Here is a 60948-nt window from a genome sequence, read left to right as displayed (position 1 = left end):
CTTGTACGAACCAATGTTTAAGTGAACCATTCCCCAGTTTCAAAGTTATCTGTAATAATTCTGGTAGCAGGAGGACACCATATTGTCCAATTCACTAGAAATGTCTAATGCTGGAAAACAAATTTCAGATTTACACCAGCTGTAGAAGACTTTTTTTAGATACTACAGTAGCCTTACACAGCATGTAATCTTGCATTTTCATCTTCCCCCTGAAATTTGCTCACGTGAATATATACAGACTTTTTGTTGTTGTTAAGGTGGTGTATTGTAGCTTCTACCCGCTAAAAATCACTTCTGACATTACTGTATTATTAAGCAAAGTAAATGTGACTTCTGTTCCTAGTCACTACTTGCACTTCTTGGAGAGTTCTGATACTAAAGTAAGAACTATGAATTGCCAAAAGCTTGCTTGCTGATATGGAGTGGACTCACAAGAGTGATGTAAACATGCATACAGATGTTTTAGAACTGAGATCAGTACCCTGAAAAAAAAAGAAGAGCTGTGACAAATACCTTTAGGATTAATTTACAATTTTTAATGAAAAGTTATCTGAAGGTACTCTCAATATATGTTCTAAAAGCAAGAGTACAGAACACGCAGTGAGAGCGATCTTCTGCTGCTGGGAAGACACTGCAGTCTTCCCCCATCGTAACTTCCTGATATTACACCCATGTTTTTCCTGGTCTGCAATAGTTCTGGGCTAAGGCTGGGCACTTACTGCAAGGTCATAGTGATGAGCTGAGTTAGAAGCACTGTTTATTCTGTTTGGAGAGTACGCTGACAATCCTGGTCATGTTTCTGGGTTTCCTTGTTATTGCCTGCAGAACCCTGAGTAGCCTTTGGCTTCAGCTGCCTAGCACAAATGTGGACAGATGAGACTGTGCTCAACGTTATTTCCCACGGAATTCTCAGCAGTAACAGTCCAACGCTGAGGTTGAAAAACCTCATTCACAGATCTCTGAAATTCTCTAGGAAAGGTAACTAATAAAAAAACCATACACTTGGGGAACATATAAGCTGAGGGCCGCTCGCTGCCATGGCCTACGTGCTGCTGTGTCATGCTTCAGATTTGAGGCAGCTAAGGCCACACTGGTGTCATGCATCCTCACGGGAGCCCCTCAAGAGATCTGTGACAGACGTAGGCCCTGCCAGTCATCATCCCCACACTATCGTGTACGCATACAGTGCTTCACACACATTTCCTGTCCAGAGTTTAGTTCCCTACTTTTCCTCGTGTTGCAAAAAGCGAGGGACAGAGCAGCCGACTGCTGACGAGGGGCATCTTTCAACGTCCCTTAACTGCGACTGCAAGAAACCAGTGTGCACCAACAACTGCCGGGCCTCTTTTCCGAGGGCCGGGCGTTACGCTCCCGCCATCGGGACGCGGCCGAGCCCTCAAGTCTCTGGATGACCCTGCCTGCCGCGGGTACGGCTCAGCCAGCCGCCAGGTGCGAGCCGCCGCCGCCAGCTCCCCAGGCAACGCCTGCTCTCCGCCGCGGCGCGCCCACCCCCGAGCGGGACCCGCCAGGGCGGCTCGGCTCCCCGGGGACGGCTCCGCCGCCGGCACCCCGCCGGGGAGGCTTCCAACGAGCCCCGAGCAGGCCCGCCGCCCTCGGGCACAGCGGGAGGACGACGGCTCCGAACGACCCCCTCTCGCCCGTTCCCGTCCCCGCCGTGCGGTGCCCCGGAGGCGCGGGGCGCGCCAGGCCGCGGCCGCCGCTCATTGTTCCTCGCACCAGCCCCGGCAAACAGGAAGCCGCCTCGGCGCGAGGCGCCCCCCCCGCCCCCGGCGAGTGACTGGCAAGCCGGACGGCCAGTGAGAGCAGCGCTGGCGCCGACACGCAGCCAATCAGCGCGCGCGCGCGGGCGTAGGCGGGAGTTCCGGGCTGGCAGGCGGGCGGGCGGGCGGCGGTGTCGGCCGGGCCCCCTCTCCCGCTGCAAGCCCCACCTTTCGGCTTTCCCGCACCGTCAATCAAAATAGGAAAAAAAAACCCGGAGTAGGCTCGGGCCGCCGCCGCCGCTTCAGCCCGTGAGCACAATAAGCATGTCCCCGGCGGCGGCCGCCTAGCCCGGCCCGCAGGGCCTGCGCGCCAGCCAGCCGGCCCGCCCGCCATCCGCCCCGCCAGCCGTCCGCTCGCACCCGCACCATGACCGGTACGTACGCACCGACCGAGCCGCCCCGCGGGGCTCCCCGCTCCTGCTCCGGCCCTGCGCGTCCCCCGCTCCGGCCCCTGAGCGTCCGCGCGGCAGCGAGGCGAGAGCGGCACTGAGAGCGGCAGCAGGAGGAGCAGGGGGAGGAGGGAGAAGAGGGGCAGGGGCAGCAGCACGGGGAGGAGGAGGAGGAGGAGGAGGAGGGCTCCGTGCGGGAGGGCGGGGGGAGCGCCGGGGTTAGGGGGGGGGGGGAGGAGGAGGAGGAGGGAGGAGGGGAGGAGGGGAGGAGGGGGTGATCGCTCCCGTCAGTGACGCTCCCCTCCCCCTCCCCGCCGTGCCCGCAGCTCCCGAGCAGCCCGTGAAACAAGAGGAAATGGCTGCCTTGGACGTGGACAGCAGCGGCCACGGCGAGTACCTGCAGCACGGCAACGGCAACGCCTCGGCCTCCGCCGCGGCGGCCGCCCCCCAGGTAAGCGCGGGCCCGGCCGGGCCGGTCCCCCCCCCTCCCCCGGGTGACACGTTGCGAGCGGGCGCGGGCTCCGGTGCCGCCGCCGCCGCTTCCTGTGCGCGCGTCTACGAGGAGCCCGGCCGCCGTCCCGCGCTAACCGCCACCCACTTTCTCTCCCTGAACCCGCCCACTGTGGGTAGGACGCGCAGCCGTCACCGCTCGCTCTGCTGGCGGCCACCTGCAGCAAGATCGGCCCGCCGTCGCCGGAGGAGGATGAGGCCGCCGCCGCTGCCTCTCACTCTGCCGGATCGGTGAGTGCCCGCCCCGCCGCTCTCGCACGGCCTGCCGGGGGGAGAGACGGCACAGCCAGCCCGCCCGGGGGGAGGGACGGGACGCGCGGCACTGCCCGCCCGGGGGGAGGGACGATCGCAGGGCCGACCTGCCAGGAGAGGGGTCCCCGGGCTCCCCTGCCTCTCCAGGAGGAGCCGGGCTCCCGGGAGGAGGCGGGCGGCTGGCTCCCCCCACCCCCGCCGCCATTGACTTTCGAACCAGGGGGCAGGCGGGAAAGCTGCCGGACCCGGCGGTGCCCGGAGCTCGGGGTCGCCCCACCTCCACCTGGGCGCAGCCCGCGGCCGGGAGCCGGAGCCGGAGCCGGAGCCGCGCCGGGCGGAGGCACAAAATGAAGGCGGCTGGCGGGAAGGATGTCGTTAGCAGTAAAATGGCTGTTAGGAACTAGCGCGGCGGCGGAGAGCTGCTTCCTGTGTCGACGCTGTGTTTTCGAGATGCGGTTACCATGCGGTCCCTCCTATCGCGAACCGAATTTCCGTCCTTATCTTTCTGTGCCGTCTGCTCTGAAGGAGCCGCGATGACCTTGGGACCGTGCGCGATGAGATGGAGCTCGCAGCTAGGGATGTGTCCGCATGTGGGCTAGCTTAGCGTCTCGGTAACAAAAGCCTGATGGAAGCTCGCTCCTTCCCCAGTCGGTCGACCTATTCTCTCTTTTTGGCTTAGGCTCCTAACGTTAGTAGAGGTGGGGCGTCTCAAAATAAACAGTATCTAAAGGTGTATGTAGAAGGGAGCATGCGAAATGTCTGTAGAAAGGTTGTGATAAAGCTTGGGAGATATGGGAGATGGCCTGTAATACCTCTGCAGGGCCTTTTCTCGTTTGTTTGCTTACAAGGAAAACCAGCAAAAATGCTCTTTTTTTTCCCCTTTATTTTCTTCCCTTAAAGCGAATTTCCAGGGTTTTTTTGTTTTGTTTTTTGTTTTGGTTTGGTTTTCTTTAAACTTGCTGTACAATAGTCTTTCAGGGGTTTGTGGTCTCAGTTTTCAGGGTTGTGCAAATTGGAGCTAAAAACCTGCAAAGCAGTCTAGTGGTGGACCACGTGGCTTTGGCAGCCATTTATTTATTTATTTTAAGCATTGAAACATTAATGACAGAGCTAAGCTTGCTAAACGGTGGAGTGCTAACCTTTCTGTTTTCATCTCTGTGTTCCAGCTTATTGTATGTGAGGGGAAACTGAAGCACAGTAGCTGTTTAAGGGAACGAAGCACATTGTAGCCTAATAGTGGAATGTGAAGATATATTGAAGTTCTTTCTTCCTTTCAGCCCTACTTTCTCCTGTGCTTGTTTATGTGCTTAAGCAGCGGCCTTTTACTGTTTCTGAAATTTGTTTCATAATAGCAGATGTGTGAGACTAGGTGTTGGCTCTGTCTCTTGCATAAACATACACATTAGAAAATGAATGATGCTGAAGTGGTAGCTTACTTTCCTGTGCCTATCTTGAGGATGTTCTCTTTTTGAAGCTGGAATTGTGCATCCTGGGGATGGGTTTATTGTTTGGCGTGGTACAATGGTTTGAAGGCACTAGAACAGGATATGACAAATAGTTCCTGATAGTTTGGAATGGGTGATGAGATTTTGAAGTAGCACTTCTGCATTCCTGTTGTTATACTTATGTATAAGGTACTTTTCAAGGCCATGGAGGAGCAATTTATAAGAGGTCAAAATCTTAGTTAAAATCAGTACTAATACAGACTTACTGCTCTCCATACATGCAGATAGGCCTCTCCAGCAAACCTGCTTTGAGTTAGGGTGAACCATTCTGTTGCTCCTGCAACATTTTTCACGAATGATTAAAAGTATTTTAATAAACTCTAAATATAAATTGAAGGAGGTGCCAACAGTTGCTGAACTGGACACTGGAGTGAATGAAGATGAGTTTAATTAAGGGAGGGGAGTGAGTTGAGTGGATCCCTGAAACATGTTCCTTGTGAAAAACAGAATGACAAAAGGGATTTAGTGGCATACAGGTATTTCTCATCTCCAGAATGTGACTTGCTAGGGGGTGGGACATCGAGGGAGGAGGTAAAAAAGTTTAAATTGTTGGTAACCTCATAATTTGTAGGGAAAATGAGATCTGTACGCCTGGGCATGGACATGTCTCCATGGGGTTTGTGGTGGTCTTCCCTTCCTCAGCATTGTAGGTCAGTTTGATATGTGTGATGCTGCCAAAGTTGGCATCTGGGTGGTAGTCCTTTCCCTGAATCTTAAGACCTGGGTTGTCCCAACTGCTAAATGTCTGGTAGAATTCTCAATCCAAGAACTGGGTAGTAGAAGATTAATGAGTAGTCTTTGCTTCTAGAAGCAGTTGAAAAGTTTTTATGTATAAGGATAGCAGTGCTGTGTTGTAGTTATTTTGTTAATGCTTTACTGACATTCACTTGTTAGGAAACAGTGCGGCTGGAGCCAGTATGCTGAACTAGCCAGTTACTGCACGCTGCCTTCCTGGCTCCAGTGGTGTGCTGCAGCTGTACCCCAGGAGGCTGAGAGAATGATTTAAAATCAAGAACAAAAATCCCATAGGAATGCAGGGAATATCGTGTGTCTGGGATTTTGGAAAGGGCTGGAGCAAATGTGGCCGTGTTTGCTGTGAGTTCGTTGGCCCTGCTTTGGGCCTGGGGGCTGGACCACGTGACCTTCAGAGGTCCCTTCCAAATGAAATTTTTCTGTGCTTCTGTTTCCCAGTACCTGAGCCCAGGCCTGCTGGTCACCGCCGTTATGGGCTAGTCAAGGATTAGAGTGGAAGTAAAAAGGCTAATGAAAGTGGCAACTGCTTGGTACAGAAAGCAAGTGAAGATAGTTGAGAGAATTAAACTCCTTGACGGAACTGGAGAGGGCATCTCTAGCTCACAAGGCTGTCAGCTTTGCCCAGGGTTCTGGTTAGAGCTGTGCTTACTTTTGGATAACAAAAAAAATTAGCAGGCGTTACTGCTGGTTTTGTCTTTGTTGATGGAGACTGTGGTCTTTCACCTTTGTCTTTGCAAGTATGATTTGCCCTGTCTGTGGTCATCTGTCGCCAGTGTTTTGTGTTCTGCTTGCTTAGTTCTGGTTTTAATGTGGATGGCCTTTAGCTTGTGGCCTGTGGTGACCTGGGAATCTTTTCCTCCGTTGCTGTACTGCTGTATCTAGGGTTTGTTCAAATGCTTGCTGTGGAAACTTCCTCTCAAATACTGCTGCCTGCTGGTGTGTGGAAAAGTCTTGCTGAGATGGGGTGCCCTGCTGGCTAACCTAGAAATGACAGCTCATCTATTTTGACCTCTGTGAATGTCTTTCTCTCCCTTGGGACTTTGAAGCCTGAGAAGCTTTGCTCTTGTAAAGGGTCTTGTTTTTTTCACTGTTCATCGTTGGCTAATAACTCTTAATTATTCTTGTTATTCTTAAATATTCATGTCTGGGTTTCTTTTTCATTTAGTAATAAATATTCTAGTTTTGTTCCAGTTTAAACATTTACAGAGATTTTTTCATTAAGTGAAAAGATGAGGCAATGTGGGAAATGATGCAGCCATGTGGAGAGGAGAAAACAAAAGAGAAAGCATTCTAAAATTTCAGTCTAACAAAGCCTAGATGATCACTTGAATGATTTTGAGGTGATCGGATGGTTGTTTTAGAAGCTGCAAAGCTTGGATGGTAACCGACTGTGTTGTGCTCTTCTGTTGCAATGCAGAACAAAAGAGGTGCTCTTGAACTCCCAGGGGTCATTCTTATGGCTGTGCTGGGCATGACTGGGATAGGTGAGGACAGAGTGCAAGACTGATGGGAGTGTAGGTTGGGAGGGCTGGAAGTGGCAGGCTGGCAGAGAAAGCTGTTGGATCTGACAGCTGCCAAAGAATGGGAGCTGTCAGAGTTGACTGCCCCAATTGTGGTAGGTGGTTGCTGACAGTGCACTGCAGGCTTCACTGAGTTGGTAGACTTTTCTTTTTATTTTTTATTTTTGAAAAAAAGAGGGAATGATTCGTATGTACTGTCACTTACCAACAAGATGTAGAAACCAATTGGAGAGGTTAATAATTAGCAATATGGGGAAGTATCATTTCTGTGCCTTAGACAATTCATTTCTTTGTATCCTTTGCAAATAAAGGAGTGTTGTGAGGCTGCTTTGGTATATCTTCAGCTTTAGAATTATTAGCATTTCACAGAAATTAATGGAAATCTAGGATTCCAGTGTATTTTTGCCTTAGAACACAATTTGAGGAGCAACTCTCATTCTAGATGGAGCTAGTGATAGTGCTGATACGTTAAAGAAATGTGAGGGTCTTTGCAGTAGGCAAAAAATGTGGATCAGTGTTGACATTAGTTATCCATACTTCTCAACTCTCTGGCCTCTATCATATTTCATATTTTGAGGAAGCTCCTATTTCCTTTTTTTTTTTTTTTTGTATTCATTTTCTCGTAGGGATGATAATAGAGCTTCCTGATGGTAGGTTTCTGTAGGTGAACAGATGCACTAGAATGTGTTTATCCACTATGGAAAAGCCTTCCTGGGATTGTCTTGCTTCTTTCTGTTCTACACTTCTGCAAAACAGGGGTTTCAGGTAGAAAGTGCTCCTAACTCTTTTTGTTTCCTTTGCTGCTGTCTAGAAACTCACCTTTTAAAATGTTCTTTGATCTGTCTTTTCCAATTATGTCTTTGAAATGTTAGGTCAGAACCAAGTATAGAAGTTCTTCTGCCAGAGATTTTAATTATGTTCTTAAAAATTGGAAATTGGTTTTAGTCTTCTTTGTGCTCTTGGAGGAAGTATATAAGTATGTTTTACAACATTTTCATATTTTAAAACTGCATAAAACAAAAAGATCTCACTGGTTCTTAAGCTCACATGGGAAGAGATTTCACAGAAGCATTTCAAAGAACAGTTGAGGTTGGGAGGGGCCTCTGAAAGTTGTCTGGTCCAACATCCTTGCTCAAAGCAGTGTCATTGGCAGCAGATTGTTCAGGACTGTGTCTACTGGCTTTTGAATATCTCTGAGGATGGAGACTCCGCAACTTCTCAGGACAACTTTTGGCAGCATTTGGTCATCGTTACAGTGGAAAAACCAAATAAATAAACAAACAATTCTTCAAACAGATTCCCTTATATTTTAATTTCTACCTTTTGTCTCTTGTCCTTGGCAGAGCTTGAAACCGTGAGGAAAATTTCATGCAAGCTTCTACTCAGAATTCTATTTGGCATGCATATACATAAGTGTTAATACATATCTAGATATTAATGATGGAATTTACATGCAGTCTGCTCAGAACTGGTGCCTTGTTGCTGTGTCTCATTCCTTTATACTGCAGCACTCTAGTTTCTGCTATGTCACGGTCAGTGTATTGTCTTATTTTAAGCAGGTTCTGGACTTCTGGTGATAAAAAGAAAACTGCTACAAGTTTTGAGCCCAGTTGTCCATCTTAAGCAAAACAACATGAACCTTCCTTACATGAGACACAATTGTAAATGTGCTTCACCTGATAGGGATTGGTTTGGTTTTTTTTTTCTAAATAACATTTTAAACAGCCCCTGGCAACATTTTCTTTCCCTGAAACACTCTTTGATTCTTCATGAAGTTTTGATTTGGAAAAATGTATTTCTCTGAATTGAGTGCTTCTGAAACATAAAAAAGAATTTATTTGCTTTAACTAGCAGCTTTGTGTCATTTGAACCACAGTAACTGATGTTGTGCGTGTTTTTAACCTAAGGCAAGTACAAAACAGAATGTGTTAGCTCATAGCTTAATGACAGAGTTGAATCAAGTGCATTTTGTCTTGTATTTGTAATAACCCAAGAATGCACAGATAGTTTACTGTAGCTTGGTAAACACATGGTATTAAACTCATGCATTAGAGCCCTTACTCTTTCACAAAACTATAATTTGGATGAGGCACTGGCCAATCTTGTTCATTACGCACGTGGTTTTTACATGTTCAGGAGCTCCTCCTGACTCATCTGTCTTCCTCTGCTTCCTACTTTTGCCCTTATTCGTTTTCCAGGCCTGAATAGGGCTACCGTGACTTTCTGAAAACTGTAGCAAAGGGCAGTTCACCACAGACTGGTACAGATAAACTCTGGGAGTTCTTTAGCTGCAGGATGCTGCTGGTTAGTTATGTATGTCTGGTTGGCCACATTTGGGATGTTGAAATGCAGGTGTCTATAACATATCCCTGTGAATACCGGTGTGACTTTACTTTGGTGAGGGATGTTCTATATTTTTATAGTTTTTACAGGTTTATATTTTTACCTCAAGTTCCATCAACGTGCTTTAGGGTACTTTTTAAGGGTATTCTATCTTCTGTATTTGTTTTTCTTATCTCTGTGAACATTTGACTTAATCCTGCTTTAATTTTCTCTTAAAAAATAATATTTTAAAAAAAAAGGAATGTGACTGTTCTGGCTCAGAGAGATCTCTTTGTTCCACTGCCTGGAAATTAAACGAGGCTTGTTAAACAACCAAAGACAGGCTGAATAGCAGTTGTGCTTTCTGTTCTTTGGTGGTACTTGACCTTTCTTCAGGTGGAACCATCACTTGATTTTAATTTTTCCTGTGCCTTGCCCCAACTTCTCTTTTTGCTCTGTTGCTGTTTCTTTTTTCCTGATGCTGCTTCCAATGAACTCCCAGTTGCTCCCAGTTCTTGTTGGCTTGTCTGAGCAGTGCTGCTACTGAGCTTTACTTGAGTCCCTGTCCCTGCCTCTTGGCACACAGGCTGTGGATTGCCACTGCTCAGCTTTCTCTTAAAGGAACAGCTGCAGTAACTGCTGCTTGGATATCAGTTGATAAGGAAAAGAGTTGCTGCTTTATCTATAGTCTTGAGGGATTTTTACAGGTGGCTGAGAGACAGCAAGGAAACAAGTTTTTTTTTTAGGAGTGCTGTAAAGATGAGTGAGTGGGCTGCAAATGTTACTGCTTACACTAAATGGTAGAACTTTGAGTTACTGCAGTAATTCTTAAATTGCTTGAGGGTGCAATGAAAGATGACTACCCCTTTAGTAAGAAAAGGAGCCCAAGAAGTGTCCTACTAGCTCAGGAAGCTTTGAGAAAACTAACAATCCTACTTGTTGCTACAGGATGATGGCCAGTTGAGGTTAGAGATCATCCTCAAATACTCTTTTCTATCATACAGCTGTAATACTAGTAATTTTGACAGCTGGCAGATCGTTTCTTCAAAACCTCACCCTCTTTTTTGCCCCTCTCTCGTGGTTCTTCTGGTAGGCTCAGATGCAGGCAGCTCTAAGGGCAACGTGTGAGTAACTGTATTATGCTACATGTAATGCATGAAATGCCAGTAGCTTCTTAACCGGATGTATGGCCATTCTTAACTTCTCCATTTGGGGGAAGATTTCACAGCATCTCAAGGTGTGAAATGGGCAGAGACCATTGAATGGGGATATGTAAATTAGCACGTGTTTGGGGGGGGGAGAGGAAGAATGAAGTAGGTAATTTCTGTACTGTGAAGGATACAGGTTCCCTCTGAGTACATACGAACATGATGTTTCTTATTAAGTCAGTCCACCTAAACATTCAACATCTGATTGTACCTAATCTTAAATCAGCAAGGAGTTAAATAAGTCACTCTGAAAGTAATGCCTCCTGTTTATTTCCATGGAAAATACAACGCTTACAAAGAGCACAATTACACTGTTGATAGAACATATTCACAGCTATATTTTTAAGTATAGTCACCTTCATCAGCTGTGCATTTTCACCAGCTGGGAATAAGAGCCTGCATGTTATGCTTATCAAAATCTATACCATTGGAGTGAACCCACTGTCTCTATTGCTGAACTGCACCATCCACCACCTTGCTGTGCTTACATCCACTGTTTGGTCTGCATAAACACTGACAAATGTCAGTGGGTGCAGTTTTTTCCTCACAGGGGAATTTGATGACACACGTTTGCTTCATATGAACTTCCATGTCAGGGGCCATTTTGTCTGAATGCCCCTTTGCTGCCATCTGTCACACAGTTACAACATGTAATGAGATGCTTGTGGGAAGGTTCAGCCTCTGTTGCCACACCACCCACATCCAGTTCTGATGTCATGGACTAACATAATAAAATAGGAGGCAGTATTTTCGGAGCAACCCTTGTACATCATTGTGTGTTTGCATTTCTATGTATTGCTCACTTATTCTGACAGTTAATATCAGCACACTACGTTCCACGTTTCTAATAACACACATCAAACCTAGAATCATATTTTTGCTTTCCATATTTTCTGAATGCTGTTTACCTACGACTTCTATGGGCCTTTTATAAAAATCTTTACCATAAATGCTGATAAATATATGTGTACTAGCAGATTGACTAGTTGCAAACTTCCTTAGCAGTATTTCAGCAACCAGTACCTATGTGGAAGTAATATTAAACACAAGATAATAAAGCTAATGGAGTAGTAGAAGAAAATGTTGGTGGTTTTTTTTGCATTTATCTAGATGGGATGGTGTGGTATGGAATATTACAGAACTGTTTTTGTAATCTTTTAGATCATGAGATTAAAATGCTGAAGGACATAGAAAATGTGGTCTTCAAAGGAAAGGCTGATGAGTGTAAAAGATTAAGAAAACAGTAAAATGAGATGACCAAGGCCCCTTTTTTCATTTATTTATTTATTTATTTATTTAATTTCCTTTCTGCTTCTTGAGGTATTAAGACTATAAAATTAGTTTTGTTTTGGTGATGTTCTCTATTTACTAATAAACTACATGAAAGACTACATATATCTTTCAGGGCAAATTGAAGGCTTGTGTTCTTTATTGAATATTGTTATTTGTATAGCTCTTGAGGAATTTATAACCAAGATGGTGGATTGTATTACTGGAAAAGAAGTTTGCCAAGCACAGTCAAACTATTTTTTAATAAATACTTTAGTCTAAAAAGTATTGTTTGTCTATGTAAACATTTTGGCATGCAGCTCTAAACAGGATAAGAAAGTGAAAGTGATGAAGTCCCTGTGTGCATTGTGGAGTAAATTCTATCTGATGCATGCCACGGGATTTATTCTGGCTGGCTAAATTAAATCTCAGTGCCATATTTGAGAAGGATAAGCAGTACACTAAATTTTTCCACACCCTGGTTTTACTCTAAAGGAAGTTGGCATGCAGGTTTAGAGGGAAGCTGCAATATGCTCTGGTACAGTGTGACAGCAGTGACCATGGGATCAGTGCAGGAGGGGCAAGATAGATCTTTTCTTTCTATGTGCTGTGGGCTCTGCCAAGGAGACAAAACTTGTTTTGCAGTTAAAGAGTAATGAGTTTTAAGACAGGTTACTTTTTGCTAAATGTTAAATTATTCCATTGGTTTACTGTGGTGCAGTAGTACTGGTGAGAAGGAACTTAAATACATCTTTGTTAAATTTATGGTTGTTTACAATACAGAATTGATTGACTCCACAAATCTGTGCTAAACACTGCAGGAAGTTCAGTCTAAATACTTTATTCTGAAAAAGATTGCTTTGGTAAGTTGGGAATTTTTCTTTATTCTTCTGAATAAGAAGCAAAAACATATTACATCAATCTGTACGTTGTTCATTCTTTAGTCATCTGAGGATCTGTTCTGAAACACTGACCTTTTCTCTAGTTCCAACTTAACAAAGATTTTTTTTTTTCAAACAGATATATATGTCTAATCCAACTGTGATTTTGGTATAAAAATCCTTAATATTAGAGGCCTTTTTGCATAGTGAAACAGTAGTTCACATATGTTTATAAATGCTAAGACTTTGTGTTATGCATAACAAGCTTTCCAACCATATAACTGAAGTTTCTTCCTGACACTGTGTTGCTGAGAGTCGCAGTGTGCACAAATGCACCATATGTAACTCAGAGTCAAAAGGCAATGGAGCTCTAAGCAATAGAGGCAATGCTAGCTTTGCAAAAATTCCTCTTCTGCTGTGCAATGGGTGTCAGGCTAGGTAAGAAGAGTAGCTGAGTCCCAGGGCATCATGGTGATGGCAACTTTAGCAGCCCCTGCCAGCTCCCTTCTTCCGACAGCCTGGGGTTTGGATTACCCAGCAGCCTCCATGCAGAGTAACCCTGCTGCTGGTCACCTGATGTAGCCATGGCACAGGAGCTGTATTTCATCTGTTTGAAAGCTACATGCAGCTCACAGACTACAGGTTGGTTACCCTGATTTAGGCATTAGCTCACTTACAAAGTTTGTATTTTGTAGTTCTAATCCTGTTGCTGTTGTTTATGTGGGTTGCACTGCATGTTTTTTGGTAGCGTATTGATCTCTAGTATTGAATTGCATGATTGTTCTAGCATGTAATCCGTATGTCTCTTGTTTTAATTCTTTTCTTTTTTCTTTTTATTCAGACAGGGGATTTGGCTTCTGTGCAATTAGCAGGAACTCCACATAGATGGGAGGTCTTGTCTGCAGCTCCTACCGCTATAAAGGATGAAGCTGGTAATATAGTACAGATTCCAGGTGCTGCCACAGTAACTTCAAGTGGGCAGTATGTCCTTCCTATTCAGAGTTTGCAAAATCAACAAATCTTTTCTGTTGCACCAGGATCAGATTCGTCGAATGGTACAGTGTCTAACGTACAATACCAAGTAATACCCCAGATCCAGACAGCGGATGGTCAGCAAGTTCAACTTGGCTTTGCAGCCTCTTCTGATAATAGCAGCATAAATCAAGAAACCGGTCAAATTCAGATCATTCCCGGCTCTAATCAAACCATCATTGCCTCTGGATCACCTTCAACTAATATTCAGAATATCTTATCGCAGTCTGGTCAAGTCCAGGTTCAGGGAGTTGCAATTGGTGGTTCGTCTTTTCCTGGCCAAGCACAGGTAGTTGCTAACGTCCCTCTTGGACTGCCAGGAAATATTACTTTTGTACCCATCAATAGTGTTGATCTCGATTCTCTGGGACTTGGCAGTGGTTCTCAAACCATGACAGCAGGCATTAATGCAGATGGGCACTTGATAAATACTGGACAGGCCATGGATAGTTCAGACACTTCTGAAAGGACTGGTGAGCAAGTTTCTCCTGAAATTACAGAAACCGCCACCGATAATGACTTGTTTGTGCCAACATCATCTTCATCACAATTGCCCGTTACCATAGACAGTTCAAGTATATTGGAACAAAATGCAAACAACCTGACCACAACTAGTGGTCAAGTTCACAGTTCTGATCTTCAGGGAAATTACATTCAGACATCAGTCGCTGATGATACGCAGGCTCAGAATATTCAGGTCTCCACAGCACAGCCAATTGTACAACACATACAGCTTCAAGAGTCTCAGCAGCCGACCAGTCAAGCCCAGATTGTACAAGGTATCACGCAACAGACAATCCACGGTGTGCAAGCAAGTCAGAGTATATCTCCACAGGCTCTTCAGAATCTTCAACTGCAGCTGAATCCTGGAACTTTTTTAATTCAGGCACAAACAGTGACCCCTTCTGGGCAGATAACCTGGCAGACATTTCAAGTGCAAGGAGTTCAGAATTTGCAGAACTTGCAAATTCAGAATGCACCTGGTCAACAAATAACTCTGACCCCTGTGCAGACTCTCACTCTTGGTCAAGTTGCAGCAGGTGGGGCACTGACATCAACTCCAGTTAGTCTAAGCACTGCTCAGTTGCCAAATCTACAGACAGTTACAGTAAACTCTATAGATTCTGCTGGTATTCAGCTGCATCAAGGAGAAAATGCTGGCAGTCCTGCAGGTATTTATTTTACTCTTTTTGCAGAAAATTGTTCTTTATTATTGTACGTAGTTGGTTTGAATCATGGTAATTGTAATGCTATTGTTTTGCTGCAGAAGCCTACAAAATGCAGTGGGTTAAAGTAATAATAGACTTTATATGAAAATACTGTTCCATAAGAAACAACTGTCATGGTGTTCCCGCTCCATGGCTTTTAGCAGGAGCTCCTCTGCCTCTCAACTGTTCTTATTAATTACACTTCTATTAGTACTTGTAAGTCTTACAATGCAGAAAACCTAGGTACTGAATTTTAGTGCTGGATATACCTAACTATCAACCACACTTGCAGGACATAACCTACCTTACCCTTACAGTAAAGGTCAAGTTTTTCATGGAAAATGCAAATATTTGTTTACCATTCTTTTTTTTTTTTTTTTTTGAAAATTTGTGGTCTCTCTGAGGGGCTGTTAAAAATCTAATGTTCTGTTAAATTCCTTTCCTGCTGATTTATGGTCACTGTAACCAGGATGTACAAAACTGTAAGCAGAAGTGAAACAGGCATGTGAATATTAGAATGGAGGTCTTAAGAACATACATGAATTTCCAGTACAGCTTATTTGCATTATGTTTCAGAATGTACAGCTGTTAATGATGAACCTCACAGTGTCTTTTTTCTCTTTAAGCAGTTAAGAAATGGTTTTTTTTTAAACAGCAATTTCATAATGCAGTGAAAGAATAAACATGCTTGTTTATTTTTTGTTAATGTGATACAGTGTATTCTGAATTTCAGAGCATAGCTTCCTAAAAGAAAGGAGCTAATAGAGGTTCAAGACTTGCTGTTGTATCAGAAACGGTTTGATCTCATCATTGTGGAGTTGTGCTCAGGCTAGTTATGAGGGGCAGAGTGGGTAGCAGAAGTAATTTTGGAGGGAAATACTGCACAAAGTAGCTTGAAAACCACTATTTCATTATAATTATGTGATCTAAAGGTCTGTTGCATTAAGGTTCTGAAGCACATGTGTTACCATAAGGCATAAACGTTTTGTATGCCTATTTAAGCAGGTGACCAGAATGCATTATTAAGTAAAGATGTCTAAAGGAGCTGATGAATTGAGACCTAGTGATTATAATAGTTATTGCTGTTTCTCTGTATCAGAAGCTTGCTTTTTCCTTTGCAATGTAATATAATAGTTGGGATGTCTTTCTAGTACTTATTGTTGCAGAAGTGACTTCTGTATTATGGACATAGCAAGGAGAAGTTAGCCAGACCTAGATAAGCCTGCTCTTCATTGGCTTCTAGACAGCAGCATCCAACAGAGGAGTGTGCTTTCAACAGTGTGCATTAGTTTGTAAACTGACATTCCTTGAGAATGTTTTAATGCTCGTTCCTAATCAAGTGTAAGGGAATTCCATCAGGCATTTGTGAGCTGTATTGTATTATAAAGAATTTCATGTTTGAATGTGAGTGAGTAAATTGGGCAGTAGTTTTTGTGACTCCTCTGTTGCTTCTGCACGTTTAACCACATTTCATATATTCAAAGTGACACCTGGTTATACTAAAGACAGGGCAGCGATTTCTAGTGATGCTTTTCCTACTTGCCTAGGAATAATACACAGACTGGAAGGTGTTAGAACTTCCATCCCATAAATGTTGGGAGGGTTCAGTTGGTCTCTGTTTAATATTACTGGAAACTTGCATTTTTGAAGGAACTGTGGCTGACCTTCAGCATCTTTTCCATATGGATGTGGTATTTTGCCTATATCAAGGTTGTCAAAAATAATTTTGTTCAGTGATGTTCATCTCCTTTTTTTATCCTTTTTTACAACGTGATCTGGCTCCCTTCTTCAGGTTGAAGAATAAATACCCAAATAGAAGGAGATAGTGAAATGATCTTTATTTATTTATTTTTTCCCCCTGTGGTAAATACATTGCCCTTTCACCTGCAGATGGGGAAAACTAATTTTAAATTTAAATGGGGAAGATGCGTGGAAAAGACAGCAGAATGAGAGAAGCTAAAGCCAAGGGTTGAGAGGTTAATGGATTACACTTTTCTGCAAACTACCAACAAGTTTTGAAGTAAGATGGGAAAGATTTCCCTGTATGTTCTTATCCCATCTCAGTGAAGTGCACGTAAAAAAAACACTGAAAATAATACTTGTGCTGCAAAAATAGGCTGTAGTTTCTATTTTTCATTTAGCAGAAATGTTCTACTTGAAGCTAAAATAAAACAAATGTATTCCTAGTCTTTGATCAGAGATAGCTGGTAATTATTTGAAATTGAAATAATATAGATTGCTCAGTTAACTGTGAAAACTGAAGGTTAGATTTTTGGGTGCTGGTAGCTGGAGTCTTGTGTAAGAGTTCTTCTAAGCCTTGCTTTGCAGGTCATCAGTAGAGGACATGCTCCCTGTTCCCACGAGCCTCAATTTTGCTTACATAATGGAAAGTCATCACAGCCCTAATACAAAGCTAATAGTTTTCTCCTGTAAATGTACAATTCTCTTTGAAAAATGTCCAGTAATTATGCTTCTACCAAATTGTCTGTCTATATACCAGGGGTATATACGGAGATATGTTCATTGCACCGAGTTTGTTGTGGAAAAGCTTTACATGAGCTTGTTTTATCTTAAGCCATTTACTAGAGCTCATATTCCATCTTTTTGTGCTTAGTGCTTTCATGAGGTGGAGAAGGGAAGGGTATGGTTAGTTTTAACTGGGACTTTCTTTAGCTTTTCTTTTCAGAGCAAATAGCTGTCATCAAATAGTATCTGTGTTGAACTCTGGAGAGGAGATAGCTTCACTGATATTTTGGCTTCAGTCTTCCTGTGTTGGGAGGGAGTGAAGCCTGAAAAAAGTGTTTAGTAGCCTGCTTCTTTTATTGTAATAAAATACTGCATTGTCTGTAACTAAAAGAGACATTAGGAGCACAGTTCATTTTACTCTTTAGCAACACACCTGTTCAAGGAAGGTATTCGTTTTTATTTCTATACTTACAGATTTAGACTTCAAATGTTTTATGTGACATAACATTTCTTTCAGAAAAATACAGAGTGCTAAGATGTATTCTCTTGGTTTGCGTTTCTGATCCTGATTTGGCAATTTGAAATAATTTTAACAAGAACAGTTAGCGGTGTTAATCCAAATCTAATTGTAATTGTGTCTAACTTAGTACTGTACCGAATCATGATTTTTGATTGAATATTTCCTAAAAAAGATTCAATTATACCAGGTCTGATCTAGGTTTGTTCACTTTTTTTGTAAGAAGCTGGATTTTTCTTTTAAATACACCTTTTGATGGTTCCAGTAGCATCTGAAGACAGGAGCAAGTGACCTGAAAAGAAGTAGCATTGGCCTGAAAGGGAACTTTGTTGCTTGTCAACCCAGCTGGAGGATTAATTTATTTGAAAATAAAAAAACAACAACAAGTTTTCCACGTTGGTCTATGGTTGAAATAAAGTCAGAGGAGTCCCTTTCAAGAGTTATCTTCAAGTGTCCAGCCAAAAGAGGTCTTCGTTTCTACATCTTTCTTTCTGGCTTTTACATTGCAGGATTATGTGCAGCTGCTTAAGGACTCATCTGCCTGCTGCCAGTGAAGCTTACAGCCATGCCTGTTGATCAGTGTACACTAGCTGATAGAGAATGGGAGTAGTTGGCTGTTTGTCCTGTCAGAACGTGAAGTCATTATCATGATGCAATAATTTAGCTATTATAAATCTGGCAACAGAAAAGTTGGCAGTTTTCTAGGTAAATAGTTGCCTACATGAATACTTGCTAAAGTGACAGATGATCTCTCTCTTATCCGCTGGTGTCTTGTGAGGCTGAGGTCTAACATCTGTTTAGGTTATACACTCTAAACCCTCAAACATAGTTGAAAATGTAGTATTTACAATTTTATTTGCTGGGATTATCATTTCATTATTTTAATGCTTCTGCAAAATGGTGCAGAATGCTACTTGAAGCATAGCTTTGTATTGGCCTCCAGAACTTTTGGCTGTTTTCAGTCTTTTGGTTATAATTTATTAATTTACTTTCAGTTTTGCAGTTCTTCTAAAGCATCCTTTCTGGCAAACTTTTGTGAGAAGGACATCGTGTTAACATGAAATTGAATCTGGTCATTAAAAAATTTCATGAATTTCATCAGGTAAACTGAAGCAATGATGTTAAGTAAATAATTCCATCTGATGACATCTTTTTTGGGCTATCCTATCTATATTTTAGGATGTTCATAAAGCAAGATATTATCCAGCTTCGAATATTGATTCCTTGCTCATTTTTCAAATATCCTTTTTACAAGTTAATCATGAAACAGGAAAAAAACTCCCTTCAACCTGTGGGGATGTATGGGAAGTAACTTAAGTCAGAGGCCTGGGGTTTTACTTCTACTACTGCTTTAGCTTAAGAAGAAGTCTGGGAACCCTTTTTCTGCCTTTGTGCAGTCTCATAATTTTAGGTCCATTGCTTCAGGTTCTGTACGCTGTTCTTCTGACCCTGCTCACAGATTCACGTACCTTGGTTCTCGTCTCTCAAGGTAACTTGTTAGTGTATCTGGATCATACAAAAGTGTATAAAGTTTATAGCAAGGACACTGTCAGTCTTTTCATAATGCTGGGAGTGCTCACCAAGATCACAGTTCCAATTGCCTGAATGAAGATCAAGTTCTTGATGCATCTGTATTTGGATGATGAGTTGTAGATGGGCCGTCAGTATGGGAATACTGCTTGTAAAAGGCATGTTGTCTCAAAAGGTAGTAATTTCTAAGGATGAAAGGAGGAAGAAATGTGCATTGTCAGTGATATGTCCTCTTTATTCCTTGTCATTCAGAAGTGATAGTTCTCAATTTGCATTTAAACATCATGCTGCTTTATAATCCATGTACTCCACGTGCATTTTATAGTTAGATTTTCTTAATCAAAATGTTTTACTGTATCCTAGTAAGTCACTTGCTGTGCAGAAGTCTCAAGTATATTTTATCAGGAATGGTGTCGGCATTTATTTAAAAGCAACAACAAAAACTTCTGCACCTCACAGTTCCCATAATGCCATTTAGGAATGGCATTAATTCTTTCCCTGATTCTTGAGTCTTTGTTTATCCTTTTACTGTTTTACCACAGTGCTAGCTTTTTTCCTAAGCTACTGAAGCACTCACATGATCCAGGGCTTACAGCATTAAAACTGCAAAAAGCTCTTCAGCCTTCTTTTAAAATTACTGAATGAAAATTATCCTAATCTGTTGATCTGTTACTAAGTATTTATTTTAGTAGCTTTTCTTTTTTAAGCATCTTGCTGACTTATTGTCAGTGGGAAGCATTTAATTCTTAGACAGTGATAGGACAATTACTTGTCTTTAATGTAAAAAAAGAACAGAATATTTACCATATTTAACAGTTCTGACTTTATGAATTGTTGCTGACAATTCTGTCATTTGACCCTGGTAGCTTTCCAGTACTCTTATACAGGAATATTTGATCCAGAATTCTGTGTGTTCCTGCTTTCCTTACCTATTTCTGCAGTTCTTGGCTTCTACGCTGAGTATGATTGGCTCTTCTTCCCTCTTTCTAGTGATCCCCTCTTATATTTACAATAGTAAGAAGTAAGGAAAAAATAGGGGTATGCTACAGCAGATAGCTAAAAAGAATAAAAACTTTTGAGAATCTGTAGATGATGCAGCTCAACTGCAGTTACTGTAAGGTAACTGTTCTTTAATGATAATTTGTGTTTTGGCACTGGAAAGTACTGGTGTTTGTACTTCAGTGATATTGAAGGAAGGGTGGTTGCATTGTAGAGGATGCTGAAAGCCAAGTGAACAAGAAGATGGAAGGGAGATGGCAATTCACATCTGTTTTCTTTTCTTAGGAGAAGTGGGAAAAGAATTATCTATTTGTAAAAATAACTGAATAGGCACGACTGATTACGAGACATCAGAACTGCAGTCAGTTAGTGATGCTGTGAGGAGACTGGTGTGAAGGTATGTGTAGTGCTGCAGCAAAATCTGTTTTCAGTTGAACAACTGTATTCTTCTCAGATCAAGAATGTGTAAAACATAGTTGAGTTAAAGGCAGGGTGGTTTCAGCAATAAGGAAAAAGAGCTGAACTTGAAGACCATGGTTGCAGGCAACTACAGGTAATACTGATGGTACCCCTGTGACATTCTGCAGAGACAGGTAGATCAAAAATTTTAGGTGGAAATTTGGAAGCACAGAAAGAAAATTGTAGTAAGGCAGATGTGACCTTCATTTTTGCCTGGGTTTAACGTTAACTGGTAAAAAAAGAAAAGTTGCCTTAACTTTACCAGTGCTTGCGTGAGTTTGTTATAACATTTAGGGATCAGCATATCTAGTCCCAAAGAGCAGTGAGAAGATGATTTGTAATTTTTTTGTGGCACATACATGCCTGTGCTGACAGCCTTAGCATCTCACTGCATTTGAATTCCTATTACGTGCCCAGTTGTGTAAGAGTCAGTGTGGCTTTTTCCTTTTTCTAAAGCTGCCATAAGTGCATCTATTGATATGCTTAATTGTGTATTTTTTTTTCCTGATTCTTGGTGCCCTGTAAAGAATATATCACTTCTGAGATATAAAGTGTAATTTTTCTCTGTTGATTCAAAAGTTAGATTTGTGCCTTATACAAATCTAGTAGTTGTGTTGCAGTCTGAAATGGTGAGCTTAGTGTAGTGGTGACTCTCAGCTAGTATGCAGGTGACTTTGGAATGTGCAAATGGTTAGTGCAGTAGTTATGCTAATGTTGCTACACACAAAGAGTCAGCAAAAGTGAGTGTGCTTACAGCTCAGAGCCTGGCATTTTTTTCCAAATTATTACGTAGATGCATCTAAAAGCATGACAGTCTACAATGTTAGGAAAGGCTGGACTTAAGCCTTATTGACACCAAGCAAATTTTTGTGTAGCTGCATCCTTTGTCTCTAAAGTAGTGCTGAGGTGACTGGGAAGGTAGAGTGGGTAATTATCACTCTTTGTGTCTTATCACTAACTTATTTTCTCATCTTTACAGGGGCAGGATGTCAGTTGTGATCAGATCCAGCACAGCTTTTGTTGTTTCATAATGCAATTTGTTCAGCTTTGGCTTCATTGTAGTCATGATAGCTGAGGCACTGATTCCCAGAAAGAGTTTAGGATTGCCACAGTGCTTGGTTAAGGTTTCAGTGTTTGAGTGGTGTTAGAGTTAAGGATGAAAACCTACATGTTTATTAATAGAGTCACTTTTGCAGAGTAATCAATCTCAAAATGCATCCAGAAAGATGTATGGTCTTTACTTGGAAGCTTCAGAGAAAAGAGGAAGAAAAAAAAAAGAGAGAATGGTCCCAAACATTTTATGGCTTGCATTTGTACTAGTTTGTGCCAGTAGTTAATTGTTTTCACTGGGGAAAAAAAAACAACTATAGTGCTAAACCTGAGAAAAGGCTGGGTTCAGCTTTTTATCTAAAATGACATTTAGAAACTGTTTTTGTTTGCTTCTGTAAATACAGATATAGACTTTCTACTCATTGGGAACCCAGAGGAGTGTTTGAAGGGGAAAAGTGTTCCTATTAAAATGTAAATTTGATAAAATAGTTGTCTCACGGGATACTGTGATATTGTAATTGGTTCTTGGATTAAACAGAATGAATGCTCTGTAGCTGTATATTGCTCTCCAGAAAATGCTCAAAGCAACAGCTGATAGCTGCTCATTACCTGTTGATGGTATTAAATCCAATATGTAACACTTATTCTTTGAGATTGGTCTGTTTAAGTTATGCTACAAATTAATAAGCTGTGTGATGTTTATGTTCAGTTATGCCATCATAGTGATGGTAGAAAATAAGAGCATGTCCTTCTGTTTTTAACGACATGAATGTAGTCTTCTACTTTTTTAGTTGAATTACGTGCTTCTGACAAACACTTACCTTGAATGTTCAGACTGGTCTTGTAAATTTTGTCTCATGGCTTTTAGGTTTTCCACCCATGTTTTTAGGTGAGCTGAGATGAAAGACTTGTAGAATATTCTGCCTTTTTCCTTAGGCATGTCCTGTTTTAGGGATATGCTTGTTTGGGATGGGGAGGCAGAGTTCACATGCTTATGAATACACATTCTCTGAATTGAGAATTGAGAGACTTCTGCATTTATGAAAGTGCAAACTGTGCTGACCTACTAGCTCAAAATAACCTTAAAGAGGTTTGTACTGTGTTTACTTCTAATGCTGAACAATGTTCTTCCCTGAATGTTGTCTTCTCTATGAGTAGTTGTTTTTACTTTAAATTTGAGGTGAGGAGGGGAAAAAGGGTCAAAGGAGTGACTTTTCTATGTTTGTATTCCTTAGATATCTTGTTGTTTTTTTTTTTTTAGGTCAAAACTTCTTATTTTATTCATTGTTTCATTTTATTTGTCACAGTGCATACTGACACATTTGATTGAAGATCAGCTATAAAAGGTGTTTATGTCACTTTAACTGAGAAGTCCTGTAAAAACGTAACTAGCTACTCCGGATCAACTGAAAAATGTGTTTACTTTTTAAACACGTTTGTTTTTTTTAACTTCTATCCAACCTCTTGTTCCTCAGGTTTTCCTATCTTTCAGGCAAACAGAATCCTGCACGTGTCAGCATTATGCACCAGGAATGGTTCAGATTTGATGTTTAATGCTTTGTTGTAGCATGTCTTCAACTTTTAAATGTATGGCAAGATAAACTTCTGAAATATTTTACAGGTTACAGGGGCACAGAAGCAATGTCAGTATGCAATAAAATATGTTGACTTTTGACTGACATAACTCTCTCAACAGTAAAAATGTTTGATCATTATGGTTTCCTTCTCTAGTTAATGGGCTTCTTATGGATCTGTGTTTCATCTTTTCTTCAGATATTAGGATTAAAGAAGAGGAGCCTGATCCGGAAGAGTGGCAGCTCAGTGGTGATTCTACACTGAATGCCAATGATCTAACACATTTGAGAGTACAGGTGGTAGATGAGGAAGGGGACCAACCACATCAAGAGGGAAAAAGACTGCGACGAGTAGCTTGTACGTGTCCCAACTGCAAAGAAGGTGGTGGAAGGTAAGTAACATGTAGTGTGATATAGTGCATGTAATGATGAAAAAAATTAGTGAGGAAAAAAAAGAGTTGGTTGACAACAGTTGGCTAGAGCAAGAGAAAACTATGGGCTTATGCAAAAGAGCTTATGCACTGAAGGGCTGCTGCCTTTGTTTCTGGGCTTGCAGATGGAAGGAAAGATTATTCCATCCTTTCTGAGTTACTCTGTAAATAACTCCAACTGGAAAAGCCTGGAGTTAGATTCCAACTAGTACAAGTGAGTAGAGTAGAATGTGGCTCTAAATAATACGAAAATGAAGTATTTTGGAATATGCATATCTGTGATTGGATTTCTGTCATTTGTCAAGGGCTTGATTAAACATATTCCTGCATTTCATCACTGATTGAGCATTTTTTTCAGTTTGATTGCTTTGGAGTCTTATATAAACAGTTATCCTGGTTTTCTTAGTTTCCTAAGAAAAAACAGGATTGTATATTAGATCTAAATAACATTTTTTAAATGGACAGATTGTTAGCAGTCAAATTTATTGTAGATAGGGCAAATATAAATACTAAATTGTTATTAGTATGTGACTTCAGGGCTCTCAAGGAGTCTTTGTTTTATCATTCTGTATATCATTAAAGTATTTTTTCAGCTCTTCTTTCTTAGAAATATTTTATTTTATTTTAAAACACTTCATTTCAAACATTTTGATTATGGATATGAGAGGAAGTTGGGGATATTGGGTGCCATTTGTGTGTGAAAGTATTTAGCCTAACTTGCGTTTGATATAATTGTGCAAAGACTTCTTTGGAGTATACTAAAATTTGTTAATTTTGATAATACTTTGTTATAAAAAATGGAAGTCTTGTTTTTTGTGAGTACTGGGAAAAAACTGGAGCAAATGTGGCTACATTTGCCGTGATCTGTTTGACCCTGCTTTGAGCCTGGGAGTTGGACTACATGACCTTCAGAGGTTCTTTCCAAATGAAATTATACTGTAAATTACTGAGTTCTTTTTTAAGAACCTGTGAGTGCTCATGGCTTTAAGAACTTAAGGTAAACACTCACTTAAAATTTCTATTGTCAAGCCTCTTTTTTTTTCCTGTCTATATGTTGTAGATACCTCCTTTTCAAGCATAGGGAAGTAATATGTTAGGCAGCCATGTCAAATAAAAAGTATTTTAAGACACAGTTAGTGGTTCAGGTTGAATATTAGGAAAAATTTCTTCTCTGAAAGAGTGGTCAGGAGCTGGAATGGGAGATTGGTTGAGTCACTGTCCCTTGAGGTGTTCAAGAAATGAAATATAGATGTTGTACTAAGGGATGTGGTATAGTGGGGAAGTACTGGTCGTTGGTGGATCGTTGGACTAGATAATCTTGAAGGTCTTTTCCAAACTTGGTAATTCTGTGGTAAGACAAAATCACTTTCATAGGTTTTCATCACAAATGAATGTATTGGTGCTGTCTGTGGTTTACAGTCATAGCATCTTTGTACATCAGGTTTTTTTTTTGTTTTTTTTTTTTGTTGTTGTTGTTTTTTTTTTTTTAAGTTCCTACATGTAGTACATAAAAATGTCTGTGCCAGGTTTCAAAGTTCTTGGTGATCACTGACTTTGCTCTGAAGATCTGTCTGGAAGACAGCTTAGATTGAGATTTGCTTCAGTCTAGGAGAAAAGCTTGACAGTGTTACATACGAACACCACACTCCTATAAACCATAGGGATTTCATATCATCTGTCTTTCTCACTCTTTATTCCAGGATGGAGTGGCTTTAATTTAGATGCATCTCTACTTCAAAATCCTCTTACTCCTAAGTGGAGTTGCTATGACACCAAATTTTAAAGTTGCAGCTCTAGAGAAAAAGTCTTCCTGAGGGATGGTTCTGAAAGTTTGGAGAAGTTTGACTGAAACTCACTTTGGAATCAAGGAAGGAGTTGAAGCCAGATCTATGGCAGTGGCAAGATAGATGAGACTACGTAAAAAACTGTTTTAAGGAAGGACTGAGACACATCAAACATCTGAAGTAAGCGGAAAAGTAGGACAGGAAGTCAGGATCTGAGAAGAATTAGGACTGTAATAGAAATTGGATAGTGAAGGAGACAGTGGTTGGGAAACAGAGTGAAAATGCCTACAGCTGCTAGAGTTAACTTTCTCATCAGAATATACTTCCGCTCAGAACTCCTCCAGAGTCTAGCAAAAAGGAATAAAACCATCAGAGGAATGTTTTCTTTTCCTGTTTGGTATAAATCGATAGTGTTCTGTTGCTCCCACACTGTTTATTTTTCCTCTAGTGCTGAAATTCAAAGTTGTTTTGTCTTTCTGACAATGATTTCTGGAGTTCTAAGCAACAGAACATTTGCTTTCCTCGTTTTTTTTCAGATAGCATTTAGTGTTAAAATGATGTTAAAGTTGCAAAACTGAAAAGTTGAAAAATGCCACAATGAAGATACTGTGTAACATTAATGCATTATGATTTGCAACAAGAACACATGGGAAATTAATAGTTCTATTTAAAATGATACTTAAATATGTAAATAGCAAGATGAAGAAAATGGATTAAATCAGCATGAGAAAGCTGAGTGGTGGTTTGCTCAATGAATGCTGTCCCTCCAGTGCACTGAATGAGGTAGGAAGACAGTATATGGCTTCGCATACACAGACTTCATCATAATTTCATCTTCTGTGTTGCTGTAGTTTTGGCATTTCTTGTCTTTTTTGGTGAAGAGAAGGGGAATTGAGGGTTGGGGTTTTTTTTGTGGTTTTTTTCTGACTCTTGAATTAGAACAAATTGTAGTCGTCAAAGGGATTTATGTTTGTACCAGTTTGGTGAAGCAGAGAGCCATTGCTACCATTATTGTATGTGGCAGAAGAGAAAATAGGAAGCAAAGAGGGTGATGTTGTGAGTGTGTGAATTAAAACTTTATGGCCTCAAGCATCCGTATCTGTCTGGATCTATACTTAATGTTACTCCAAGAAATACTCCTGGACAAAAGTCTGGTTTCTTAAGTAGATGAAGGTGTCTCCTATGAAAATCATTGCATTCTGGTTTCTGATCCCTACAAAGCTAAAATCTGCCACTACAATACTTTGATGTTAATTGATTTCAAGACTCCAGTTGGAGGCGTAGGTCTGAGTCATATCTTTTTACTTGGTGATGATGGTTCTTGGCCAGTGCAACAGGAAAGGTCTCTTAGTATGACGTGTTAAGGCACGGTGCCAGTCTGTCACAGCTGCAGAGTGTCCAGACATAATCTGGCTCATATCCAGTCACTTTATAGCACACATGAAGCAAACGTGCAGATGCCTGTATGGAACTGTAAGTACACTCAATAACTCATTCACAGTAGTCTTGTGGATTTCATTCTGTGAGTTCTGAACCTTCCCTTTGCTTTGGACTTCAGGTTTCCACTAGAATTCCCTTACAGTTTAGGTGGTGTGCTCAGAATTATATATGCTCTACCATCGAAGCTGACTGTGAGCTGAACCTTGGTTTCCTTCATTCTAGACTAAAGGTTCAGTTAAGCAGCTTTGTATGATTGACTTTGGACTCTTGGTTATTTTAACAAAATTTAGTTGTTATTTCATATGATGTGCCACATTTACGTACTGTATCATGCAAAGTTTAAAAAAAAAATAAACGTTTCAGTTGCTGTGCAAGAAACTGGCACTGACACAGGTTGTCCAGAGACGTGGAAGGACAGCCCCATCCTTGGAGACATTCAGGTCAGGCTGGACAGGGCTCTGAGCAAACTGATCTAGCTGTAGGTGTCCTTGTTCATTGCAGGGGGGTTGGACTAAATAGCCTTTAAAGGTTCTGTCTAGCTCACATGATTCTGTTATTATGGAAGGAAGGAATATAACATGGAGAACATGCAAGGATAAAATATCCAAATATTTAAATAAATAAATAAATCTGTGTACAGAAAGATATTCCAGTGCAGAAAGACTTCTTGCTATAATTCACAGAGACTTCGTAGAGTTTCATTGCCGGTCCTGCTCCATGTAAGATGCAGGATAGCGGGATTCTGTGAGGAAGTCTCTCAGTTACCAAGATCTTATAGTGGAAAAGAGACATGGGTTTGCCTATCTATACTGCCATAGAAGTTGGTTATGCAGTTGGTGGATGCTTTGAGCTACCAAACAAGAAGACCTGAAGAAGGACTGTCTAGAACTTAAACATGAGATGAATATAAAATGAGCCCAAGAACTGGGCAGCTGGTTGCAGTGGGACAAAAGGGCATTAACATTTTTTTTCCTTGGAGTTTGGAGAGTTGGGTGCTTTGTGCTGCAGTATGAACGCTTCTGAAACTTCTGAATTTTGTGTGATGCAGAAGCTGAGGAATTAGAAAATGGGGCAATCTAAAGACATTTTGCTAAATATCTTTGAGATTGGCTGAACCTCAGCTTAATGAATATTGAGATTTTGTGTAGGTGGCATAGTACAAAGCTAAATGTCTGACATTAGAGTTGATGTTATCTTTCAGTCTTGACTTGAGGGGCGCCCAGGGAAGAACATGAACGTGACAGTTTAGATATAGCATACGCTACCATAAATGGACATTTTAGTTGGAGTAGAAGATGTAAAAAAGGCAGTGCTTCATCCAAATAAGTGATCTTCTTTTGCGACTTCTGAGGAGAAAAAAAAATGCATTAAGTCAAGCCAATACTCGCCAGTATAATTATGACGGAAGAACTAAAGATGTCAGGTCAGATGTCAGAGTATTGTTTGCAAAGAATTTATAAACAAGCTGGAAAAGACACATGAACTTTCTGTGAGGCTGTGGATTGAGGGCAGTAACAGAAAAAGAGATGAGCAGAATCTCTTCTGTCAGTAGATGACATTAGATGTAAAACAGTGATGCTATGAATTCAGGGATGAGAATCTGCGTTTTATGGTTACTTGACAATTCAGTCAGATACTGGACTATTGAGTGGGAATGGAACACCATAACGTAAGGAAAAAATATTCTATAACCAGTCATAGAGGAAGAAGTGCCAAAGTTTGTGATTTTTAGAATTCATTTGTACTGTTAAGAGGTTAACACTGCTGATTAGTAAGGTTGCGTGATTCTTGGCTGCGTTTTTCAGTTTCTTCCTATGTACCAGCATTTACCATTTGTGTAGATGCATTGTCAGCCAGATCTGATCCCTGGAAGAGTGTCTTTCAGCAACAGCCTTCCACTGGCTGGACTATTCTTTCTCTGAGTCTTCATAAGCTTTTATCTTTCTGGTGGTTTTATTTAAAATAAAATCTTAATAATAATTCTTTTGTATTAGGTGCTTATCCTTAATTGATCACCTAGTATTTCAGTTAGGGAGTGTCTTAAAATAGGCATCAAGCTCAGTAGTCTGGATTATACTGTCTATTAGTGATGTATTCACTGTTGGGAATTTTATTTCTGAAATACCTAGGAATTAATGTAAATATCAGCAAGATCAATTATTTCACTGCCACTCCTCGTAGTGGAAATATATAGGTTAGTGTGCTTACTCTACAACTCCAGACTGCTTCTCAAGTTTCCCCAAGATGCCAAAAGTCCCATCTGTTCTCCTCCCAGTTGTCAAAATCTCTAGGTTCCCTTTTCGTAATTGCAGTTGTTGGTGTTTTGTTTTGTTTGGTTTTTTGTTTGGTTGGTTGGTTGTTGTTTTTTGCCAAAGCTGAAATTGGGATAAATTTAAAATATGAGCACTTCAAAGTAGCACAAGCTGCTGTAATAATTTTATAAACATGTATGTTCATTCAAGATTACCTGAACTTTATGTGCTGTTGAATTTACAGTTTGTGGAATTGGGATATCGCTATAAATGTTAGTTCCATCTTCTTATGGAGTGTACTTTTATTTAAAACAAAAATAAGAAACCACTCAGATATGTTTGCAAATATGTTGGTATATGTAGCTTCACTTATGTATGTAGCCACTGTTGAGGAGGATATCAGAATGAATACATGAATAAATTCCCCTCCCCCCTTTTTTTTTTTTTAACAGAGGCTCCAACTTGGGAAAAAAGAAGCAACACATTTGTCACATACCAGGGTGTGGCAAAGTATATGGGAAGACTTCACATTTGAGAGCTCATCTCCGCTGGCATTCTGGAGAACGTCCGTTTGTTTGTAATTGGATGTTCTGTGGCAAAAGGTTCACCCGCAGCGATGAGCTTCAGCGACACCGAAGAACGCACACAGGTTTCCAATCTTTGATTTTGGAGCCTTTTACTACAGAAATGTCACAGAGAGGGCTTGGATAAATAGTTTTTAAGAGGAAAGCAGATCTTTGTATTGGATTGATTTTTATGTAGCATAGTGGTTCTAAAATCAGGTGCTTTTGGTTTCTTTAGGAAGAAAAGCATCAACCTTATTGATCCAGAAACAGAGCTTAGAATTTAAATTACCTTAGTCAAAATACTTTGATTCAGGTTCAACAGCGAGTTTCATTTGTTTGAACCAGATGAGAAGTGCTTGGTCTTCTTGGGTTCATATTTCTCCTTTTGTCTTTTCTTGTCTTGTATGACAGGTGAGAAGAAATTTGTCTGTCCGGAATGTTCAAAACGCTTCATGAGAAGTGACCACCTTGCCAAACACATTAAAACACACCAGAATAAGAAAGGTATTCACTCCAGCAGTACAGTGCTGGCATCAGTAGAAGCAACATCTGATGATACTTTGATTACTGCAGGAGGAACAACGCTTATCCTTGCAAATATTCAACAAGGTTCTGTTTCAGGAATAGGAACTGTTAATACATCTGGCACCAGCAATCAAGATATTCTTACCAACACTGAAATACCTTTACAGCTTGTCACAGTTTCGGGAAACGAGACAATGGAGTAAATATTACACAAGATACCTATTAATTGTGGTTATTTTTATACAGTAGTGAGAAGAATATTGTTCCTAAGTTCTTAGATATCTTTTTATTGATGTGCAGAAATTTTTGGATTGACAGTAACTTGGTTATACATGACACTGAAATGCCTTACTTTGTATGATATTCCATAGTATATTAAAATGGTAAAATTGCATGGGTTTTGTAGGTACTTTTGGAATCTAGAAGAGATGAAATTTTACCAAGTTATATTAAAAAAAAAAAAAGAATTTAACGATGGGAATGGTAAAATGGTAGTCTAACCAAATGCATCAATCCTGTGTGGTTTAGTGTAAAAAAATTAAAAAAAAAATGAGAACATGTTGGTATTTATCTATTGTAAGATAAAAGAAGTTGATGGGTGAAAAGAAATCATGTTATGATAAAAGAAATTTTGTAATTTTCTTGATGACTGGAATTTTTATTATGCATAACTGACAAATCAAGTTTCCAAGCAAATGTTACATAGTGTAGGCTTTACTTAGCTCATCAACTTGTCATTTTGAAGCTAATTATTTTAATTAGGTTAACTATGTACAATATTTTAAGCATTACTCTTGTAAGATTTTGAAAACTACATTTTAACATGGAACTCTAGGGATAGTCACCTTTTAAATCCTATTGAAAAGCCATGTTTAAGATTTAATTTGCCAAAATGATGTCTTGTTAATATTCTTTCAATAACCAAGGTGGGCAATATAACCGATGTTAAAAAAAAAAACTTAAAATGTTAAAAAAAAAATTAAAAAAAGTATGTATAGGTTGAGGCATTTGGGTGGTAAGGCAAATGTTATAGTGAAGTATATCCCTTCTCTTGAACATTGGAGGACCAAAAATAAGGTGTATTGCGTCTCAGCAGTGATTTTTATCAAAATACTTTTTTTCAGAATCATCTGTCTGCCAGGGCCTTAAAAGCCATCATGTAAATTACCAGTAAAATATAACATATGCAAGTACAACGGAAAGATCACTTCCATATTGACAGTACTCCTAAACATATGGATATAGTCATAGTGAACTAGGGGTTTTATGAGGTTTTTATTTGTTTGTTGTTTAGTTTTTGGTTAGTCAATCTGCATTTAAATATCAGCCATCTTTCCTTTTTTGCTTCTTCCCTTAAAAATTGTATGTATCCAGTACATTTAACTGATAAACATATATGTTTTTTATTATGCTGAATTTTCTTTTTTTAATTACTGTTTATATTTTCAATTATAGAAAAATGTACAAAATGAAGTTATATAGCCAGTCTATAAGTGCTATACCATTTTCCAAAAATGTACAACAATAATTACTGCAGTTCACCTATTTACAAACATTTGGAAATCTGTTCATTTGTTATTCTTAAAACCACCTCAAATCTAAAGGCTACCTTATTGTACGTTTAAAGTGTATTATAACAGTGTGGTAGTTAATAAAACACTATTTTTTTTTCTTTTGACTTGAGTTTACTGTACTTCTTTGTTAACAGATAAGATGTAATTTCGTAATGTATCTGAACTGCCTGGGATATTTTCTTTCTTCAGATGGTGGGAAATAGGTGGGGGGAAATAAAAATGCTGTTTCCTTTCCTTATGGGCGTGGAGATGGTAAGGTACCACTTCTTTCTCTCTCTCAAAAGAACATAAAAGACAGTGCCCAGGCATTCATGTACTATACTGGAGGTGCTGTGCTTAGTTGTTATTGACCTGGGTAGACCATGAAGTAAATAAATACATACATAGATAGAAGCCCTATCCTTTAGAAGTAGGAAGTTGCATTTAGATCCCATGATGCTGAAATACAACAATACATACAAACTGCATGGTGAACTGATTCCAAAAATTACAATGGCCTTTTGCTTAAAGCATGGGAAGGCATAATAAGCACAAGGGGAAAAAGCCTGCAAGCTTGAAAAACATGGGTGGTAGATTGAGGTGTAAGTTTTTGTTGGAGAAAGAAGGACCAGTGAGAACTGAGGTAAAGACACTTGTTGTTGCATTTGGTGCTAGAATGAAGGTGAAAAGCTTGTATCTATGACAAAAGGGGTCTGAAGTCTTGGAGCATCATGCTGCCAGAGAACTGCATGGAAAATTTATAAGCCAGGTAGAGCTCAGCTGAAGAGAGCTGCAAGAAGTCAAGAAAGGAAGATTTCCTGCATTTGCAGTTTAATGGAAGAAAAAAATTAATGCAAATCTTTTGAGACTCAGAGAAACACGATTTGACAGGTAAGGGAAAAGAGAGTTAATTCACCATCAGTTTAATCTTCTATTTAATGAAATGGGAGAGTGGAATTGGTTGGGAAGGCAGAAGAGCAGGCGTAGGAGATGAGAGCTCTGCTTAAACTTGCAGTGTTCCATGCATGTTGTGAATATTTTAATGTTCTCTGAATCTATCTCCTTTCGGCAGGTGAGTGGACTTGGTTTCTGATAGCTGTTCAGTTCACAGGACGTGGTGTTTATATTTGAAAATGCTGCTGCATTTTCACATGTTGCATGGTGATGACTTTTGAGAGATCTTACCTCTAGCACAAAGGATGTCAGTCCTACGATACCACAACAACGCTGTGCAGTCTATAGAAGACTTTCTGATCTTATCTCTGAATCATGGTTCTTTATGTGTTCCTGAAGGTCCTTGCTTGCCACATTTCTCGTTTCTTGATGGTGAAATCTGTATCATTTTACATACTTATTTTCATAGGAGGCTTTTGGTACTGGTTTTTAGTATGATAGTCTTTAGATCACTGGATGATTTATCTCTTGAATTTTGATGTAATTACTAATTAAGAAGACCTTAGAACTGGTTCTGCAACAGCATGAGCTCGAAAGGCCTATGATTTCTATTTCAACAGCAGGATATTCTTTTTCAGTAAGTATGAGGTCTGGACATATATCTGCTGCAATCTATGAATTTCTGGGCTTGTTCCTGAATGAAATTAGGGTTTGATCTTTGTTATTTGCAAACTATAACCAATTCCTGCAGAGAAGAGAAGGTTTTAATCATTGCTGTTTATCAAGCCAAGAGGCAGTGTGATTGTAGGGAGAATTAAACAATTGTGAAGAGCATGTTTTCTGGTTTTAAGAAAGATTTTTCTCTCAGAAGAGCTCTTCTTTCAGCTCCTCTGAACAAGAAACATCAGGCTTTGGTTTCAGGTATTGCGAGATTCTGAAACCAGTTAAAAGGAGCCTTCCCAAGGACTCCAGGGAAACTGGTATGTTCTCCAGTAATTTATTTTTGGTGTTAGGGTGTGAGGGAATGGCATAGTAGTAACCTGTCAAATAGGTACTAGTTTCTTTAAAAATGAATGAGCATGTGGCTCGCTTTTCTTCAGCTTTTTACCATTAGAAGTGCAGTGTGTGCATTTGTGAATATCCTGGACGAGGCTGATGTGGCTCACTCAGATCTTACCTGGCAGATGATCTTTTCTATAAAGAGACTACCACCATGTGATGCTGTAGAATTGCCGTTCATTACTACTATGGTATATTCTGGCACATTTTTCCTAAAATCCATGTTTGTGGGGTGTCTGTTAGGATCACACTCAGATCTGTAGGTGCTCTATTCAGTGTCAAGAATTGCTCCAAAAAGGATCAGTGGTTAAATGTGATCACACCTTCCCAATTGATGGGGATTTTTAGTTGGTTGATTTTTTTTTATTGTTATTGTTATTTTTATTCCAAGGATTTAACTTGCTTAGAGCTGTGCTTGCTTGCTTGCTTGCTTATTTATTGATTGATTGATTGATTGGAATGTAAGAATATAATGTATCAAATCCACTGTGTTACAGTTTTCTGTATATACCTATGTGGTGAAGTAATATGAAAAATTTTTGCTTTCAGCCAGAAGCGTAGCTGACAGTTCACTTGCACGGTAATGTTTTATCTGTCATAGTGATAGTTAGCTTCAAATTACGTATGCTAGGTCCTGTGGTTTATTGGTCTTTGGGACCTGAAATTGCCCATACAAGGGAAGTTCAAGGTTTGCATATCTTGAAATCAGTGAAAGCACAAAACAAAGTCTGCAAACTAATTATACACAGCTATTCTTCTCTGAACACCTGTAAGAGAAAGACCCTGTGCTACCTGCAACATTTCTGGTAGGAATTTCATCCACTTTGCATGCCAGTGGATGCTGCTGGTTTCCATCAGGTTATTCTGTGATCTAGCCCCTGAAGGGTGGTGGTATCAAAAGGAAACATTTTATGCAAGAAATTACACGTGTTTACTTCTTTCATCTTGAAAGTCAGAGAAGACATTTCTGATTCAGTTTCTGTGTAACTTCAGAGCTCACTTTGCCTCCTTACACTTGACTGAGCCTGCCAAGGTAAATTGGGATATGTGTTCTTAAGTCCTAATGTTACCAAATGGGTGAAAGAATGCTCTAAATGTTGTCAGCAAGGACATAGCCTTTCACTCCCTGCTATACTTTCTTTTCAGTTGAAAAGCCCACTTGCATCGATTCTGAACTTAACGTGAGATGGATACCACCAAGAAAAGTTCCAAAGCGAGACTTAGTATTACAACTTTCCCATCTCTTCTGAAAGGACTTGCAGCTTAAATCTTGGACATATTAGCTGCATGTCTACAGATTTAAGATTTGCTTCTATTTGTATCTTATTTTTCCCACAGTAGTACTTGAATAAGAATATATTTGCAATGACTATAGGCTGCTAGATCCCAGTTGCAAGCAACATTCTACCATAAATAATCAGTTTGATAGGTGGCATTGTATAATCCAACACATTTCTCAAGAAAAGTTGGCCATCAAAAGAAAAGAGTACTCAGATGTTTGAGCTGGGTGTGGACATAGTATTGAAATCTTTTAACCAAAGCAGTACCATACATCAGGCCACTCCATTCTGGAGTTTTCCCTTGTGCTTCTATCGACCTTACTCCTCTATGCAAGTTGTTAATAGAATTTGATTTCTAATCCATGAACAACAACAACAACATAAGCTGTTTCTCTAAAGATGTTTCCTAACTGGATATTTTCCTCTATCAGGTTGTGTTTTGATTTGCTAGACACACATCTGGGAGAATAACAGCCTATCCATTATGCTGCAAGCAACCATTCCTTGGATTCTATTGCATATATTCGCCCCATGGTGAGGCATCATGAAGGTGTTTCTGATTAGACATACCTATGTTTAATGGTTAAATTAATTCCTCATTTCTATTCTTTGTGTCTAGGCCAGTGCACGAATCATTAACAGTACATAGGGAAAGTAGTAGAGATACTTTGCATGTTCTGTGAACCGTTATTTTTCCCCAGTACTACTAGAGTGTAGTTCTAGCACTATGAATAATACAAATGGGAGACTTACCAGTACAAAGCCCGGCTTCAGAAACGTAAGAAGGCATTTCTTGTACTGCCAGCTTGGCTGTGACTGACTGTCCACCAGTCCTTCCATTTCTCCAAGCCTCTACTCTTTATGGTCATGTTCTCCATCTGTTTCAGAGGTGTTCAGCATAATCTGACTTGGCATTGCCTGCATCTCTTTCTGTGTAAGCCTTGGATCACAGCAGGGATGCAGGCTATGGACTTAACATAAACAAGCATTTATTGTTTCAGTGTGGCTGGCACAGGGCTGTATTGCAGCACACACTTGTGTGCTTTCCAGCATTCATGATGCTTTCAAAGCACTCCTTACTCCCTTTCAGTTCTCTCTGCATTGTGTGCTGTTTTTTCCCCTTTATAATTCTCCTGCCAGGTCACTTGCCCCTTCAGATGGCACTGCAAACCAAGACAGTGCATGCTAGATCAAGGTTTGCCATAGATATGCTTTATAAGTTGAGAACTTTTATTGTCAAGATAAGTTTTTATCTAACAAAATATGTCTTATCGAAGGCTTTTACAACGGAGGAAGATATGCATTAATTAGAATTAGTGCCTTAGCTTAGAATCCCATCACTTCATTTTAAATATGATAATAGCAGGGCTTAGGAACCGGATTGGAAATGAAGCACCAGGGGCCTGCCTCGGGTCAGGGTCCAGGTCCTGTGGTGGGGAACCCCACAGCCTAGCATTAGGGCAGGCTCTGTGGCCCCATGTTCAGTCTCCCCTCCATTCTTCCCCATGTAGGGGTAATCGGGGCCCAGCAGGGGTTGAGGGCCGCGTGGGCTGGGGTGCAGGTATGCCTGCTTAGTTATGGAGCCACGTGAGGGACGCTGCAGATGTGAGCGCTGTCACATGCAGGCCTGGGTCTTCCTTTCTTAGCTGAAGTCCCAGGGGAAAAAAAAAAGCCTATAATTCTGTGGTTATTTATGCCAGAGCTACTGTCTGAGATAACAGGATTTAGTAGTAATTTTGCCATGTACATTCATAGATGTTTTTTTCTAAATATAGTGTGTCCTAAATACATAATTATTTAACAGCTTGACATGCTTCCAAGGGAGCTATTCAAGTATGTTCTCTGAATAACACACCTTTTAAAAAGATATCAATACTTAAGTCATTTCATGACTTCTCTTATATTTTCTTCAGGAAAAAGAGAAAAACATTAAAAAAAGAAAACCATGATCTCCTCCATCTGATACTTACATGAAGGATTAAAATAGCAGGACCTGGCGTATTTTACAGCTTTTCCTCTCTGTGTGCATGATACCAAACACGAGTACAGAGGTTTCACTTCACGAGCAGGTGCAGGGCGTAAACTTTTACCTCCCAGCTCCAGCCCTCTCACTGCCTTTGTTTTCAGCATCGCTAAGCCTCTCCCACAGCTCTCCAAGTTTCTGAGAATCCCCTTGGCCCCTCCTGCCCTCTTGAGTAAGAGCAACAGGTGTCTCCTGTCTGTCAGCCTTGTTTATCAGTGGTAGACAGAAAGCTTTGGGGTAAAAGTGGTTAAAGCTTTGATCTGGTCCATGTGTGTGAGGCAGGGTGTGAAAAACAAACTGAAAAGGGAGCAGGGAGTTAGCTGTGGTCCAGTGTCACTGTTAGCAGCTCTTCCCTCTGTGAGGTTAAATAAGGTAGAAGAGCTATTTGTGGATAGCTGTGTTCAGACACCACATAGGTTTTGAAAGCAGCACAGAGTTATTTTACCCAATCTATGTAACTTCATACAGTAAAGCCTACTTTTCCCACAGCTTAGAAACAGGCTAGTTTTGAAGTTCAGCACCAGGTATGTTAAAAAGGGATTGTACATTTTGGAGTCAGAGCATGTAAATAACTGTAAAACACCGCAGTGCATTTTAGAAATAATAATAAAGTTACCTAATTTAAAAACAAAACAACAGCAAAAAACAAACTACACGTTTGACATATTGAATGTAAACAGTTTGCAGGCTGAATGCTTAAAGACTGGTGAATGCATGCATAATGTGATTTGTTTTTCTGATGCATTGTTAGTACATATTAGTGATCCCTGCAATTTAAAATGACACTTCCTTTTGAGTTTAATTTAACCTGTGCTTAATCTAAGGAACACTTGAAGCAGTGACAGCTGGAAAAGACCACTGAGGCCATAAGTTTTCCGTTCTTTTCTTGTTTTATGTTTGGCACCAAGGTTTGCAACCTGTCAATTGAGTGTATGCAGAAGACTCTGCTTATCAGATGAGTAAAGTGTGGTCCTGCCAAGCCAAGACTTCAGAAGCAGGCTAACACACAGGTACAGTATCTGATGCTTATTGAGCTTACAAAAGAGATATTGTATCTTTTGATTTATCTTTGTATATGTAAATCTACCGAGACCATGAAATATTAACCCTTGTTATGATAAATTCCCCCTTCTTGGAACATGAAAATTTTTCGTGTTCTGAGGAAGGGTAGTGAGAAGGTCCAAGTTTGGTTATAGGCAAGTGAACTAGGAGACTATGCTCTCCTGCTTCTAATCAGCCAGTTAAGCATGTTTGCATGAAATAGTTAAACTTGTATTTAGTTACTTCATTGTTTTTCTCCATTTCAAAAAAGCCTACGGAAAGCCTTGTAATGGTGGTCTTAAATACCCATCCAATTACTTGGTTTTATCTTGAAGAGTAAATCCTTTTTTTTTCCAAGAAATTTTGTCTTGCTGTTCAGTGGATACAGAATTTCATTTAGGATGTTAATTTGAGACAGCTGTTTTAATGGGAAACATCTACTACATTTGAGTCAGAAGCAGACAGCTTCTGTCAGCTATCTCTCAGTCCATCTTAGCACTTTCTCTCTCTATCCCTTCTCTTTTTATCTTTCTGGAATCTCTCTGTCTTCATTCCCTGTTACAGAAGGTACAAATTATATATATTTTTATCCTTCCCGTGCATACCTGAGTTCTCTGGCATAAAAAATGTTGTGCAATAATTTTTTGATTTGCACCACTCCTCCCAATACAGTTTCTACTACTGTTATCCAGAACTTCACCAAATCCTACAGAAGTTGTTTTCCATTTTTAAAAGGCTCTTGAAAATCAGAATAATGACATGATCGTGGCAGACCACAACCTATTTGAGAATGTCATGTTTCAAAATCTGTAGTTTACACTACTGAAACCCTGAATATCACCTGTAAGAGAGAAAAACCTCTCTTAGGCAAAGCTTGGCTCTTAGAGTACTTGGGCATGTGGAACCACCATTGATTCGGATGTTTTGATCATCTCTGAATAGATGGCGACAAACTTTATGGTTGGAAATGTACTTTCAGAACAGAAAAATGTTGTATAGAAGACTACAGGCTGAAGACAGAGCCTGATAAAGCAAAGTGGGAGCAAACAGCTTAAAAACCAGCTAATTACTGTGAAAGAATGGCACTATTTGTGGAATCATCAAAACATGATTAGAAGTTCAGAAGGCAAATAAGAGATTTAGTAGTGCTCATGGAAATATGTTGCTGAAATAGTGGCTTCTGTACCCTCACTGAAGAGAAAGAAAAGTTGGGAAATTATGCAATTATAACAAAATTCTTTGAGTTTCTTATAGAGATTTATCTTTTTCATGGTGTGTCTATATATCAAGTTCAATTATGTTCTAACTTTATTATACTCAGTTTGGCCTTACTGGAAAGAGGTTAAATAGTGTGGTCAGCCCACACATCTATTATGGAAGTTCAAGTAGACTAGAGCAGAGACAAAGTACAAAAATCTTCTAACAAAACATTTTTTTAGGGCATATCAGAACCAACTTGGAAAGAAAAGGTAGAGCCACGTGATAAGTGTGTCTTCAGAGAACACTGATGAGGGTTGTTTATGAAATATAATGAGAAAAAATGTAGCAGTGTTGCCTGTGCCAAGGAAAATGGGGAAAAGAAGCTGATGGAAACAAATTGCCAGATGAAATAAAAAAAAATATTTGGCAAAGCAGCAGAGGAACACAGACTCGAAAAGAACCCTCAAGCAGCTTACTATCCTTAGAGGCCAATTAAACCCAAATCAGTCAGGAAAGACAGAAAGAGTCCTCCTCAGGCTTAATGAAAATTTATATCAGGCAAAATAAAGCCCAGAGATTATTGGCATATAAGGCATAGAATGCTAAGAGAAACAAGCTAGTTTGGCTATTAATAATACCAGGGTGGTATTTACATTTAAAACAAAGTACATTTGTAAGGTCTTTGAAGGTTTTCTGTGTCCGTCTGTGTATTAGCAAAAAATCTGCTCCAGCTGACTAAATAATATATGTAATGAGGCAAATATGCCCACAGGTTCCAGCTGCCCAAATCACCATTTGAAGCCATCTGAGTAAGAAAAGAAGAAAAGAAAATATCTTCAGAAAAGTACCAACTAGCCCAGAGAGCAGATCTTTTGAGTACTTCTAGATGCCTTACTTAGCAACTTATATAGACTAGATTCTGCGTTTGGAAATTGAGACAGTGATTTTCGGGTACTTGGTAAAGCAACTCTGTTAAACTTCATTGTTGAGCAGTATATTGGAAGGACGTAATCATCACCATAAGCCTGGCTGATAGTGGGGTCACCAGTTGTTCAAAAGCATAAACAGACATAGTTATGTCTCTCACTCTGTGTCCCTATACCTTGGACTTGCACCCAATTTATGCATCTGGCTATTAAAGATTACTTCGTGAGCATATCAAGTTCTGAAAGAAGATAAAATTTGAGCAGGAAATTTATGGTTTCAGTGTCCCTATAGATCTCCCTAAAGAATCAGAATGAATAGAAATTTCTTTCAAATAGCAAAAAATTGGAGGGATTTGTAAGGGTTTAAATTTGATGTTCAGTGATTTGAGGGTTTAAATCAATACTTCTCAAGTTCTCCCATGGAAGAAAAATAATTTTAGGTTTTTCAAATGAGGCGTATCCCAAAACTCTGTGTGACTGCCATCTTAAGTGTCTTGAAAGTCAGTTGTGGTCTGTCTGGCAGACAGTACAGACTTTTCCTTCACAAGGTGCTCATATCATAGTGAAAAGTTTCAGAGTGTTTCTCAATTTAGAATGCTTATGAGGCAAGAACTAAAAGCCCAAATTAATAAACGTAAAAGGAAATAAGGAGTAATTTATACTTGATCTAAACATAAATTCAAATCAGATCCCATATCTTATTCATGTCCTTAGGGGCAAAGAGAAGCCTGAAGAGTTCGCAGCAGCAGTAACAAATTTACCATGAATGGAGCTGAAGGTTAAGTACTCAGTGTGTCTGATCATCAGTGTGTACCTCGGTGTCTGGGAACAGAGCAGAGAACAAAAAGATGTGTATGAAATTCTCATCACGCGCTTTCCTTTGGATTAGCGAAATCGAAACAAGTATAGTAATTTTTTTTCCCCATACAGAAATTATAAGGCTTTTCCTTGACTTTGTTGTTATGATGACCAGTAACAAATGCCAACAGTAGTAAGGCTGCATCTGCAATATTGTTGTATTGTAAATACACTGGTATCGTTTATTCTATAAATGCATACACACACATATATACATAGAAACACAAAACTTGAGTAGTAAGGACTAACCTTATTATGTAAGAGATAAATTAGAAAGAACAATGCTAAAAACACTCATCACTTATTTTTATGTTAGAATTAGAATTAAATTAACAAATGATTACAGTCCGTCTGTGTCCTTTTGCTTTGCAATCTTCATGGATCACCTTTCTCTAAGGCCTACTCCAGAGATGTATGGAGAGAGTGATATGAAGTCACCTGTGTAGCAGAAATACTGAGTCAGGGCTTGAACCAGTGATTGAGCACCTGGTGGGAAGGCAGGGCCAACCCAGGGAGCTCAGGTGCATGCAATGAACCTGAGTGACAGGAAGGGAGGGGTACAGCCAGGATCCACCCCTTCCCAGACCTCATTTAAGGGTTGGCAGTGGAAGCGAAGGTATCTTTTGTTGAAGATCCCTGCATACGTGAAGCCTTCTAAAGGTAAGGAGCTTCTTTATTTTTGTGCCCACAGCTATTGCGTGTGAGCAAGCTCTTACTTGCTGCAGCCTAGGATCTTGCTATTTTGTTGTTATTGCTGTGCCTTCCATTGTGTTACAGTGTTATGCCTGTGGAAGAAGATAGCAAGCATGTTCCCATTGTGTGGGGGGTGCAAGGGTTAAGGCCTGGGACTGCAGAACAGCTGGAATATGTTAGATTTACAGGAAGGCAGCCTGGAGAGGGAGTGTGAACTGCCAGCAGGTGGTTGGGAGTGGTGGGATAATTTAGTGGTGGGACTGGAGGAGCACTCTGTCCCTTACTGTGATGACTCACCCAGTTTCAGCAAGAGGCTGTTTTTCTTTATAACATTGGACCTTAATCAAAGGTCATTAAAGTAAACTTAGCATTTCCTTTAGATATGTTAGGCTCTGCATCTGGTCAGTAGTTATTTGTTGTTGTTGTTTGTTTGTTTGTTTTTTCAATATCTCTTAAACCTTTACATTGCTATTTTTCTTATGAGAAGAGCTGGTTGGGTGTTAGATAGGCTTTGTGTGAGACACTGATGCATACCTTGGAGTACCTACCTGCACATCGGCTAGATGTTGTTTTATTAGAAGAGTCTTCTGGTGGGCAAATGTGGGGGGAAAAAAGGCCTGGTGGGATTTTTCTCTCCCCTGCTGTAAGGGAAACTATGCTGACAAAAACAGTTGCTCTTACTACAGTTGTGTTTTGCTGTGGTGTGCAGTGCTGTTCTCAGGAGCCCTAGTCTTTTAGAGGACTTCAGTTTGGTCGGTGCACAAGGGGCCATCTCTGGCTCACAGAGCTTACATAGTCTAAGATGAAAGGTGGCAGACGGACACAGATAGGGAAGCAGAAGGACCTGAGACTGTATGGATCTGGGAGCACAGCTTTTCAGCCTTTAATTGCCGCAGTGGTGAAAGAGAGCTCGGAGGACAAACTTGAAGATAATAGCATACTGAACAGGTGTTCTTAAAAAGTTCTTCTCAAGCATGAAGGGTAGTGCAGGGTAAATCTTTGTTCATCTAAAAGGTGACATTTAGCAGAATTGGAAGGAATGTACTGGAATACCCAAGCTGTGAGATGACGAGAGCCTGAAGATGACTCAGTATGAATGGGTGGGAGAACTTTGTCTCATGCTCTGAGCTGCAAAGCTCTGTAATGGTTACATATAACTATTAAGAAAGGGCCTAGGCAAAAGTAGAGGATTTTGTTCAGATTCTGTTTGAGTGATGGGCAGGATGGTGTTATTGTCCTCTGTGGCTGTGATGGAATACCTAGTGTGAGACTAACTTGGAGAAAGAGAAGTGTGAGGAGAGTGGTAGTTCTGTTTCAACTGTTCTGACCACCAGCTAGTGATCCAGAGGGAGCTGCTGGAGAGGTTTGAGAGTGTCCGGAAATGAGTGAGTCTGGAGCATTTGAGGTAGTTTGTATTTGTGTGTGTGAGTGCTAGAGGAATTTTTGTTTGAGGGATAGGGAGGAACTTATAAGAGTGGGGAGACTTTCAAAGGACAAAGGCTCAAGGAAGTAGCAGCTTAGTTTGGAGACTTTAGTTACAAGTAAGGGCACACAAGGAAACAAAATATCTGGCAGATCTTGAAGAGCTGGCAGGTTGGATAGTACAAACACATGGGTTTTCTTTATAGAGCAAGAAGTTAACATAAGTGAAAGAACATCTTAAACCTGAAGTCCACATAGAGCATCAAGAAGGGCATTGCTGAGTGTTGAAGTATCCTAGCCCCAAGTCTGCCTAGTTTGCCTCAAGAAAGTTTTGGGCAGGAAAGAGGAAAATGACTTTAGGAAGCATGTACCAGCATCATCTGAAAATGAATATGGTGATAGCTAGGTAGTAGTTAGGAAAACAACAGAGGTTGAGAGAATGCTTTCAAGATAGGAGATCTTTTAATTTGAAGGAATAATCTGCAGCCAGAAATAATGTCCTTAAAACTAAAACAACTCAAATATGAGCCATTAATACAGGCTTCTGTAGGTTCCTAGCTGTTTCCTCATTGGTATATTTTGTGTGTTACTTAACCAGAGTAGGATGTAGGCTGCTCAGATTTGTACTGAGACTCAACATTTGAGTTTTTTATATAATAAAACCATACTTCAGAAACAAATTTCTGTTCTTGTAAGTGGATGAAAGATCCATCTGAGAATTCAGAAAGCTGTGTAAAATTAATACCAGTTCTTAACTGTATTTCCTATTCATTACAGCCAGACAAATTTTTTTTCACCAGTAGACAATCCCTTTTATCTATGGCTCACTAGTGAAGCCTTATTAATGATGCATTGGTTATTATCTTTAAGAAAAGATTCAGCTCAGAGTGCTTTCTAAGAGAGAAAAAGAATTGCTGGTAAAATTTTGGTAAAAATTAAAATGATTAGTTTCTTGTCATTTCTGATATAGCAAAATACTGCTTTAAACTCACGTATTGGTAATGACCTGGCAGTTTACATTGGAGTTTCATGACAGTGAGATTAAAAAACACTGGTTTGGATAAATTGCCATGATTTGAACAAAAGAAATCCCTGTCAAATTATCGTTTTGGTGAGGATAGTGCATGTGGTTATAACACAAACCAACAGTAGTCTTGCTGTCTGAGATGACAGAGTTAGTTCTGAGAAACTTTTTAGCTGTTTTTTTCCCCCCCACATAATGGTATACTAATCATTTTTGTGTTGCCAGACAAGGAAATATTCTTTATCACAAAAGCTAGATTTCATATTGGAGGTACTGTTTTTAATTCCTTTTTTTTTTTGTGGCAGCACAAATGTCCCTGCCTGTGGGGGGGAGACTGGAACTTGATAATCCTTGGGGTCCCTTCCAACCCAAGTCATTCCATGACTCTATGAAATGGAGGTAATTGTATAGCATGATGGGACATAGTGGGATCTGTATTATCTGTGTGTTTGAGCTAGATAGGATCCAGCACAGAAACTGTGTACGTATACATGACTTAGGTTTTATATGGAAATATTTGTGGGAGTTCTGATAGTAAGGATCTCTGCAATACTTCCCCTAAACTGTTCAGAGGGTCTGTGAGAGATAACAGCTTTCACTGTAGAACAGCTGCATTCCCCAGTAAAGTCTCAGCAGATGCTTGCTGTGTGATTAACTGCCACCCAACTCCTGGAGCACTATAGATGAGTCAGAGAACTTCATTCACAGATTCATCCATCTCCTTGAGTCTCTCAAATGGGGAGACAAAGTGACTGGATAGTGAAGCCACATCAGCATTTTTTTGCATTGCTGGCAACGTAACTGGATCTGCTGTAATCACTTTTTGATAGGTTGATTACATCTGATTAAATCTTCAAGGTTTCAGTGAACATCCATAAACTCGGCACATGAGAAATTGGGTAGTGTCTGTTTATCTCAGGTTTTTGTGAGCAGCATTATGTGAAATAAGGAGGAGTGGGGTGAAGTGCATAGCCTGTTCATTGCTAAGCTCCTGAACTGAATCTGTTTCATATTTTTATCACAGTTAAAAAGTTGAATGTTCTGGAAGGTCATAAAGCTCATTAAATAATAGGAATCACATTACTTTCATTAAAAAAGATATTTTAAAAATGAAAGAAGAGTGGCTTTGTGTATATACATACTTTACTGTGTTTTACAAATGGATGTACTATGTCTGATTGTATATTGAAATGAATTACGTATTTTTATACTGCCAGTAAACATTTCAGATATTTTTTTCAGAAACTTTAATGATTGTATTTATTGGGTATAATTTAGAAAAGTGTTTATCCATAACTTAGTGCTAAAATAAATATCAGAAGCTCAAGATACCGACTATTTTCTTTGTCCTTTAAGTGTTACATTGCCACTGAAACTTCCCACCGCTAAACATTTCACTGATCCCCTTTCTGTGCCATCTGTCTGATCTGGCCTCTTTCCAAACAGCTTTCCCTTCTCCTTTCCCAATAGATATGGTTGTCCTGGTACAAGAGTTTTCAGTAGGGTAAAGACAACCCACACAGTGTTCATTTGTTTCTTTGGTAGTGGATGCAAATACCATGCAGCTATGTATACATACAGTTTATAGGTTCTATAGATTCACACTGAGAAAACTGTCAGAAACTTGTGCTCTGCTTTGTTGAAAAGCTGACTTCTAAAAATATTTATATTTCCTGTCATTGTGTTCTGTGTTTGTTTATTTTGACTACATACTCTTGCAGACTGGATAGTTTGTACTCTGGTTTGCTGGTTAAAAATGTCAAGTTCCATATTGTGTGGTGTTGCAGAAGTGTTTCTTTCAGCAATTTAGAAAGAGGTGCCGTATCTTAGAAGTTCAACTTGAGATGTCTCAGGAAAGATAACGTATTTTAGAAGCTGAGCACTTAGCCATGTCCCATTTAATGGGCTGTTAAGTTGCGCACAAAATCACTAATCTATTCTTGACCTATATCTCAACAATTTTAGAATTAAATTACATAGTGTGTTCATATATCACTTTAGATACAGCATTGTATGTATGGAGATCAACACAGAAAGTATCCCATTGTTCTAAGGTAATGCAGTGCATCATTAAAAATACATATGAAAAAGCATTGTATGTATGCACGTAGAAACTTGCAAAAGTGCATTAACTGTTAAAAAGGTGGAGAGGTCTCATTTCACGTTCTTACTTTATGCTAGAGTCACTTTCATGCCAGTAATTAAATAGTGCGTTTTATAGTGAGCAATTGTAATAAAAACCCATCAGACACTGACAACTTCCTTTAAGAGCAGCATGTTACATTACAGCCTGAACTATGTAGATCATCTTTGAACAGTGATTGAATTTCTTGTTGAAGAATTAACTCCTTGTGTCCCAGAATATCTCTCAATCTTCTGCTTTTTGTTTGCTGTTGTATTCACTCGTTTAAGGAAGAACACCTCTTCTCTTTTTTGGGGGGGGTTGGGGGGGAGGGAGTGATTAATGAGTTGTTTGCACGTGGTCCTAGATACAAGTGATTTTTTTCATCCATACAAATGAACTTTTGGCTCTCAGGATCTGTTGCTGTGTCAGTTGCTTCCAAATTCTTGACTAGGAGCTTGAAACAACTGTCCTCTCAGGCAGGGTTACCTCAGTGCTGTGCATGGTGGGCAGCATGTTTGGATTTCAGCTGTAGTTTGAGGATACCCATGGAGGGTGCATCAAATATCTGCACTAAGTTTTTCCTAGGCTATAATTTCAAGATCTGCTTTTCACTAAGGCCCTTACCCAGTGCCCTGAAAGTACAGAGGTGTTAAGTTTGCTTAGCCTTTCCTGAATTGCAGGGATAGTACTTGTAGGCTGTGTTCATCTGACCTGTGCTGATATCTGAAAGAATAGCTGGGGAGTAGTAAAAGGGGAGCCAGGAGTGGCTGAAGTCAAAGCTTGAGGACAATTTCACTCTAAAAGCAGAAATATCAATAAAACTTGTATGTTAAGTAGCTTACTATTGAGTCTCTACCTTGATAATTCTAAGAGCTTTCCCAGGAGAAGCAAAAGATTTCTCCAGAAGGTATATTTTCTGGAGCAGAGTAAATTTCTATAAGAAGGAAGTTCTTCCTCTTCTTTTAAACACCCATATGTTTAGTAGAAGTCATATTTTATTAACTTTCCCAGTGCTGCAGTGAGTTACTAATATGTTCTCTGAAAGAACTGTTGCCCCAGTGATCAGTGTTCTGTGTAACCTGCTAGAATTGTATCTGAATTCCATTTTGTGCCATTATAGTATTCAGTTACTGCATTATCTTTAATGATCACACACTGAACACCGAACTCATAGTGTGGGGTGTATTTTTTCAAGGTTTTATTTATAACTCTCAAAAACTATTTGGGGAAAAAAAAAACCTACACAGACTAACTTAGATAAAAATGAACATATTCTCATGTTAATTCTACGAGCTTCCTCTTAAGAGATTTTCAAGTATGAAAAGTCTGCTCACTGCACCTACGTTTGCCCAAAGGCTAAGAAGCAGCTGAATTACTGGGTAGTGTTAGTATCTTGTTTTTACCGTGAAACAGACACGTGTTGCCAGATCTTTTTCCTGTGGCAAAAAAAAAGTCTTATTGTGTTGTAGTATGTTAGGTATAATTGAGTGTGATAGGTTCCAAACTTCAGTTGGCAACTTGGCTGTCAGTTCCTATGAAATGAGAACTAGGCTTTAAAAGACATTGTGTTATTAAATAACTAAAAGAGTTAAGAGAGCAATCTTACTGACCAGAATGTGGAGATGAAATAGAGCAAGTCTGTGATGTTAAACATATTGTTTTGTGAGCTGTAGCTTTTGGATTAGCAATGTTGACATTGAGATGTGTTTCTGTAAGTGCATAATGTGGTTCTTAAAAATAGGCTTATGCACAGGATTTAGTTAGAAGTGTACTGGGGAGATTTGGGTAAAGATCTTTGAAGAGGGGGAAACGTGGTTCACAATACTAGTAACATACAGAATATTTGTGCTGATTGCTTCTGTAGACTCTTAGTTTTCAAATTAATCTGAGAACTGATTAGCCTGCAGCAGTGGATTTTACTGTTCTTTAGTTTATGGCGCTGCTTAGACTGTTGTGTCAAATCCCAAAGGGAAGTTGTGGCTGAAGAGCTGTTGCTGCCAGTGAGCCTCATCTTTGCCTCTGCAAACCTTGTTAAATATTACTTGTTTTATGATGAGTGTGACTACTCTGTGAGGAATTGCTGTTTGCATGCAGGCTATTCTTGCACTAGAAGATATAGTATGCAGTAGCTGTAATAATAGCTATAATTTAGGAATGAATCCCTGATGGAAATTTAGCCTGATCTTGCTGCCTTGCTCTCTTGTTTCCCACGCAAGATTCAGTGCTGCTGAAGTTCTGTAGAACATGGCTGCAGCATGGCCCACAGCCTCCTGTGCTCATTGTTGCCTTTCCACAGCTGAGCTCTGTATGGGTTTGTCAGTCTGAGCTGCCTCAGCTGTGCCTCTTAAAATCAAGCTGGAAAATTGAGGCTGTACCAAATGTTGTACCTTTCACATATGAATGAAGAAGGGACTTCGCAGACAGTTGGACCTCTAGGATTAGCTGAGGCTCAGCTGACGGAAGTTGTTTCACCCCATTTAAAATAACCATGCTGGTTCATGTTTTGAAATGTTGTGAAAGAAAGGCTCTTTCCTGCCCTCCAACCCAGAGCCGTGCAAGAAAATATGTTGAATACCAAGGGCAGCAGAACAAGTCGATTGCGCTGCCCTTGTAATACCCAGACATCTGTGAAAATTTCATGCTTCCATAAGCAGATTCTCTGAAGGGCTGAATCTGGCTGTAAGTCTTTCACAGAATCCTTCTATTCCTCCTGTGCCTTTCTGAGGGTATGCTGTTAATTGCCCTTGGTTTAAAGACAGTGAAAGACACAAACTAAATAAAATATCTAAACAACAGGAGGGGGCAGGCTTAAACTGATAAAAAGTGAGAAAATCAAACTAGCCGTAAACCTGGAAATGCTGTTCTCATCTTCTGAAATGTGCAGGAAATGCAGCACATATGGCACAGAGAATCACCTGGAGCTAGGCCTCTTTGTTGCACCTTGGCACAGGAGAGCAGGAGCAAAGCAGAGATGGAGATATTAACCCTCAGTTGTCTGGTGTCTCTTAAGGATCAGATTAATTCAATCCTGAGACATGGCTTCCAGGTTATATATACAAGATGTTAAAAATAGGATCATCACTAAATGCTCTTTGCTGTACTTAAGTGTAGATAACTGCATTTTTGTTGATTTAAAAACTCTCGGTATTGTTCTTTCTAATGTTTAAGATGAAATACCTATGAATTTGTGTGTTCTGGAAACGCTTGTTTCTGACAATACTTCTGATGGTCTTTGCAAAAGCTGTTTCTGATACTTCTAAGTGAGCTTCTTAGTGTGCCTTAGAATCACTAATGAATTAAAGAGGCTTTAGATGAAAGCATTGCCAAGTATCATTATGCAGGGGAGTAAAGCATGAGGATGTAAATATTTGCTACACTGAACTGGGCAATGCTTTTTACTCTTTGGCACATCAGGAAAAGGATCTTTGAAAAATTGACACCATCCCTTGCTTTTGCTCAAAGCTGGCAAATGATTTTCTCAGGAAAAAAATGAAAGCAAGTGGAAAAATGAACCAGAACATCTGATACTGAGTATTTAGCAACATTTCTTTTTTGGAGATGGAAAATTGGTCTTTGAGAATTTAAAAACACAAAGATTTCTGAGGTTTCGGGTTTTTAGCATGATGTTTTTCATTTATTTTGGGGAAAAGAAAAATAATCTTCAGAATGAAACAGAATACTTTAGGGTAGATGCTAACCCATATTTTTTTAATTCATGAGACCCTCCTCAGGGCCTCACATGCTGCTGCTTTTTGCCTCCCTTCCTGCTCAGATTTTGTGTGCGCATGTGTGTCTCTATTTCACCACTGGTCTCCTTGACACCACCAAGTATGAGCCCTGGCTGTAAGAGTAATGCACATACATCTCAGGGCGGTTTTGTGACATTTCATGATTTCAAACTTATCAGGAGAGATGAACATTCAACTATAAGCCTGTGGAGAGGCTGTCTCTGCCTGAGTAGGCTGAACTTCTTAGTTCTGGGTAGAAGGCAACTTCAGTCTATGGCTGCTTCAGTGCTTCTGTTTTCCTGAGCTCAGTATACACTGTGACAATATGGGGTTTCTGGACCCAAGCTTGTCAACACTAATGCTATGTTACAAATAGTTTGGGCTAGTTTTCAGCTTTGTTGTTCTTTATTAAGTCAGCAGTTAATTTTGATTTGTCTCAATCTGTGTTTTGCTTTTTTTTATTTTTAGCAAATCTACCTGTTTCTCTAGGGGGGATGTTTTAGTGGCATGTGAGTGGAATACCATTCAGCTTGTGTAAGCCAAAGCCAATGAAAGTGACTGAAGTCAATTTTCTAAGAGTCATCTTAGTAAAACATTTTATAGGTGTAAGGATGAAAGAAGCATTGCTTCAAACTCTACTGCTTCTTGAGGCTTTTCACACTAGATACTGACCTCAGTTGGTGGAAAAAATTGTTTGGGTGTCAGACGGGAGATGCTGAGTGGCAAGTTTCATGGGAGCAGGAAGGGAAACGTAGGAAAGTACAGGTTGGTAAAGGCAAATGTTTTAATATTGCCAGAGCTCTTTCTGCAGGGGAACTGTTACATGCAATACATCAGATTTTACAAAGGCATATATCTTTTCACTTTGCTTTACTTATGGAAGTTGTTTGACTTCATTAATTAATAGCACGAAGTAAGATCAAAACTTCAAGCAAACGTAGCAAAGATTTGCATGGCTTATGTAAATCAATCATAGTCAAGGTGCTTTGGGGTTTGGTGGTTTTGGTTTCAATTTACATTCACATTATTGTGGCCTGGATCTCCAATAGTAAGTTGAAATTGTAAACCGTACCTGTACCTTACAACAGTGCTGGAAGTTGGGACACCTTTAATTCCCATGAACTTTGTTGCAAATCTCTTCTTGAACCTTGTAGGAGCAAGATGAAGGCTCATGTAATGGCTTTTGTCAAGGATGGTGAGATATTGATGAAATGATCTGTGTCATACTGAACTGCCTTTGTTATTACATGTGGATTGATCTATGAGCAGAGGAGAGGAAACATAAATGAAGTCTTTACTTAATGTGAAGATGCCATCATTTAAACAGCAACAAAACTGGCCTTTTGCCTTGGCATACAAACTGTTCTTCCTTTTGACTCTTCCTTTTTAACTTTGACTTTGTTTTTCACTCATGCAAAGTTTCAAATATGTAAACAGCTTTTTTTGTTATAGGTTATACCAATTCTAATAGTAAACTAAGTAGTTAATTTTTTTTTTGCAGACAAGAATATCTAAACTCTAAATTATTTCCTCTCTGACTGTTCACGAGCATGGCAGATAAATTCTACTAATTCACTTTCACAGACAGTAACTTTTTAGCTCTTCTGCAGAGAAGTTGAGTGCAGAATGACACCTTTTACTGTCTGCTGTCACTATCTTTGAAGTATTTCACTGTAAGTGAAATATTGAGAGTTCTGTAAAATTGAGAATTATTTTCTTAAAACCAGAATCCTTCCTCGGGGGAGGACTAGTGCAGTTTTGTAACGTTATCTTGCCTGGCATATTTCTTATCTCCTTGTAAGATGATATACAAGGACATATGCAAGAGGTGAGGAGTAAAAGACTTATACTCCAAATAATGCCAGCACACTGATTTTTCTTCTATACCAGACTATGCCATGCATTAATAACTTTGGCCTATATTCTTGTTAAATAAATAAAATCCAAATTTCCTGGTTCTTACAGTGTTAGCTCACAGGACCAATAGACTGACAGGGCCTATTCAAGTTTATAAGTGGATGTGTTTCCTGTGTTTAACAGTGGTTGTATAATAGTACAGTGCTCAGCTTTGCTTCTTTGTATTCTGAAAGATGAAGACTTTGTTTTATTTATATCTTCATGTAACAACAAAATCTTATTTTGTTTTTCTCAGTATGGTTATCTCGTATGGGCCAGCTCAGTCATCCCTATACTGTCACTTTTATCTTTTTGTTCTAGTGAATCCTCTCACTGATTTTAGCAAGGCTAGTTTCAGTGCTTGATTGTACATGAACTGACACAACAGCCCGCAGCCTATTTTGATTCCTGTAACTTTGTGCCTATACAGTTTGTAATAATTCTTATGCAGCTGTCACAATCTATTTTGTCAAAATTACGTACTGATCCTGTTGTTCAGGGATCATTGAAGTGATAGATTACTACAGTCTCTCTTGCTAATGTGTGCTTAGGGAGTCTTTCATTTAGACGATAGACTTATTCAATTTTTGGTGAAATGTGGTTATTACTCTCATGCAGAGCACTTGCTCCATCTAGTTATGGCTTGCTTATTTTTTAAACAAATAGTATGAAAATACTCTTTGGAGAGTGACGTTATGGATTAGGGAGTCAAAGCTTTTCTTTTAACCTCATGAATTTCTTTTGCCTTGCTGTGCGAAGGACTAACTGTACTTCTCAGCACTGGGCTGTGAGGAGAGTGGGTAAGGAGTCCAGCTGGCACAGAGGAAGATCAAGGCATGCTTTATAGCTCAGGGTGACTGGAAACCAAGGGAATCACAATGGGAAAAGTTCTAGTGTGAATCTAAATAAATAAAACCAGGTAAAAACTATTTATTTTTACTGAGCCCTTTGTAAGGAGAACAGTAGTATGTTAGCCTCTTGATTTTTGTAATGCCGTTTCTTGTTAAATCATCTGTGCTGTGACTGAGTCATGGTGGGTGCAGATGTAAAATAGAGGCAGAAAAACAGAACAGTATCCAAGGTGTGATCTTGCAAATGTTTGTTTCTATCTCTAAAGGAACTGCTCATATGGTACGATGTATCTGCTTACGGAACTGTTAGAACGGTTGAGCCCTGTGCTTTAGTCAGTAGCCTCCTACGAGGGAGAATGTGAACTGTGAGGGATACAGGGAGATCTTGAGAATTGCTTGTTTCCAAAACATAACATCCAGTATTGGGGCTGCTGACTGCACGTGATGTGGTATCTGTTGTCTTATATTCTCATGCACTTTTAGTTTTAGCCAGGCATGTGAAACCGCGTGCCTTAGAGAAAGAAATTAAATGGACTGTATCATTCAATTTCAGGGGATTTATCCACCCTATCTTGTCATTTTTACTTACACTGGTAATCTTATTTACACATTCTTAATTCGAAAGGGATTACTTGCATTTATGTTAATGTGAGTAACAGGTACAGGATTAGTTCCTGTATTTATCAGTGGTGCTAAAGGTGACATAGTGCAATAATTTGGTTACACTTTCAATTATAATCTGAAATTAAAGAGTTATTTTGGAGCTGCTGTTCTGAACAGCAAGTATTGATATTTGTAATTGGAAACTATCTGTGTATTTGAAATGTAGGAACCTCTCTCATTAAGTGAGATACGCTTGGCAGATGAGTGATTGCTACTTGGGAACCATATTAAATCCTGTATTTCAGGAGTCATAGGACTGGAATCTGCTTTTCAGGGAAAACAATTGATCTGTTCTGTATCTTAAAATTCTGTAGTCTGAGAATTGCTAACCTAATTATCATAATAAGAAATATTTGGTAAATATTTGAGTACATGCTGTGATTAATGTGTATTAGAACTGTGCTTTGAACTAATGTGACTCATGTTGGTGGGACCACCTGATGAGGCAGGCCCTGATCCTGAAAATCTGCTCCGGGCAAACCTCCAATAAAAACTTAGCTGCCTGGACTGTTTTTCAGCTCTGGATGTTAAGTTCTAACATAGTATGCATAAGAGCTGTAGAATGAAAATACATCATGCTGCAGCCAATCTGTTTTCCATATTTGTAGTGTTTTTCTTTTTCTAGTTATGTAGCTCTTTTTTGTTTGCTTGATTGTATTTGGTGCATGTGCTACTTTTAGCCTTCATATAGTTTGAATAGAAAATGTTGGGGAAATGCATAATTTTGGCGAATATTCTTCAGCGCTCTCAAATTTTATCATAAAGTTTTCTTTCATGGGGATTAAATGTCTCAGAAAATTGTAGAATAGTGAGGAAAAAATCTGAAAAATATGAACCAATGAGACGCATCCTCAGCTCCAGTTACAGTCAATGCTAATAGCTGAAAATCTATTTACAACACAGGCTTGCTGTAGTTTGAAGATAAGATGCATATTGTACCTATCATTGTGATTGCAAGTCACTTTATGTGCAGGGAAACTCCAGTATCATGGCTTGTTTGATGAAAAAGCAATGGTAGACAGTGGATGTAGTGTAAAAAAAAAAAAAAAACAAAAAAAAAACAAAACAAAAAACCTGCTCACAGTAAGGGAAACTATGTAGATTACATCTATGAAATGGGATGTGAAGCTGTTTTTTCATGCAAGTGTCTGGGCTTTTTTGGGATCTGAATTCTTCTGTCCGTGACCAGCTTCATCACTAGTCTTGGGAGGGTGACTCGGGGCTCTGCCAACATGCTCCATAGGGAGTACTCAGGATCGCAGCAGACGTGCTGGCTGCCAGTTTATTACGATTTTAGATCTTTCCATTCATTTTTTTTTTCCTTGAAATTAAATAAAGGATAATCAGTCTGGCATTGCATAGAGACTTCGTGTTCTCATTTGTACCAGGTATTTCTAGTGTTCATATTTTCTAAACTGTAGGGTTAGAGACTGTCCACAATTGCAAAATGCTTGTAGTTGGGCGCGAGATGGCTTGATGTCTGGAATGAAACATGCGTACAAAAAAAAAAGCCAGGTTTGTAGAAAATGCTTTAGGGGAAGCAGGATTAAGGTGGAAGAAAAAAAACATTTATTTAGGTAACAGAAGTCTGCCAGTGGATTGTAGTCTTGTTGGAAAACACAACAAAGTATAGATGAGAGGGGGCTGTGAGCCTAATAGCTCACCTGTTGTTCTTACTCGCATTGGATTATCTATTAGAGTAGATTACTTTTTAAGACAAAGCATCCTTGTTCTATAGCTGTAGGCACCTTGGTTATTAAGATACAGAAATGCTGTGGAAGATTAAGGAAATAATAGCTGAAAAATCACAGGAATAGTTTGATATTCCAATAAAAATAAGAGTTTCTATTGAATGAACAATAGGCAGTCTGGTAGAGTTAGATAATTGTCTTAGCATCATTTATAGCTCAAGTTAGAGGAATTAGGAAATTGAAATAGATATGTCCAAATATTTAAATGAAGAACAAGATTTGCATATTTTTGATGGTAGAGTCATTCATTATTCAACACGTGCTCATCTGCAGTAGAAGAAAGAAGACCACCTTAGACTGTAGTGATAAAAAGCAAGAGCAAAATTTGGCTGTGACTCAAGGGCAAATGACTAATCTTTCTTAATTTGTTCCGAATCTGGATTTGCAGAACTCAATTTTTGTAACTTCTAAGAAAATATCTTTGGTCCCTCAGCTACTAAAGTCAGAGTAATGTCAGATCACAAAAACAGAAGGAACTTTAATAAGTTTGTACTTTTAAGGAAGCGCAGTTCTAAACTCCTGTTGTAAGAAGGTACAAAATATGAATGGTACCCAGGCTCTGTTTTCTGACATGCCAGGGAGTTAGCTGACAGCTCACATAAAAGTCAATGGGAGTTATTAAAATCTGTGGGAGTTGTGTACCTTGATCTCATATAAACTCTGGAAATTTTGAAGAAAATGACAATCATAATAGTGAGGAAAAATATAAAGTAGCGGAGTAGGTAATATATGAGTAAATGAGCCAAATATCTAACAAAATGAAAAACATGATGGAAAACAGATGTTGGATGGAAAAGAGATGGTTGAATGCATTGAGTTATGTAGGACTCTAAGGGAAAACTCACAGGGTTTCAGAAAATACAATTTCATGAGAAGCTAAAGGAAAATAGAAAGGAAATCATCAGGTATAATTGCTGTAAGGAACAGCTTCCTGCTGAGACTGGAGGAGTTTACCATCCCAAGGAGTGCAACAAATATTAAAGCAGATATATCACAAAATCAAGAGATAGGAGTTTGTATTTGCTTTCAGACATGCCCTCTGTAACATAGGTGAAATGTGGAAAAAAGAGAGAACTGAGGGGAAAATTGGAAAACTTGAGAGAATGTGTCTGTTGTTCTGCTGCTGAGGAGGAAAGGAGATGGAATATGGCTGTCAGGAACATACGTGGGTGCTCATACACTTACTCTCTGTGTGAGAGTGATTTTTGATGAAAGTATGTTGATTATCTTTAGCTTGTCATCAACTTTTACCAGCACAGGGAGAAGCTAGCTCTCCACAAGGACTGTAGTTTACCAGCCAGGTATGTTCCACAAAGTAACCCAGTAGTCCCATAGAAAGAACTACAACAAAGCTTAAGATGTTCTCTGGTACGAGCTGTTGATTCAAGGTCTGTATAATTCACTTCTTGTATATACGTTTCCAAGCACATGATAGGAAGCTTCAGGAGAAACAGAGGGCTATTGCCATCGTCATTTATTTTACTGGACTCAAATGCTCATGATTCTTAATATATATATATATATTAAGATATATATACATTAAGATATATATATATTAAGATATATATACATTGAGAGAGAGAGAGAGAGAGAGAGAAACCAAAATGGGTAAAATCTTTCTCCTTAAAAATCATCTTCCAGAGAAGCAAGCAAATACAGAGTTGTTGCTAAATGTTTGTTTGGAAACATTAAAATAGGACAAGATTTTGTAATGGACGTGAAGATTGACAGTTATCTATTAACTAATGAAGCGCAACGGTTTATAGCAGTGTTTCACAGATTATCAAAATTTGTGTTTTAATACATGGGTTGTCATTGCCATCTAGGATTTCAGAAGCACAGTTTGGTGTAATTGAGAGTGTTCCTAGGCTTGCAAAATAAATGGACTTTATAACTTTCAAAAGAAAAAGCTATTGCTCTGAATACAGGAAAGAAACAAAGCAACAACAAAAACCTGCAGAAGAAACGGAACAGTTTGCCAGAAGGACAAACAGCAGGAGGACACAGGTAAAGGTTTTGAATAGATGCCAAAAACCAGAAGGCACAACAGAGATAAGTAAAATACACAGTGAAGATGCAATATAATAAAATACTGTAATTTGGACTGTCAGCATGACTGTAGTGGGTTCAGAATAGAAGTAGTGAGTTAGCGTTTATGGGATGTTTAACCATAAACTGCTAGAAATGGAGGCTGCTGCTGGTAATACATATTCAAATACAGCATATGTGTTACTGGGAAAAATGATATCAAATCATGCTACAAACTTTTTGGTTGCATTTCCTGAGTCTGTCAATGAGGCATCTGTAACTTGTCTGTTGCAGAATGGATCTGCTGACTTCAGAGGCTTCAGGACCGTTTCTTGCACAATTCTAAGAGCAACATCAACGTGTACACAATATGAATTAATGTGGTCTGTGAGTATTCCCATGAACAAACTGGACTGTCGCAGATAGAGCAAGCAGGTGCACAACAGTTAGGAATTTCTAGGATTACCTCCTGATGGCTTTTTACCAAGGCCAGCCAGATTAAGGGGAGAGTAATTCTTGCAGTCTCAATTCCTCAATCTCTGGAATAATTTGGATGTGTGGAGAGACTATGTGCAGTGCTTTAGTACATCTGTCCTCCTCTTTTCTCTCAGAATTGCTTCCTCAGGGCTTTGTGCCTCTTGCTTTTTGAACCACAGTTGCAGTAAAAGAACTGGTGAAGACAGTACGTAAGAAAACTAATTCCTGTCCACGGCTGCTTGTGACGCCACAGCACAGTGTTTCCTCTCACGTACGGATTGCTATTCCAGTGTCATGCAGTTTGGAATAGGTCTACAATGGTCTGTGCAACTTAGTATTTTCATCCTGCCCTCAGGGTCCTCATGCATTCTCACAGGGATTTTGAGGTGTGTTGTAGTCTGATTTCTCAGCAGTGTGAGCTACAGGTTTTTTCACAGTGCTATTCTAGCCACCATTCTTAACTGTCCCACAAAATCACTGTAACAAATCAAGCAAACAGAGAGCTGATTCTAATAATTAGTTATATACATAAATCTGCTTATGTATTATTTATATGTAAACAGCTATATTTTCTTGTTGATTTTTTTCCTTCAGTATTAAAAGTTGCTGGATTTTCTATTATTTGTTTTCCTAGGTTGTATTTATTAGTTTTTGTATTAGCTTTATTGTTGTCTGTTATTCAGTTCTTAGTAATCTGTTCCCCAGCTTTCAAGCCACGTTTCAAAATCTTGCATAGGAAGATAAATGCAAAATAGAAATTGCATTATGAATCTGCGTGGAATTCTACTTCCCTTCTGAAGCCAAAAGGGAAAAAAATCAGTAAGATAGTAAGAAATTAACAAAATATTATTTGTAGAATAATCTTCCCTGGGAAAATGCAGATTTTAGAGTAATATAGTTTAGAATTAAATAGCAGTTTTTACTTATTTTTTTCAGTGAATTTTATATAGATTTGCAGTTGTTTGACAGCTTACTGGAAAGGCTTGCTATCACTTCAAGCTTTTATCCTAATTTTGTTGTTCTTCTGTTTATGCTAGATGTCTTTGTAGTAAATCTAGTCATTATTAAGAATAAAAAAAAGTAGGGGAAAATTCCCTTTCCTATTAATTTTAGTTGCTACTTTTATCTGTAGTTTATTTTATTAATTTTAGTCCTCCTAATTTTGTTATTGACATAATTATCACTTTTTTTTTTTTGGCCAGAGAGGTATGCTTTATTTGCAGTGATGATGGCAAAAGTATTAAGTCATTAATCAGGTATTTCCTTTTTTTTCTTTAGAGTTTTGTATGCAATCTCAGAACACAGTAGTTTTCTTTGACTGTTTTCTCAATTCTACCTACTGATTTTTCTCCTAAATACCATATTTTTAAAGGAGCATCTTTCCAAGGCCTTCTTTTGTTTATTGCTGTGCAGTGCTTTTTAGTAATAGAACTATTCTGCAGGTATGTGGTTGTGCTTAACAAGAAAAGCAACATTTCTTTTTCTGTTCGTCTTCACCAATTTGTGATAGAAACAAAAAATCATTCCTTCTTGAATGAAAGATGAAAATGCTAAGAACAGCATCTTCATTTGCAAGTCAGCAATTACTAAGGTAACAGAGGTGAAGCTTTGTCTGCTTAATGATGCTTTTCCTAAAGTAATCAGAAATTTAGGCAACGTATTTCCACACTTACTGAAATTAGCCAAATAACTAGGAAAAAAGCTGAACAAAATGCGAAATAAACATGTAGGGGATTATTTTTGCTGATCATTACAAAATCTCAACTTAGCTTTCGTAGTGTGACTCATTTTCATGCATTGTCAGGTTTTATGCTTCTTGCTACAAAGTAAAGCCAAAATCAGATGTCTTGAAAGGTTGTGAAAGTGGCTGGTTCCTGAGGTATTCCTGGCTTGATTACTAGAAGCTTTAGTGAGAATTTCATCTTCTAGCTCATTTGAAAGAGTCACTACACCATTTAAAACATCACAGACGTTCTGCCATTCCTTTAGGCCAAAATGCAGGTTTGGGGAGTGAAATATTCTGTAATTCACTCTTTATTGATCAAGTTTGTAATTATGCCTATTGCTTGTAAGAAAGAAAGAAATAAGACAGTTGGAATTAAGTGTAAGGCAGATTATTATCTTCAGGTTAGGATTTGTCAGAAATACTGTAAAAAGGAGAGTGACAGACAGTAGTAGCAGGAAGCAGGGGGACCTTAAAGGCAGATGAAACAAAACCCAAGTCCTAGAGGCTGCTGAAATGTTCACGAAGAGTTAAAGAAAACACTTTTTCATTTTATTTCTCTGAAATTTGAATTATGTTGAACCTCTGCTTTAAAATGAATGTGCAGATGCTCAGATTTCTTAATTTTTTTCTGCAACTAAATTACCTTCTGATGAAATTCAGTGAGAGCAAAATACTTAAAGAATAAAATGGAATTATACAACAACTCAGTCTGTGACACCCAGTTCTTTAGAATCCCAGTGGAAGATAATTAACAGCAAAGATTGCCTAGAAATAACAAGAAAGCTGTCAGAAACATGCATACTTTGGCTCTATTTCCTGTCTCTATAGCCTCAGATCTGTGGATATTCCTAGGAGACTCCTTCATTTTTACAAACTGCTCCATCAGTGTGAATCATACTCATAACTGTCCTCCTTGCTGATTTTATTTTTTCTGATTTGTCTGATTTCTTCTGGGATACTGTCAAAGGGAGGGTAACTTCATAAAATGTGAAGGAATGTGTTCTCTGTATGTAAAATCTCAAGAGTCACTGGCCATCTCGGCAGTTAATCAGATTCAGGGTGATCTTTAAGTGTTACAGACCTGAGTGATGACAAGACAAATGAGCTCTCATGTACACCCTCTTTATAGGTCTTGTGTCTATGCCACAGTGCCTTTGTGTCTGTGGCCCACTCTGCAGTGGTGTCATCCATACATTTAATGCTGGAGTTCTGCCCATGGAACACCCTGAAAATCTCCAGGCTTCCTTTCTGTGGCCTGCCAGAAAAAAAACACTGGGATTTGTGTGCAGGAATTGCACTTGGCTGCAGCCAGTGGAAAGCCTCATTCTTTCTGGAGTGATCAGTGTTTCACAGAGGGTAGAAATGAAAGCATCCCCCTGCAGCACCTGAAATCACTGACACCCAGTATAACTTGCTCTATGGAGCTCTTGGGAATTTTGCCATTTTGCTTTTGGACGCTGCCCCTTGGTCGGTGAGAGCAGATTTGTTTTTACGTGAGGCTTATACA

At 39.4% G+C, this 60948-nt stretch overlaps 1 protein-coding gene across 2 annotated transcripts; it reads left to right on the top strand.

Annotated features, from left to right (window-relative positions):
• The first annotated feature begins 2062 nt into the window (after nt 1-2062).
• SP3 (Sp3 transcription factor) lies at nt 2063-31901 on the top strand. 2 transcript variants are annotated; one of them, XM_065751417.1, is made up of 8 exons: nt 2063-2155; nt 2497-2621; nt 2801-2911; nt 13232-13322; nt 13428-14594; nt 23425-23617; nt 29585-29781; nt 30110-31901. In XM_065751417.1, exons 1-8 carry the CDS (start codon nt 2149-2151, stop codon nt 30424-30426), a joined length of 2208 nt encoding a protein of 735 aa, XP_065607489.1. In that variant the 5' UTR covers nt 2063-2148; the 3' UTR covers nt 30427-31901. The 2 variants fall into 2 exon arrangements, with proteins under 2 accessions (XP_065607489.1, XP_065607487.1); XM_065751415.1 differs by having other exon boundaries at nt 13232-14594.
• Nucleotides 31902-60948: the final 29047 nt, after the last annotated feature.

This window comes from Cyrtonyx montezumae, unplaced genomic scaffold (assembly GCF_038088225.1).
Source record: "Cyrtonyx montezumae isolate F1298 unplaced genomic scaffold, pur_monq_1.0 scaffold_7, whole genome shotgun sequence".
Classification (NCBI taxonomy): Eukaryota; Metazoa; Chordata; class Aves; order Galliformes; family Odontophoridae; genus Cyrtonyx; species Cyrtonyx montezumae.
Note: the sequence above shows the minus strand (reverse complement) of the source record. Positions and strands in the feature narration are given on the sequence as shown.

Coding starts and splice junctions, on each gene's coding strand:
- SP3 (XM_065751415.1), top strand. Junction 2,912..13,231: donor CCTCTCACTCTGCCGGATCG/GTGAGTGCCCGC, acceptor CTTTTTATTCAG/ACAGGGGATTTGGCTTCTGT. Junction 23,618..29,584: donor TGCAAAGAAGGTGGTGGAAG/GTAAGTAACATG, acceptor TTTTTTTAACAG/AGGCTCCAACTTGGGAAAAA.